The following is a 72,089-nucleotide window of genomic DNA, read 5'->3' as shown; positions in this document are numbered from 1 at the left end:
TCAAAACCTCAATTTTGCACATACGACAATATTTTATTGAGGCGACGACATACTGGCTGAGGTCCCAATTTTATCAAATGCAAAAGGGATTGAATATCAGAGTTCTAAAATGTATCCTTTATAAGTTTTCGATACGTAGTTTTGATTTTATGAGATTTTAAATTTTTCAAAATTTGCCCCCAAAAAGACGCATATTAATTGAGGTCCCAATTTTATCCAATGCAAAGGGGATTGCATAACAACGTTCTTAAATGTATCCTTTATAAATTTTGCATGCGTAGTTTTAATTTTATGGGATTTTGAATTTTGTTAAGTTTGACCCCAAAAAGACAAATATTAATAATTGAGGTCCTAATTGTATCAAATGCAAAGGGAATTGAATAGCAGAGTTCTAAAATGTATTCATTAAAAGGATGCGTAGTTTTCTTTAATTGTTTTTTTTTTTTTATTTTATTTTTGCAAAGTTTGACCCACAAAAGACACATATTAACTGAGGTCCCAATGGTATCTATCCAATGCAAAGGAATGGAAAAAAATATTTCAAAAATGTATCCTTTATTAGTTTTGGATGCATATAGTTTTCATTTTATGGGGTTTGGAGTTTTGCAAAGTTTTGACCCCAGAAAAAAAAAACACGCATATTAACTAAGTAAATTGCATAATCATAAATTTAATAGGTAATAAAATTACCTAAAAACATAACAACTTGTAAATTCCAAAAGCCAATTTAAATTTTCAGCCTTTTTCATCCCCACCCCCTATTGCGGTCTTCTATCAGGTAAGTTATAACTTTAAGATGGCAATTATATACCTTTTCAACTTTCATCACAAAACTTCTTCTGTTATACTGAATAAGTATTGCCAGTATTCTAGATATTCCACGTATTTCGGTTAGCATATTATACTGAAACTAATTTTCCCATTTGTAGGAAAATTCAACAATTTCCTCGAAAAACGTATCCTGTCCGTAACCTTCACAAACTATTATACTCAATAGAGCATACAAAATTTCAACTTCAATTTCCATGTGAGATTCTAGTCTTTTTTTTTTTTTTGTTAATCAAAAGCAACAACTTCTTTCATACGAAGACGTTCTTCCAGATATCTAACATAAACAACAACAACAACAATAGGAACCTTAGCTGCTCTAAAACCCAACAACTTTATACCATCCAACAAGAGCACACAGAGCATAATATTGCATCTCATTTTTCATGGCATGGCATTGTATTGAAGTGCACTCGAGCAGTTAAATTATTTGGTTCATCCTTTTCATTTGGGGTTCTCCTTCTCGAGGGAAGGAAGAAGAATTTTTCTTATTTTTTTTTTTTTTTTCTTGAGTTGGTAGGTATACCCATAAGAGTATTATGCCATGGTCTTTTATTATTAGCTAAGCCAATATTCTGAAAATTTTCTTGAATATGGGAAGTTTTGAAACTACATTAGGCAACACACAATAGAGTGTATAAGGATCGTCTCTCTTGAGATTCTCCCTCCATCAGAAATTATGTGTGCGGTGGTAGTATCATGGTTTTTGTGTGCTTAATCAAGTTTATGGTGGTTGCACTTTTTGGAATTGCCGCATACTGTTTTATAGATGATGAAGACTTTTTTGCTTTTGTTGTTTATTTATGGTAAAAGATTGCAATGAATGTATTATGTTTTTAAGGTCTTTAGAATGAAGTATATTCGCTTTTTTATATTGGTTGTAATAAAGTTTACAATAGATGAAGGCTTTTGGTTAGAAGTCGTCGAAGCTCTGTAAAACCTTCACGTTTAATTTTTAGAAATTTATCATATTTATAACTTGGTAGGGTAGTTATACCATAATCAGTTTTGAAATTTCAGTTCACTATTTAAATGTTAAAGCCAGAGGCGTGCCGGGGCCCCGAGGCAAGCTTAATCAAGTGAGACACTAAAAGAAAGGTATTTTTAAACTCTATTCGTAACTGAAAACTAAAAGTTTTTTGGAGGTCTGGTTTCTGAGATAATTCCTACTAAACATGTTTTTTGTTACATTCCGAAGCCTATTTATTTTGACCAAAGTTTCGACATTGGTTTTGAATTTAGGATATGAATTTTTAACCAATATGATAGGTTACAAAAATTATAAATTTTTTTTTTTTTCAGATTTTCGAAAAATATTCAAGGCTTAACCCCTTGCTGAAAAAAATTAAATTTTAAAAGTTTCCTCCAAATTCATCGAGTGAGATATCAAAAGAAAGGTCTTTTTAAGCTTAATTCACAACTGGTACTAAAAGTTCCTAGGAGGTCTGGTTCTTGAGATATTTCTAACCAAACATGTTTTTTTTTTCTCACATTCCGAGACCGATATCTTTTGACCAAAATCACGAAACAGGTTTTGAATTAAAGACATGAGTTCGAAACCACTAGGGCTTTACATTCAGGTAAAAAATACAAATCAATTTTTTTTTTCGAACAAAATTCAAGCCACAAAATAAAAAAAAAATCTTAATTTTTTTAAAATTTCTTCCAAATCTATTGAATAAGGCATTTGAGGTTTTAATCAAAACCAACATTAAGATGATGGAGAATTAGAATTCCAAAAAAGTGGGTCTCGAAATTCCGTCTGTGCATCCCTCAGTGGAACGACCCATATAGCAATAAATACAAAAATTGAATAGTATTTTAAAAAAAAATATTAGAAAAATTTTCTTTGGCTTTAAGTAAGATTTTCTTTTTTAAACCATAAATGCTCTCTGTGGTTTTTATGGTTTTATACTCAGTAAAGTGTCCTCTAAATGTATCAAGAAAAAAATTTTGCGGCAATTTTGCGCTAAGTTCTTAAAATTGCGTTTTTTTAGGTTCAACACCCTGTATCAAAAATGGTCAAATTTTAGAAAGTCGGCTGGATAGTGATATGTTCTATAGTATACTAATGTAAATTTTTTTTTACACCATCAGAAAATAGACATTTCTATTCGTGTTCTTACATTTTAAAGAGAGCATGGCATATTTTTTGTAAACAAAGTTTAATTTAAAGATGAAACCAAAATTTGTTTGCTTTCTTAAATTTCTAAAAAAAAAACTTTTGAATTTTTCATCTAACACACAAAAAATGAAAAAAAAAAAAACACTACCAAAATATATTCCTAAAAAAAGCCCAATGCTCATTTATTTTGATGGATCACTTTCCCAAATATATCGCACACGCATTTAACCCTCAAGTCTTAAACTTAGACGACAACATTTTTTTTCTCCTTCAATTTTTGTCTGTTTTTTATGGAGTGTCCTTTATTTTTTTTTGTAAATCCATCATGACTATGGCACAACGACACAACATAAAATCTCACTCGCAGTTGATTAAGTTCGTCTCCATTACTCTATTCAGCAATCTGTCATAGCCATTTGCACTAAATTTTTTAGCCACCTGCTATGTGTTGTAGTCTGTCAAAATCTATATGAACACAAAACTCCAGTGTCCCATGCCGGACAATGATGGTTGTTAAAAAAAAAAAGAAAGAAAAAAAAAATTCCGTCATAAAAGTGACTTATACAAAGTGCCCCATAGTACTTTTTATACAAAGAACAAACCTAACCCCTTAAATTGGAAGCTTTCAATATAACTAACCGAACCTTCATGTCCTGCCCATCAAAATGTTTCCTCTCTGTACTTTTCCATTGATTGCCTTTTTGGGAAAAGTTACACAAAAAATTTGCCACCATATATCCTTGTTATAGGCACAGAGATACTCGTAATACAAAAGGTCATTCATCTCAAAACCGTTGTTCATTTTGATAAAGTCAAAAGAAAGAAGAAAAAAAAAAACTATATCAAGGCTGAACTCTTCTCATCTCACAAAGAGAATTTAAATACATAATTTGATTATTATAAGAAATTACAGACATTCAGACAAAACACTCGCCACGAGTCCTTCAGTCCTTCTAAGGATTCCCACTTAATTTAGGCTTTCGTCTGGTTGGCAGGGTCGTTTTTTTTTGCTTCGAGATAAGTGATGCTTTCCATATGCAATATTCTGGCGCCAGTAACATTATTTAGATGAGACTTGTATGAATGAGACTTCATCAATCACAAATTCAGGAGCGAAAATGGGAAGGGTTTGGTGAGACAAAAAATAAAAAAACGGTTCGAACAAACAAATTAAAGCCTTTGGAAAAACGAGCAGCAAGAGTGGATTTGATATAAATTGTCACTCAGGCAGATGAAGAAAAGAATTTAAAAATACGAATGCGATAATGGTTGATTTGGACATAAATAAATAATAAGAACATTCGTGAAGTGCAGTTCGAGAATGGATACTTTAAAAAAAAATTAAGAAATTTGTTTTTGCTCCATAATTTTCAATACAAAAATCTTTGAAAAAGTATCACGGTGTAAAACTCTAAATATACGCGGGTGTAGACCTAGTCGCAGTGATTACGAAACGGTATTTAAAAAGTCCCTAACACCCCCAAAATCAGAAGTTAGGTGCAAAAAACGTTTTTTTTGACCTTGACCCATTGAAAAAAATCTAGCTTCGTCAAATTTTTACCCATTTTCGATTTTTTTACAGTTTCTGATAGGAGATAAATATACCTTTTCAACAATGTATAAAACATGTAACTCGGTTAAGCCACCTAGAGTTTATTAGCTGTCAAAGTTCAAAAATTTAATCAGTAATCAGTTTGAATAGGTCTACAAAACGTGATAGGTCTCCGCCCGCGAATATTTTGAAAATTCATTTTTGTAACACCGTGTTATTGTTGTTTTGAATCCTCGAAAAATAAGTAAGTAAATTGTTGTTATTCAGTTTGTATATTTTACAGGAGGAATTAATTTTTACAAAATTCGTCCCTGAAGTTTTTATTGATTTATTTATTTTTTTTTTCCTTTCATGTAAAACATCCGGAACATGGTTGTATTTTATTTCAATCAAGTTAAAAAATAAGTTTGTGAGTGAATATTGTGTACGGAAGAAGGATGTTCACTTTGATGGTGGAATCAAATGAATTTTATTTTGTTTCCAAAAATTGAGGGTAATTAACTCGGATGATTTATTTTTATATAATTTTTTTTCGGAATTCTTTTTTATTCGAAAGGAATTTTTTTCTGCAAATAATATTTTGTTACTTATATTGGCTTTTGGTTTTGGTCTTTGATCATCATCGGAAGAAAATATTTTATAGATTGGCAAAAATTATGTTTGTGTAATTATGAAATGAAAAGAAATCCATCATAACTTTAATTTCCGGGCTATTAAATTCTGTGTGGGTATTGAAAATTTCTTTGGTTGTGGCCAAAAAAAGTAAATAAAATACAAAATATTAATATTTTGACCACAAAATAAATTGTGCCATTAGATTTCTTATACAGTAAAGAATTTTCGATATTTTTTTTTTAAATTGTGTCACGCGTTTTTTTTTTAAACAATTTTTTCGAATATAAAAATTTTCTAAAAAACAAATAATGGAAGGCTTTTCTAAATATCAACCCAAATACAAAAACAAAATCAAGAAAATGCATAACTACACCAGTTTTGAAAATATTGGTTTTTAAAAAAAAAATTTTTTTTTTGAAAAATGTTTATTTTTTTGAAAATTTTCCAAAACATAAAAGTTCGGGTTATTAATAAGCTCGTTTTCGTAAAAAGTCTTTCATTGCAATCGGTTTAACCTTTCACGAGAAAATCAAAAATTGGATATTGATCCAATACATTTTTCAGATTATTTTTTTATTCAAAAATAATTAATTTAATTAGTTTTTAAAATTGCACGCAAATGATTAAGATTTTATAGGTTTACAACGCCTTCCAGACAACTTTCAATATTCAAAAATAATCTAAATGAAAGTATAGGAAAAAAATAGTTAACAGAAAATTAAGTCCTTTTTTACAATTTAACGTTTGAAAAAACAAAAATTTGAAAAAAAAACGGAAAAAATATGTAACCCAACCACATGGCAAGAAAAGACATTAATCATTTTTCAAATGACAGGACAGTAGAAATGAATTTGCACATTCACTGTGCCCTAAAAATCTGTTCATTATTCATTTCTGTTTACACCATATTCTTCTCAGCCAGCAATTATTCAATTCAAACTATGACAAACTCAACTAAAATTCACAATAAGATTTTTTTTTTTCATTTTTTTAAGGATTTTTAAATTGTTTGGCAGAGGAGCTTGTATAGCTTTGAGTTCTAAGGAATTTAAATGAAAAAAAAAATCCATCTCACTGAAAAATTGAAAAGAAAAGTCAAACCAATGAAATGAAAAGAAAAACTTAACTGCACGTGTGGTACCCATTTTTCTCTGCTCTTTTTTATTTTATTATTTCTAAAATACTATGCGTACAAAGAAATGCTTAATATTACCAAAGTTTAAGCTTCCAAATTGTCATTTTTCCAAAGGTATGTCTCAAGTAAAAAAATTTACAAAAAATTAATTTATTGACAACAAATTCTAAAACTTCCACAGGTTATGACAGATTAATAAAATAAAAGAAAATTCATACAAGAATTCCCATAGTATAACAAAAGAAACTTTACTCTTTTCTGAAATATCTACATCAAATTTAAACCATCACCAACACCACACACATTCAAACAACAAATATGTCAAACTTTTACCCACTCTTCCAAAAAAAATGTCCTTTCTTACATCTCAACCATCAGCTTATGGAAATATTTATTAAATAAGTTAAACACAAAAAAAAAGGGTGACAAGAGACATACCCGCCCCAAGGGTGATACGAAAATTTTATTAAATTTTCTTTATTCTTTTGAAAATTCCCCTCTACTATGGTACCCCTATCTCCCTCCAGAGGTTATATCATTTTAAGAGATTTAATTTTTAATTATCATTTCATGTTTCTCTCTGTCTACACGACAAACTCAGAGTTCCACAAAAAAAAATTATATAATTTTTTGCCGTCTGGCATGTCCCCTAAAGGCACCTTTCAAAGGCACTTTTTTATGTGGAGGTTGGGAATAAGGGGTTTAAAGGATGTCTATGACATTGCTCATCCATCAGTTTCCTCATTAAAGTTAAGGAAGGATTTTTTTCCTTTTCTGTGTTACTCTCATTAAAATCACGCACTGACACAAGAGAATTAAATTTATATTCAATTCACGCAACCGCAAACTTAAATAAGGATACAATATTTTTTTTTCTAGAACAGGATATGAGAACAGAGATTCATTGGCAAAGAAGTTAATTATTTCCAGCAAGAGTATTATGGGAATTAAATTATTGTCATACAGGACAATGTGTGATAAAAATGTATTTAAATAACCTGTAGCTCGATATTAATTTGTGTTGCAAATTAAATGTGCAAATATAAAAGAGAATTTAATGACAGTGAAAAGAAAGGATTTTTCATAAAAAAATAAAATTAGTCCCAAAACGGGGAGCTATTAAATTTGTTGGTAAATAATGGAAAGGAAATTAAAATGATTTTTAATCCTAAAAATAAAGAAATCGTTTGTATTAATTTTGCCCCTTTCTGCTTCGAAGAATCATTTGGGGTAAATTTCAATTTGGCAGCTTTTCAGCCAATAATGAAGGACAAAGTTAGCAAGTTAAAGATGGAGAATATTTGTATTCTTAATTTATTTCCAACCAATTTTTTTTTTATATATAAGGACCACCCTAACGTACATATTTTTCCTATACAAATTGTAAAAACACTCCCCAAGGATTAATTATTTGCAGTTTTTCACCAGCGATAGCAAAAATTTATGAATTTTTCAAATTTTAGTTTATATGGGTCACTGTGGTGTATGTGTAACCTTTTTTTTACATTTTTTTTTTTTTTTTTGAGTTTTCAATTACGATTTTAAAGGATATAATGAATAATCTAAGTAATTTTTTAAAATTTGAGTTTGGAAAGGTCACTGTGGCGTATGTGTAACATTTTTTTTAAACACTCAATGAAGACTTTTAAAGTATTCTCCATTGATAAAAACAAGAGGTTTAATTTTTATTTTCAAACCGGCTTCAAACTTCAATTCAATTTTTATTGTATCTTTCATAAATTTGAAAAGATAATTTTCAATATTTGTTCATCATTCCTGAACAGAAACTGTAAACAAGAAAATCTCTTTCCAAGAAAAGAAAACACAACAAAAAAGGATCAAAACATGTCACGTAGCTCATTTAATCTTAAAGGATTACGTTGATTGAAGTGAGTGTCTGTCGTCCTCTCAAATGTTTTTTCACTTCAAAAAAGGTTGAAGATTTCTTAGAAAAAAAAACTGTGTATGTGTGTAAAGGAATCCATTTTTCAATGTTGACATTATATTTTGTAAATAACAAAATTATTCTCTTCATGTATCGTGTAAATTGAGAGTGTCCTTAAGAATTATTGGGGAATGTTCTTCAATTCATTTAATCAGATTGAGTTGTGAACTAGATTTTGATTTGATTTTGAAAATGTTATTTTATTTTTTTTCTTGTTATTTCTTTGGACAACTGGATAGAAAATAATATTAGGAGAATTCACAGTGAGAGATTTTTTTTTCACACTTCATTAAATTGTAAATTCAATGAGCTTTGAATAATTTGAAACATTTGCTCTTGCTCGGTATTTGGCATTTGACCGGAAATAAACTTGAAGAACTTTGAACAAAAAAAAAACTCGGTGAACACCTAATGGGGTGTTAATAAATAATTGAGCAATATAAAGGATTTAAATATTTAGGTTTTATTTCTCTAAATTTTGTTTAAAGTAGATTTTTTTGTCGTTAGTTTGTATTCAAATGTATTTTTTATCATAAATGCCCTCTTAGATCTTTATTGTGAAGTAAATAAATTGAATAAATTCTTAGACAAATTCTTCAACTACAAATTGAAGAAGACAAGACATTTTAGGTAAGAGAAAAGATGGAAAATGTTGCACTGCAGGCGTTTGTAAAAAAGGAATTTATGTTAACTGAAATAACTAGAAAGACATTTTCTGTTTGAAAAAAAAAAAAAATCAGTTTCAATTTTTCGTAGCTTCTCGTGAAAATAATAAAATATATTCCTTAAAAAAAAAAAATTTATTTAAAACGCTCTTTTTCCAATTAAAAAAATTTGAGCATACAATAATGTAATACTAAAAAACAACACTACAAAAGGCAAACCAAAACTAACGACAAAATTATGATACACTAATAAAATTTGTTACAAGAATTTAAAATGAAACAAAAAAAGAAGTTCGCAAGATCCTAAATAAGGGTTGTATTAGTAAAAACATTTTTTTAGTATCGGACTTTATTTTTTTTTTTTTTTTTTTTTTAATTTTAAAACTTGGCGAAAATATTTGAATCGAAGAACCTAAAGAATTTATAAATTATATTGGATTTAGGGGTGTTTTTTTTTTTGTTTAAAGGTGAAATTAAGAATTAATAAAGTAAAAGTTAAAGAAAATATGAAAAAATTGTACCCAATCAATATTAATGAAAATGATTCATTTGAAGTAAAAACCAAGAACCTTAGAAATATTTGGTATGAAAGTGTGTTTTTTTATGGAAAGAACCATTAATCTATGGAGCCCATTAACTTACTAGGGTTTAAAGAGCTATACTTATTCCTCTTATTCTTCAGGTAATTTTACTACCAAATATTTTAAGGATACATTTTTTTAAAAATAATTTTGGTAAATTAATTGTAAATAATTGTAATATTAATTACCAGTAGAAAGCTAAATTAGTTATAGCTCTATTTGAGTCTTTTCCTTGCGATACATCGCATTATTTAAAAGATATAAAATTGGATCTAGAACACTAACTTGTGGTACCCCAGCCACACTGAACCAAATCCTTACGTAAATACAACGAAAAAATTCGTTGAGAAAACGAAAATTTAATTAATTTTCAGCCGATGAAAAATTTAATTGGCTCAACGAAATGGCTTTCATACGTTAATGAAGAACTTCATCAATCAACGAAAACTGTAGTATTTTAATGAAATTTTTTATACAAATTTTTGATCGAGAGTTAATGAATTTTTACATCACTTTACGAAATTTTTCATCGATTAACGTAAAATTTAACTAACCACGGTGATATTTTTCGTTAGTCAATGTATTTTTTGATTAATTTATGAAAGAACTTTCGTTAGCTAACGAATTTTTTCGTAAATTTAATGAACATTTTTATTAAATTACGAAAAAATATTTGTTAGCTAACGAAACTTTTCGTTGTATTAATTGTATTTTTTTATTGGACTTGTTAAATTATAATTTAATAATAATTATTAATTTAATATAGTCCAAACCAAAAATTGGCGTTTCGACCCGGTGGAGCTCACTTAAGTCAACTGATGTCCGACTTATCGTGAGACACCTTGTCAATACGCAAATATTTTTTATATTCAGCTCAGCTTACATAGATTTTTAAACAAAAACCTAATGTGAACTATATAAAGCAAGATTCAATTTTTAATCATTAAAACAGAAATGCACCCAAGTCTACGTTTTTTTTTTTTTGTAAGGCAACGATTTTTTTCGTTAACTGATGTATTTTTTCATAAGCCAATGTAATATTTCATTAGTATATGAAGAATTTTCATAAGCTTATGAAGATTTTTGTTAGTTAATGTTGAATTTCATAAGTTAATGAATTTTTTCGTTACTTAATTAAAACTTTAATAAAGTAAGGAAAAAATTCTTATTTTTATTCTTTAAAATGAGTATGAAATTTTTCGTTAATTGATGAATCTTTTCATTGAATTGGATTTTTTGGCACTAAAAAGGGAGAAAAAGTATATGAAACGTTTTCATTAATTGAAGAAGGTTTTCATATTACGAAAAATTACATATTTTCGTTGAGCCAACGAAAGTTTCGTTGGGCCAACGAAAATGTAGTGTATGAAACGATTTTCGTAATTTTACGAAATTTATTATTTTCAGTGCACTATTTCATTAAACTCTGAACTGAATACTGACACCCGTGATTTTAGTGAAAAGTTCTGTTTTCTATATATTATTCAATAGTACCTATAAGATCCCATCATAAGTCGAACTTTCCTTTGTTTGTTTTTTTGTTTAGACACTAGAGAAATTTTTAAAAATGTGACTTAAAATGAAAATAATAATAAAAAAAAAAATAATGGGACCTTAACTGCCTTAAATAACATGTGATTTCAATTTATAAAGAAATTTTATTTATTGATGTTTGGGCTTAAATGATCAGTTTGTAGATGCAAATAATTAAATAAAAAATTAATTCATATTTAATTTTTTTTTTTTGTCCAATAAGTGTTAATTTATTAAATGTCAATTTATTTAGAATAATGTAAATTTCAAAATTCAAAAAAGTAAGTGCAATAGACCAAATAATTTTAAGTTTTTTAAAAAAAAATAGATTTTTATTTTTTGAAAAATAAATAAAATGATATAAAATTTCACTGGTCTGCAAGGAAATCCTCCTTTAAATAAAACTATTCTTTTCTAAAGGATTTTTGTATGCTGATTTCGAATCCGAAGTCAGAATTGTCCTAGCACGTCACGTTTTTAAGATATTTTCGTTAGAAAATCTCAAAAACCCATTTTTTTGCTGTTTCGAAGAAATATTTTGGCATAATGTAATCTTTTTCAATTAAAATTGTTACGGTTTATGAAAAAACTTATTTTTTCCTTTTAAATTCAGTTTCAATCATGTCAATATCTCTTGTCTTCTCCGAGATATCTTAATTTAAGTAAGTTTAGTTGGTTTGGCATATCTTACCATAAAGAAACTGATCTCTAAAAATTAATATACATATCTTCCTCCCTAAAACAAAAGTATACTTTTCTAATGGACTTTAGAGTGCTAATTTTGAATCCGAACTTAAAAAATTTGGGTCAGCTCTGGTTTTTGAGATATAGTAGTTTTATTGAGATTTTCTAAAAAAAAAAACAACTTGATTTTCTGATACTTTAATGCGAATATCTCAAAATCCAGACGTGATAGAATTTTTTTAACTTCGGATTCTAACTCAGCATATCAAAAACTATAAGAAAAGTATACTTTTGTTTCTAGGAGAAACAAATCTGAAGCTTTTAAAAGGTAGTTTATCGAATTGTTTATTACAAATAAGATATTTCCAAATAGAAAAATAGTATATAAAATTACAAAACACGTAAAAATTTTCTTTAATATATTTCATTCTGGTTTTCTTTACATATTTGACTTTTTAAATATAATGGGCATTGATATTTTACATTTTCCTTAATTAAGGTGCTTTTGTTCATGTAGGATTTACTAAAAAGTGAAGGATTTCGAAATGTCTGCTTTTTTTGTCAATCAGTATTTTAAAAAATGAGTTAAAATTAATGTAAAAAGACATATTTGGTTTCAATCGATAGGTCATATTATGAAAAATAAGTCCTTTAAATTTGAGCTCAATGCGACAAATAGTTTTAATTTTATACAAGTTCAAATGATTTTTTTAGAAAGCACCCACATTTTTCAAAAATCATTTTTACAAAAATGGTACCTGATAGAATTTTTCTGAAACCAGATTTAGATTCAGGAAAGTCTAATAAGTCTAAAGTTAAATTTTGCAGAACAGTGATATTTTTTTCAAAATTACAACGATTGTTTTTGAATTAGGAAAATTTGTATATACAAAAAACTATTTTTTTTTTTTTAAACTGCTCCTACGGTAAAAAAAAAAACATCCTAAGATTCTTTGTTGTACAAGCAATCTAATGGCATACGTTATTTGAAGGCTAAAATCATTTAAAAATTTGTTTTCTTAATTTTAAAAATAACTTTTAATACTTTTTAAAACCTTATTTTGAACAATTGACTTTTGTCATTTGCATTTTAGAGCTTCTTAATATTTCATTTTAAATTGAAATCACGTATTCAAAAACAGTCATAAACACGAGATACCAACAGATATGAAGAAGAAGATACTCTAACAATTTTTCTCATTTTATCAATTCATTTTAGTTGTCTTGGACTACGCAAATTTTCTAAATCTTTATTTTCTTGGAATTCGAATTTGAATATTATTTCCTCAAACTCTTTTTCTCTGCAATCAATACAAATTAAAATAAATCGATTTAAAAAAAATATGGTGGGCGAGTAATAGGATTGAAATTTTCAATAACTTTCAAAATACAACACATTTGAGGTTTTCCCATGTCATTTAAATAAATTGTTAACATACAATAAAATACAATTGATTACTCAATCCTCCATATTTATTTTATCATACCACAAAAAAAAAACTCTTTCAATTGCAATCAACAATTCGTTTGAAAATATTGAACAACAACAAAATAAAAACATCCTTTTTCCTTCCTTTAGGCAAATCATATTTTATTGCTTCCGATTTTGGTCCATTGGAGGATAAAAAAAAAAACACCAAACATCCCCGCAATCAATATGAATATTTTGTAGCCACCAAAAATGGATATTTCCTTTTCATAAGAAATATATTGGACCAGCAAACATTTGCGGTTGCCAAAACAACCATACTCGTAACCCACAAAATAATGTGTTTTTATTTTCAAATGAATATGATAGGACAGGTAAAAAAAAAACCATAAAAGTTCAAAATAAAAACGGTTCCCCCAAAAACAACATTTGAAAAGGTTAAAAAGTGGAAAACCACCCAGCATCACTTTCAAAAACCCTTATTCAATCCTATCATTTGTCTATACAATTTTAATAACATGAGTTTTTGAAAATACAAAATGATTTGGATGAAAAGCGGTTGGCTTAATATAGAAATACGGTTTTGTAAATGAAATCCCACTCGAGGTGAAATTACCCAGCTGTCATTGGTTTTTGTGAGGTTTTACGCCTATACCTGTTATCTCTGATATTACTCCTATAATACAATCCTTTTACCTCTCGTTGTCAATAGTAACAAAACCTTCATTATTATGGTTTTTGGTGATGATTCCCAAAAATCAATAGAAGAGTGTGCTTGTGCTGTTTTGCCATAACGACCGAAGTTGGTTATTTGACCATATAGAACATTGAGAGAGCCACCATCACCGGTAATTCCAATGTATAATCAAAATTTATGAAAACGTGGAAGATTGATTGGTCGAAAATACTTGTTGAAATTTTGTCACATAAATGGTTTTCCATAAATTGGTTTTGTGGGTGTTTTGGTATTGGTAAGCCTGTTTTATAGTAGGTATATAGCGCACACAATGGATATAGGTAGGCTACTTGCATTTGAGAACCTAATTAATTATTTGTGTGGATCACCATAGCATGAATGGAATTTCGATAACACAGAAGCTATATCGACATAAATTTGAAAGCTGCAAATGCAATATGAAAAGGACAATAGCCACAAATATTTGTAAGAGCTGGTCTAGTTAACCAAGTAACAACGTGACATGTGTCATTGGGTTGGTATTAATGTAATGAGCGTTATGACAAGCTAATTTAAAATATTAAATTTATGTATATTACAGGTCTTAATATACAGTCGACTTAATCTAAGTCGAACTTTCACGGGACTCGAAAATCGATTCGAGTTAGAGGGAAATTCGAGTTAGAGGGATTTATTTAATATTTTTTCTTCAAAATTGTTCATTAAAAATGGTGAAAAAGTTCGACTTAGAGGGAGTCGACTGTATTCATTTTAATTCTTATCGATAACATTTGCCCCTACCTCTTATTCATAGATTCAATCCAGTCGAAGCATTTTATTCAGTTCGCTTATTATACTTTAGTGTTTTATTGTGTTTTAAGTTAAGAAACAAGTTTATAGCTAAAGTTTAGAGGTTTTAATGTTGTGTTACGGGTGTGACATCAAATATTTGAATTCGTATGAAATGTACTTCCATTTTTATGACGATTCCGAACGGCTAAGATGAGATGCCATTTTTTATTAGAGTGGTACTTTTGTAGGTTTTATCGATACCATGCAAGAGAAGAGAGTACCTATGCAGTCGAGGATGAATTTGAGTTCGTTTTAAAAATTCCTTTAAAAAAAAAAAAACAAACTACAAAGTAATAGCGAAAGGTATTAAATTTATAAACTAGGTGACGCTTCTGGGATGTTTTTTTAAATGTAAACGCAGCTCTTCCGGTTTGGAAATGAGTAATGACATTTCGCATTATATTAGTAATATAAATTTAGGCTCAAAGTTACTCTAATTCAACAGAAGAACCAAAATAACTGCTGAAAAAGTTTAATAGCAGTCAGATTTTTTGTAAAGCTTCACACCACTGGTTACCTTCTAAAAGCTTATCTCATGTTCAAACCAAAAAGGAATTCTTGGCAACAGGAAGAAATTGATTATTTTGTTCTTTTTTTATCTTCCTTTAGCATGAGAAAGAAAACAAGGAAAAGCTTTTTACCACACATGGTGATTTTTTTTTCAGTTATCCAGTGATACCATAATAGTCACAAATATATTATTTTCTGTTTGTTTTTTGTGAGTAATTTTGTTTTTTTTTTTTAAGGAACTTTTTATCGGTTTATAAGATTCAACCATCACTCTCGTTTGGTCCTTAGAAATAAAGAATACTTTGCCTTTCATCGCTTTCACCCTAAGATTAAAAGATGAACATTAAACCCAGAAGCTGACGTCATAGGAGCAGTAAACATGTAGTGAACTAACTTGAAGGCTAACGGAATTACATTTCTTAGTTTAAGTACCTACCTCTTTGGTAATGTCGTCGAAATTTTAGCATTCTTTGCAAGAAAAAAGAAGAATTTGAGATTCAGATAAGTTGCATGCCACATCTTCTTTTAAAAAAAATAGCATCCAATTTTACAATAAATTCGACTAATTCTATTGTGGCATTGGCTCTTAGAAGCGGGTATATTAAAAATTTTTAAAAAGGGTTCAAAAATGGTTAAATTATCTTTTTTGAACACTATCCTATAAAATGTTTCCAAATTAAAAAACAGATTTTCATCAATTCTCTTTTAAAACCGACGAGTTCTATGATGTTTCAAAAAATTATTTTCAGGATTAATATTTAATTTTTCAGCAAACGAAGATGAACTTTTTATTAATGCTATTATTTGAGTTTCATCATCGTTTATTAGTAGAAATGATTCTATTGTACTTTTAATCAACAATGAAGCATCAAAAATGTACAAATTTTCCACTTTCAGATTTTCTATTAGATTTTTTTACTTTGAACACATGACATTTTTGCAAAAATATAAGGAACTGATAGAATCAAAATACAAGATACTTTTCAGGGTTCGTATGGTAAATTGTTTTCAGAATTCTTTACTTTATTTAACGTATTTTTTGTAGGTTGTATTCTACAAAAATGCTAAAGGAAAAGGATGAAATTCCAATGTGAAGAATTTCGAACCGCATGATTACAAGACACGACACGAGCTAACCCCACACCCCCCTCTCGATACGCACCTGGTTAAACCAACCAACAAATTTCAATGTGTCCTTCCTTTATCAGTTGGTTAGTTGGTTTCTTGGTCTTCTTTTTGTACACAGTGGATAGATTTGAGATTGAATGGTCAAAGTTAAATTTCCAAATCTTTGTTCTTTTTCTTTCATTTCTTCAACTGTGGTTTTATTTGGAAAAAATTAACCTTTCTTTGTGATTGAAACTACAAAAATATGGCGATGTAATGAAAATTACACTGGTTAACAAAATTAAACTTTTTTTTTGTTGCCGAAACAAAAATATACTTTTCTGAAGGTTTTCGGTGTGCTGAACTCGAATCTGAAGTCAAAAAAAATTAAACAGCTCCCGTTTTTGAAATATTACCGTTAGAAAATGCAGTACTTCGGACCTTATTCTTTTATATAAGGAAATTTTTTTGAGCATATTTAGTAACGGTTTTCATAAGTACTATTTACCACCTTTTTAAATCTGTTTAAATCTTTCCGATATCTTTTTTACTGTCCGAGATATCCTAAGTTGTTTGGTATTTTTATAAATTTTATAACGTCATTATCTTCTTTATGATATATGAAGCCAAACCCACTTACTTCAGTTTGAGATATCTCGGGCAATATAAAAGATATTGAAAAGATTTAAACAGGTGTCGAAAGATGGAAAACAGCTCTTATAGAAACCGTTACTAAATATGCTCAAACAATTTTCTTTATACATAAGAATAAGGTCCGAAGAATTCAAAAAAACGTATTTTTGCATTTTCTAACGGTAATATCTCAAAAACGGGAGCTGATTAGTTGTTTCTGACTTCGGATTCGAGTTTATCACCTTCAGAAAAGTATATTTTTGTTTCGGCAACAAAACCCTTGTAAACCAGTGTTATCATAGCCCCTCAATTTTTAGCAATTCGTTTAATTCATTGGCTGCGGTTAATCTTAAAACGATTGGTAATGTTAACAGAAATCACATTCATTGCCGTAAAGCCATTTTGTCATCAAAACATCTTGAGGAAATGCACAGATTTTTCATAGTTTAACTTTTTGCTTCCAATTCAGGTTTGTATCCTATTTTGCATTGATCTCATGTAATGAGATTAGTGCACAGACAAACTAGTTTTGGATTTCGCCCGAATAGTGAGAAAAAAAATCTTTGACGGGCAATCCCTAAAATTAAAAAACAACAAACAACAAAGGTACATTCATATTTTGGTGCTGTTTCAACCATATTTCCCTATGGCTGCCCTTCTTAGAAATCAGAGCCACTAAGGAAAACTCGTTCCATACTCAATGTATGAGAAAATTAAAATTCTCCATTATATTTTTGTTTAGTGTAGTTTCACGATATTATATGAAAGATATTTCGCTTTTCTGGAACACAGAAACAGAGGTTTGAAAAGTTAAAATTAAACAAAAAAAAATTAGTTCTGTCCCTAAAATTTCAAAATTATATTGAATTTAAAAGTTTTTTTTTTGGGAGCGTATCGGAATCCCGCTTTTTAAAATCCCGTTTTTCGAAAATCCCGAAAAAAAGTTTCAAAATCCCGTTTACTAAAATACCGCTTTTTTAAATCCCGTTTTCTGAAATCCCGCATTTTAAAATCCCGTCAAATCCCGATTTTTTTTACAAAATACATGCTAAATTCACAAATAAAAAAATCATGAAAAATAGACAAAAAATTAGCAAAACTGATTTTTTGCGTTGTAAAGCCGACACAATATGAACCTTCAACACATTTATGAAAACGGCATTTCTTTTATAAAAACATAAAATGATTAAAGCCTTTAATTGAGTTCACAAGTAAAAGAAATTTCATCTATTTAAATATCAAAATTGTTGAAATGCATCCAAATATAAGTTGAAATATATTTAAATGACATTTGATTTGATTATGTAGTGTGTACTTAATTTAAGGTGTTGTGATCATTTTATGTTATTATTAATCTATGGGATTTTCACGATTTGATTGTTCTTCTGAAACTTTAAAGTAAATATTAGTTTGTTAATTGATTTGTTTTTAGTATCACATTCTTTACTTTTTCTTATTTTTTTTATATATTATATTTTTTGTTAAAGGTTTTAATTAAATGCGTTTAGAACAATCTCTCATTTTTACTTGCGATATAGGTACTATATATCAAGTTATGCATTCGTACAAAAAAAAAAAAGTTGAGATAACATTTTTCCGTGACATTACGATGGTAGACAATGCCAAAAAAGTGGGTCCCGGAAGTCCGTCTGTCTGTCTGTCTGTCAGTCTGTCTGTCAGTCTGTCAGTCTGTCTGTCAGTCTGTCTGTCTGTCTGTCTGTATAAGGAGCTACAGCCTAAACGGATGGACCTATTAATGTCAAACTTGGTATGTAGCGTTATTTGGCGACTCTCCAGAGGGGTTTTTGGAATTAATTTTTTTGGACCAAAAATAACTGTACTTGTCATTTGTCGATTTTAGTAAAATTGAAATATCTCGAAAACGGCTCTAACGATTTTGTTTAAAAAATTCAAATGTTAGTTTTAAGCTAAGGTCTATCTTTCAATGAAAATTTTTTTTTTTTTTGAGAATCATTATTAACGGTACCTGCCATAGAACCGTTTTTTTCAAATCCGATTATCTCCGAAACTGCTTATTCGATTTCAACGAAACTTTTTGTGAAGAAGCATTTATATAATTTAAATATAAGCCAAAAATAAGATTTTGAAAAAAATAATTTTTGGATTTTTAAAAAAAATTTGAAATTTTTTTTTTGAAAAATCAAATTTTCGAAAACAGGACATTGAATTTTTTTGAAATTTTATTTTTAGATGTTGATTAGTGATTTCTAAAGAATGGCATACCAATTTTATTTTACAACTTTTTTTTCCAAAAAATTATTTATAAAAAATTAGTTTTTTTAAAAAACGGCTCTAACGATTTTGAAAATTTATTTTCTAAAAATGCATCTTAATATATCAATCAAAACTGCATACTTGTTTTGGAGGGCAATTTAATTTCAGATTTTATTTTATTTTTTTTTTAAAAACGAATTTTATTTTTTTTCCAAATTTCTATATAAAAAGTCTTAAAAATTTAAGCAACTTTAACTCTAAGAGCAAGTTCGTGCGACCAAGTCGTGCATTTTATTTAATTTGTTTTAGTATCACGATTTTGCAAGCAAAACTAGTTGTTTTATTTTAAAAAATCGTGATAATAAAAAACGGGATTATAAAAATCGGGATTTTAAAAAGCGGGATTATAAAAAGCGGGATATCGAACCCAACCCTTTTTTTTTTTGACAAATTATCTTATTTCAAATATGAACAAAAGTCATTCGAAATAAAAAAGCAAATCGAAATAAATATTTGTTTCATGGCTTTCTTTCATCTGGTTCAGTAAGTAGATTAAATCGTTTTATTTTTTTTTTTTTTTTCAATTCATATCAACACTCATGTAAACGCTCACGTCAGTTACAATTTGTATAGAAATTCGAAAGTGAAAGAATTCCGAGTGCTTTCCTAGTGTCAAAAACCAAAAAAGCATAAAAAAGCTCAAAACTCAAAATTTTTATTGGAAATCAGTATTTTTGATAAATATGCCTCTGCTCCATGGAATTCCCAATTAATCTTTTTGAAAGAAAACTCACTTAAAATAAAACAAAATAATTTCTCATTTGAAATTAATATGATATTGATTTAATTCTTCAAAGTTATACCTTTTTTTTTTCTTAGCTATAAGATTTATTAGATTTTGATATTATTTTTTTTTTCAGTTTTTTGTTTTATTTTTTTACTTAGCAATCCATTTTTACTAAAAATATAATTATATAAATTTAGAGATACACACAATAGTTAGTTCTGTGCGTGTTTCTTCTTTTTTTTTTTGTATAAATTGTTGCACTTTTCCCGTCCTTGATGCATTTTTTTTTTTTCTAGCAATCATAAAAAATAAAATAGATTAAATAAAATTTATAAAGTTAACAAACATTGTTTTTTTTAATTTAATTTGGCGTGGCAAAGAATTTTTTGTTTTTATTATAAATTTAATTTAATATTATTTTTAATAGATATTTATTTTTGTTTTGTTTTTTTCTTATTTCTAAAGTTTCACATCAATAAGTTTAGTTTTAATATTTTTTTTTTTTTTTTTTTCATATAAGTATAATATAGTTACCTAAAAATATGTCTTTTTAAAAAAAGTGGTGTCATCATTTTCATGTTTTTCTTTGAATAAAATTTTATATAATTTTTATTTTTTTTATAATATAGTAGTTTGATATATTTTGGTTTTTTATTTTTATTTTTGATAAACATTCATTTCGTTCATATATTTTTTTGTTTTATATTATTACACAAATACCCTAAATTTTTGTTTTTTTTTTTTCCTATGATATTAGTTAATTTAATTATTTTTAATGGTTTTTTTTTTTTTATTTATTTACATTTAAATTGAAAATTAAAATAGCTTTTATAATTCTACTGTAGGTATTGTTTTATGCTTGGTTATGGATAAAAAGTTTTGATTTTATGAATACAAAGTTTCAATTTTGTTGCCATTTTTAATTAATTACTTTAATTAAAATTTACTTTAAAGAAATCTATTTTAAATATTAAATAAGAAAAATTAAATAAAAATATTGCCGAGTCCTTAGACCCTTTGAAATGCACGTGTGCATAAGTTTCAACCTTATGGAGGCCATTTTAGGTACCGAAACTTATGCAAACAATTGTTAATAATAAATTAATAGGTATTTTAATATTTTTGTTTGGCAACGAATTATATTTAATTCAAGCAGTTTTGTTCTCTACTTAAACACCGATATAAAACTAGGTTTTAGGAATAAATTTAATAAGACCTGGATTTTATTATTATTTTTTTTTTTTTTTTAATTTATTTTTTATTTATTTATTTTACATATTATTTGGTTTTTCTAAAGTAAAATAAAATTAACACAAAAAATAGTTTCATTTAAAATTTGCATTTGAATATTTTTTGTTTGTTTTCTCATATAGAAACCTTGAAATTGAAATGGATTTATGTATGTATTTTTTTAAGGAAATTGCTATTTTTAATATTTCTTTTTTTAAGTTTATTTTTGTATTTTGCTGATGAAAACCTTTGAAGTGTTCATTTTTTGTTTATTTTTTTAATTAGATTACCCGTAAGCCTGATTTTTTTTAAATACATTTTAGAAATAAAGTAAAAAGATTTTTAAATTTTATTTTTGTTTTTATTTTTTTAATTTTAATTAAGAAATACTGCATGAATTTCTTTTGCCACCCAAACTGCGTTCTTGAATTCTTTGTAGGTGTTGAAGTTGTGCTGCCGATGGAACATGTGCCCCAGGTAAAATGGGCGCACTACTTGGTGTACTTGGATGACCATTGTTGCCCATTTGATTTGGTGGCAAAGATTGCCTCCGGCGACGTCTTAATGCAGGACTCAGATTATAGGTGATTTTAGCTTGTGATAGAAGTTCTTTAAAAATCTATGAAAAATTAAAAAAATTGTTAAATTATTTTAAAAAAAATGTAAAAATAAAATAAAATTTACTTGTGTAATATTTTCATTTTTACAAGCAGATGCTTCAACAAAACCATTTTCCCAGTCAACCATTACCACAGATTCAGTTGTTTCATTGTCAATCTGAAACAAACAAAAATTAAATTAAAAAAATAATTTTAAGTTAAAAATATTAATTAAATATAAATAATTTTAAATACAATAAGAAGGAGAAAAGGTGCCGTGCATTTTATTTCTTATTCTAAAAGACTTAGCCAACTTCAAAATTTTTCCCCCTCTTCCACTTAATAACTTTGAAATTTATGTACTTATCCGTCTGTTTCCAATCGACAAAAAGGGTAGACATTGCTTTAATCCTAAGTAAACTCTCTATCAACATTTGGTTCATTGATTTAAATTTATTATACTCTAAATAAAATCTAACCCACTTTTGAAAAGAAATCAAAATAAGGAAGAAAAATTTAAACTAGGACGAACATTTCTGGATTTTCCACGTGGACACACACCAGTGATCAATAAACTTTTCTGTATTTTCCTATTTTTGGATTTTTTTGTGTGAAAAAGTCTTAAAATCAGAACATAAAAAATGTACATTATGTAAACCTATGTGCAATCTACAAATACATTTGTATTTGTTAACCCTTTGGGCTCAAAGTCCTATGTAAATTTTGACATTTCAATCAATGAAAATGGGATTTGTTTAGTAAGGAAAATATATGTATATTCGAATAAACTTGGCACGTTTTCTTTTTTTACTGGAAACAATGTTTGTATAATTTGGCAATACGTATGTACCTACAACTGAAGATGAAAAAACTATAAGTTATTAAGAGCTTTAAGTTATATATGTACATGTTCCCAAAAGGAAGTGAACAAAAAAAAAATTGACAGATGAGGCAGAACTGTACCTCAAACAGGATCAACCTTTTGCTAAGATGAACAAAAAATCAAAGCATACATATAGGGGCATAATAGTTCCTGGTTTTCAGCTTTTTTTTTCAATTTTATTCGTTCGCTTAACTTAGCCATTTAATACTCGTATGTTGGGACCTAGATGATTCACAAGCTAGAAAAAAAAACATGAAAAGTAAATTTAAATAACCCGTAATGGGATATGATAGTGGATGCATTGCAGTTCTTAGACTTTTTTCATTTCCTAGATATAACATCTTTTATTTGACTTCAACATTGAAGTTGAAAATATTGTATGTGATGTTTAATAGTCTTTTCTAAGAAAATGGAGAACAAACCAAAAGTTTTAATTTAACATGCAACTGACATTTTGAAGTAAAATATATTAAGATTGGTTGACTTTAACAAATTTACTCATTGAAACTGATTTGGAACAATATTATTTTAGCTAATCAACAACAAAAATTATATTTTTCAGTGACATACGATGGATCAAAAATAACTTTAAAAGAACTAAACATTTTTTCGTTCCTTTAAGTTTAAAATTCATTTTTTTTTTAAATTTTGAATTTTACATACAGGGTTGTAAAAATTTCAATAAAAAAATTACCTATTGCAATTTAAAAAAATTGCATTAAAAAAAATATTTATTGCAAATAAGAACATGTTGCATTAAAAAAAATGTTATTGCGAATAAAAAATTCTCTGCATTGAAAAAAATGAAATGGTAACGGAGTTACGAATAACAGAGTTACGCGCGACAGAGTTACGGCCGTCAAAGTTACGCGAAACCGAAGTTACGAAAAACTAGAGTTACGAATTCTAAAGTTATGTTAAGCTATGACATGTGACTTTTGGGTTGGCAACAATTGCAACAGCAGTTCACCACACCAAAATAACGTCAAAAAGAAATAAGAAGTTAAATTCAATTATGTCCCCCAAACTTACATAAATATACTTATGTTTTTTTTTCTATTTCAACGTTTTTGCGATCTTCTCACAAAAACAAAACCATATATGTATATCTATACCTATCCAATCAAAATTTTACATGATTAAATAACACCCATTTTCGCTTTACTCATTTAGTTCTGACCAATGAGAAAAATGTTAATCTCTTGTTTGTATTTCCATAATTCCATATCGTTCCTCGCAATTGTTGCCAACCCAAAAATCACATGTCATAGCTTAACATAACTTTAGAATATTCGTAACTCAAGTTTTTCGTAACTTCGGTTTCGCGTAACTTTGACGCTCGTAACTCTGTCGCCCGTAACTCTGGTATTCGTAACTTCGTCGGTTTCCCAAAAAAATTAAATGCAAAATGTGTGCTTATAATATTTTTTTAATAATCCTCAAGCTAACGTATGGTTAAATCACTGTACACATAAAAAGGTCATATATTCCGAACTGACATTGGTCGCCAAATTGTCAAAACATGACAAATTGGCGACCAATGTCAGCTACCAAATTCTTAATTGTTTAAATTACCGACGAAAAACGCACAAAAACCGATAAATCACGCACACCACTAATTTTTAAACAAATATTGACCATTTTCCGCGTTGAAACACGAAGAAAATTTGTTATTTTTCAATTTGTAATTTTTTCAAATGACATTTTATAAATTTAAACAAAAACAAATTTCCTGTTTACTGCGATTAAAAAAATAAAAATTAAAAGGCGACCTGACAGATTGGTGCCCATTATTGACAAACAAATTTTGACAACGTTCGGAAGATATTACCTTATTATGTGTACTGTGGGTTAAATAGCCAAATTCAAGGAATATTAAAAAAAATATTTGATGCAATAATTTTTATTTAATGCATAAAATTTTTAATTTGCAATACATTTTTTTTAAATGCAAAATATTTTTATTTGCAACTATTATTTTTTTAATGCAAATATTTTTACAGTTGCAATGAAAATTTTGTTTTTAATGCAAATGTTTTTGTTTTTTTTTTAATAAATATTTTTTAAATTTTGTAATGCAAAACAAATGCATTTAAAAAAAAAAACTATATACAATTCTGGTTACATAACCTAGATAACTTTATTATTATGTTTTTAAACTAATTTAACTTAACACACCGAATTTTAAGTTTCGAAAAAATCAAACATTTTTTTACTGAAAATAACTTCCTTTGCCAATGCCGATAAGTTGTAAACGCATAATGGGGAATATGATTTTTTATTTTATTTTAGTGGAATATTGAATAACAAGAAAACTAATCAAGGATTTTGGCATTTTATCTGTATAAATTCCGATAAATTTTAAAAAATCCCGCAACAAAACAAGTAAAAGACGTCAGCAAATTTTGTTTAACGGAATTAAAAGCATATGGGTAATTCCTTAAGAGCATATATAAAATATGTAGGCATATTTTTTATTTTTTTTTTTTAACACATTAACACTTATTATTTTATTTGTTTCATTGTTCTTAATATTAAAAATATTCTAACTAGCTATTGTGCTGTCTGAAAATATCTTCAAAAAAGATGAAACGGGTGTGACGTAAGAAAGTCATATAAAAAATATATTTTATTGAAACGTTTTTCAAAAATTTTACTATAGGTGTAGAAAAATTTTTTTTACATTTTCAAAAATAAAATTCTTTGTAAAAGAAAAGAAATTAAATGCCGTACTCAGTTTGGAGAATTAAACCATCAAAAAAGATGTTATCGTTAGTTTAAACATTTTTAATGACGTTTTACATTTATTATAAATTAAATTTTTACTATACAAAATTTTTACATAAACATAAACTTTTATCATAAGGACATGTACCTACCTACATTTTTTTAATTTCAACCAAATAGAAAAGAACAAACATTGTCTCTTAATAAATTTTTCAAGCTGAAGAACCGACCTTTTCAATATTCTACGACCAAAATTTAAATTTCTTTTAAACAAACTTCAAGAAAATAGATTAATTCAATCGCTTAAGTTTTTAATTTTCCCTAAGACTAAAAAAAAATCAACAACGAACTTTTTTAATTAACATTATTTATTATTATTTAAGACAAGATTTCCCACTAGAAGAGTAACCCTCGCAGTCAAAACCACAGGTTAAAATTAACAAGAAACAAAACAACAAAAACTTTCTTCTTGGTTTCATGGTTTCCAAAAAATTGACTCCGCCAAACTAAGAGTAAGGGTGTAAACTAATTTTGTCTTCAATTTTTCTTCTATTTTTTTTTTTTTTGTAAATATTTCACTCAAGTATGAATAATAACTTAAAACTTTGCTAATTTTCTTTCTTTTTTCCAAGAAAACCACTTAAACTTCTACCAAAAAATAAAAAAAAATATATATACATAAAGCTAAATAATCCCATCAAGTTATAATCTCTTACCTCTCTCAGCTCACTATTTTCCTCTACCAAATCGATTTTATTGCCAACTACAACAATCGGTACAGCACTCGTTCCTTTCGTCTCATGAATTTGATCTCTTATCGTTCGAACCTCATCGAACGTACTTGAATCGGTGACATCGTAAACTAATATAAAAGCATCCGCTGATGAAATGGATAATGCTCGCATTGCTGGAAACTGCAATGAAAATTAAACAAAAATAAATTAATTTCAGAGTTATTTATTAGCAAAAAAATTATAAATTTAAGAAAAATATTATTGTTCAACAGTTTTATTTAGCTTCAAGTAATTTCTCATTTAAATAACGCATTTTAAATGGCAGCTGTAGATAATATTTTTTTTTCTCTTCCACCAATTTAATATCCCGAGTAAAAATAGAAATTGAATTTTTAAAGAAAAAATAAAAAAAAATCTTGACCTCCGCACCACAGCTGAGCCACCGCCGTTTGTCGGAAAATTTCGGCACACCACCGCCGCACTACGACTGCACCACGTCCGCACCATTTCATTTTGAATGAAAAATTCGCTGTACCATGATAACTTTGAAGACGACTTAAATATTTGAATAAGTACGAAAATTTGATCATGGTGAGGTGGCAATAGAAATTTCTGATAATGGTGCGGACGTGGTGCAGCTGTGGTGGGGCGGAATTACATTTTTACTCGTAATTCCTACGAAAATGGGGTACCTATAATTGCTCTTGCAGCTTAATTTAAAAATATAAACTTGTCACTAATGGAGGTAAGATTTTTGAGCGATAGAGGGGGGAAAGTTGCACCTGATGGATGCAGTGCAGAAAAGACGACAAGAGTAAAGAGGGAGAAATAATTGATAGCACTTATGAGAAACAAGCACTTTTCCAAAACCAACAACATTTTGTTTTGTCATTATCCTGTCATTTAAAAATGTTTATCCTGCTGCCGCCGCGCCATCATCTTATCTCTCTCTCAGGAACTTTTAACTTTCAAAACTGAACTTCAATAAATGACGACGACAACATCGAATGGATAATCCCCTTCATGATGGTGCACAATGGAAACTTTTCTTACCCTTTGCTGCATTCATAGATGTTAAGCCATGAAAATCCCCTATACAATATTGGATAATTTTTCCTCTGAGAGAAACAAAAAAAAAAAAAACAATGAAAATGATAAAAAAAAAAAAACTGACATTAATCGCGCTTGCAATTCTTATAGTTTCCTTTCACGCCTGCTTACCACCCTCAAAACACTCTCTCATTCTCCCCCTTTCTTTCTCTCGATGGATGTATAAAATAGGATTCGGATGTGAATGGTGTGTCAAGATTATGCTTGTAGTTTATTGCTTTATTCGTTTTTGTGTGATTGCAGTTTTTTACTTTTTTTTTTGCTCCCTGTTCAGTTCGAAGACCTCGAACTCACCTTTCTACGACCTTACAGAGGAGGTAAGCTTATTTTTTTTTTTTTGTTCTTGATTGAAGTATCTCATAGATATGGCAAAGAGATGTGAAATTTAATACGTAGAACGATGATGATGCTTTTTGTTTGTTTTTTTTTTTGTTTCTTCTTCTGCTTTTCAAAAATGTCGGAATGAGAAATTATTTTTTTGTTATTTTGACAATGAAAAAGTGTTTGTGATCATTTTCACTTTTATTTTTTTTTTTTTTGAAAAGTTGTCCTTGATTTAGGATATCATTTCTCTTTTGTGAGAAATATTATGTTGAGGAAGGAAATATAAAGCAAGAAAAAAAAAATATGGTTCACTATGGCGTATGAGTAATATTTTTTTTTTTTTAAGTTTTATTTATTTTGATAAATTATGGTATTTTGAAATAAAACTTTCTCTCTATGGGGTTATAGTTTAGTAGATGAAAATGCATGTGTTTTTGAGATGCAAGGTATTGTTGAACAGGTGGTGATAAAAGTTTTCGTACAAAATTTTTCATTCAGTGGAATTTTTGAAGAGGATATTTTGCATGAAAATGCTTTTATTGTTCATTTTGGAAGTACAACTTCTCACTAAGTAATCCATTTCAGATCTACATCCGTTATAATGCCATATAAATTGTTTTTTATTTCACTTTAAGTACTAGAATACACCTCGACAAAAAAAAAACAAATGCGACAAATTCGTGAATTTTCATTTTTAATGATATTCGAATCCATAAAAACACTTAAACTTTTCTTTTCCTGTCTAACAAAAATATATCCTTCCGCATCGCGAAAACAAGACCAAGTACTGAAAAAGTATTTCCTCTGGTTGTTTTCGAGTGTTCACTTTGCCAAAAAGCCACTTCGAAGTGTTTTTCAACTCCAAACTCATCCAATATATATTTTTTTGAGTTGAGTAACCATATTCCAATAAGAATGAAAAAAAAAAAAAAAGGAAGTTAAAAAAAAAAAAAAAAGAAAAAAACAATTTCACATCGGAAGAGGTGATGGAATTTCAATTTTTTTTTTTCTCATCCTCGCCGTCTGTATATTGTGCCCATTTTTTCATTCTTTTATAAAGTATAGGTGTGTATAGGGGAATTTAAACTTTTTCCGCAAGTTGAAAAACAACCCTCCTCATGGATGTAGATATTTTTTTTTATCCCTTAATGCTCCTACTTCGTATATAGTTAAGTTGGCTTTGTGTCTGTTCATTTGTCAAGGCTATTCATTTTGTTTTTTTTTTAACTTTCGAAATGACTTTTGAAAAACATTTTAGGCGAATTGAAAAATAATGGCAAGTCTAAGTGTTTTTGCTTAATTTTGGGTATTTTTTTTTTTTTTTTTTTTCTTTTTGTGTACAAGTGTCCCCTACAATGGTATCTTTTGTTTTTGATAATAAAGAGAATACCCAAACAATTAAAATTAGGGACATCTCTCGCGTCTTGACCTGTGTGTGTATTTATTTTAAAATATGGAAAACCTCGAGAATAATTAATTTCAGTGGGAGTTTTAATGAAAATACTTTGGTCGTCAGTGTTATTTATTTATGCACATTTGAGGATGTGGATTTTTTTTATTTAAAGCTTAGTAAAAAGTTTGGATAAATTATAGGGACTCTCTATATGGCTTTAGTCAAGTGAAAAAAATGCTAATTAAATCTTTTGTTTTTTCAAGAACTTTTGTGGTTGACAAAAAATAATAAAATTAAAAAATAATTATAATGAAAATTGAAATATATACCAACTTTGAGGTAAAATTAATATAAAAATTATTCAATTCAATTTTAAACCACTTTTGAATTTTAACACCAACTTTCAAATATATTTTCTCCATTTCTGATATATGTACATATTTGACACTTTAATTAGACTGATGAAACAAAATTGAAAAAGTGCAAGATTTACTAAAAAAAAAATATCAACGAAAATATGCAAAATCCGTTCAAAAAATCATGAAAATATATTATTCAAGAAATTAAACATGCACAACGCACTCAATATTAATTCCTACAAATCCATGTAAGAGCTTTTAATCCTTAAAATTTAGTATACCAAACATCTATAAAGTGTGAAAACAGGTAATAGATCTCGTTCACAAAATTCACTTTTTAAAATCCATAACACAAAATTAAGAATAGATCAAAAGTTCAAAATGTTAACTATAAACTGTCAATAATTAAAGACAAAACTCAAAATATATCGGAATATCGCCAAAAAACCAGAACCTTGAAGGCTCTTTATGAAGAAACCTTAGAACCAGAAAGCCCAAAATGAAAAAAATCCTATTCGTAAAATAAAAATCTCAAAAAAACAAATAAATTGAAAATTTATAATGTGAATGCCCAAAATTTTAAAATTCAAAATATTAAAATATAAATATATTAATAACAAAATAAAAAATAATTAATAACAAAAACCTTTTTTTTTAAATGGACAAATTTCTGAACAATAGGGCCTTTATTTTGACAATGGACTTCTTACAATATCAAAAAACAAATTCAAAATTTTTAATCATCTGCATCTCAGAAAACTCATTTACCTATCTACAGGGTGTCCCAAAAGTAATGGATCAAACGAAATATGCTGATAGGCCAACTTGAGGACTCTCAGAATTTGGTAACTTGTTCATCCCAAATCCTTACGGTTTTCGATTTAATGCAGTTTTTGTGAAATTTCGAAAAATCCCGACTTGGCAACAGTATTTTGCTTCCTCCGCTCATAATTGATTTTTGTTTTATACAATTCTTTCACTAAAACATTGCCTAATAATAAGAAATAATTAATTAATCAAAATATGTTTTATTTCATACGCCATTTTGCTGCAAATTAATTAACAGTTCCATGTTTTATAAAAACTCAATTTCTTTCTTTTATTTCAGGCAACACCCTGAAAAAAATTTGTATGGTGTGGCACTGGTTTATTATTTTGAAAACTTGCTGTGTTATTGCAGTTTTCAAAAATGTATAAAAATTTCCAAAGTTGAAATTAGAACGAAAGATATTTTAATTTGAATGCAAAAAAACAGACGTTTTCAGAGCAAAATAACAAACAAAAATCGAGGCTTTTTTTTCAAAAAGAAATAAACAAACAACAGTCGAGAAAATGTGTTTATTTTTCTTTGTTATTTTTCTCTGAAAAGCCCTGTTTTGTTGCTTTTAAATTGTAATATCTTCAGTTCTATCTTCAACTTTGGAAACTTTTATACATTTTTGAAAACTGCAATAACACGACAAGTTTTCAAAATAATAAACCAGTGCCACACCATACAAATTTTTTTCAGGGTGTTGCTCTGAAATAAAAGAAAGAAATTGAGTTTTTATAAAACATTCAACTGTTAATTAATTTGCAGCAAAATGGCATATGAAATAAAAAATATTTTGATTAATTAATTATTTCTTATTATTACTCAATGTTTTAGTGAAAGAATTGTAAAAAACAAAAATCAATTATGAGCGGAGGAATCAAAATACTGTTGCCAAGTCGGGATTTTTCGAAATTTCACAAAAACTGCATTAAATCGAAAACCGTAAGGATTTGGGATGAACAAGTTACCAAATTCTGAGAGCCCTAAAGTTGGCCTATCAGCATATTTCGTTTGATCCATTACTTATGGGACACCCTGTATAATATATTGATTAATTGAAAAATACCACAAAAATCTTGAAAATTGTACAAATCTCATATCTAATTTTTAAAAATATATTAACAGAAAATTACATGAATGTAATAGAACTGGGCCCCAAAAACTCCAATCACTCAACTCAAATTTAATCAAAATTGTCTAAAAATCTAGAAAAACCAAAATCCTGAATATCTATCCAAAATCCCATAAACCCAAACTGCCATGAGTAAAGTTTCAAAATTTTGAGTGAAGGGGTATTAATTTGATTTCGAAAGATATACCGAAATCTAAAACAAAAAATTCTGACATCTCAACACCCCTTAATCCAGAAACCTTATCGTTTTGAAAAACTTTTGATTAAAAACCTGTAGATTCAAAACCACTAAAAAAAAATTGAGCTACAAAACTTTTAAAACATTAAATCAAAAATGTCCAAAATTCCTTAACTAAATTTTAAAAAAATATAAGTGACACAAATTTTCTTTAAATCATATCTTAATCCTAGGAACTTCAAAATTGCAAAAATATTGTGTGTTTTAGTCTTATCGTTTGAACCGAAATCCGTATCCAAAAAAGTCAAAAATCGGAACGCTTTAAATTCTGAACTAGAAAACCGGAAATCAGAAAACCTTAAGACAAAAAAAAAAATAAAACAAAAATCATTAAATACTTAAATCTTAGGTTTTAAGATTTACAACTTATTTTTTCTAGTATTTTTTGAATTTAGGGTATTTCTAGTATTTTTTAAAAATTTTTTATTCTGAAATATTTTATTCTTCATCAAGCTTTTTTTAAGTAAACATAATTTTTATAACTCTAGTGGCTTGCTCACTTGCCCATTACGAAGCAAAACATCATCAAACATCAAGGGATCTTATAAAGGTACCTTAATTACAGACAAGAAAAATTATGGTTACTTTTTAAATAAATTAAGAAAATATATAAATAATAACCTCATAGTTTTTAATCGTTACCATCATTTATATTGTCACTTCTTTTTCACTTCTTTAAAAAAGAATAAACACTAAAGTGCTTTAAAAACAAATAAAACACCGATAAAAAAGTCTTACCTCAAAAACAGAAAACAAAAATAACAAACTACATCTGTAGTTAAAGGTTTTAAAATAGAATGTGACTTTGAATAAAAAAATCTCCTTCTACAAGAAACTACAACATTTCCTAGAAATATCCTTCAACCAAAAAAAAAAAAAAAAACATCACGATATACCACCAAACAAAAATTTGTTTTCCAGCAGAAGATACTTTCGTATATATGAATTGTCCAATGACCATGAAAGCACTCTTCCAACGAAGTGCACTTTTCCTACTAATTGAGTGTGAAACCTAAGGGGAAACTATACAAAACTTGCTTCATAACTCAATCTACTGACCGATGAGGTGTCAAAAGTTTTCCTACTACAAACCACCATCAACCAACAAAAAAAAAAAGAAATAGTTAAAAGTTTTCCTATGCGGACTTTATCCTTATACTATCTAGCCTAGCTTCAATATGGTTAATGGAATTTTGTTTGTTAATAGAGTTTTGATATACCTACTACCTTCTCTATGTTTCTTAGAAAATCATCTCTTAGTGTAAGAGATGGAAGAGTTTCTGTTATAATTACTTTATGGTTATTTTTGGGAAGATCTATACACAAGTTTTACTATGTAACATTCATTAATATTTAAGTTTTAGTTTTAGTTTTTTGAAGTTTAGTACACAAGTTTTTGTTATTTATGCAGTATTTAGTTTTGGAATTAATTATATCAGTGTTAAATTAAAGGGTTTTTCTTCATATTTTTATTAACAAGAAAGTTTTGCTTTGTAAAATTTCATAACATAACTCTTGTTTAAAGTTAAGATTTCAGGATAAATTAGTCTTTGAGCAGGGAGACGGACACAATGAAGAAATTTTGAGTTTAGAAAACCGAGAATCCCGAAGATACAGAATCCAGAAAACCCAAAATCCCGAAAAACCAAAATAATTTTTCCAGATTTCGGGATCCCATTCGGAATTTTAGGTTTTCGGGATTCTGGGTTTTCGGGATTTTGGGGGTTTTCGGGATTTTGGATTTTCGATATTTTGGGTTTTCGGTGTTTCGGTTTTCAGGATTCTGACCCCAACCCCTTTGTGCATCCAAATTAATTGCTAATTACTCTTGTCAACAAAGTTTTTGCCACAAGAACCAAAATATACTTTTCTAGTAATTTTTCGAAAACAGCCAACAGCATTTTATAACGGTAATATTTAAAAAACGAAGGCCAATCAAATTTTTCTGACTTCAGATTCGGATTCAGCACCTCAGAAACTAATAGAAAAGTATATATTTTGGTTCTTGTGGGAAAAAAAAAGTTAAATTTTGTTGACCAGTGTTACATTGAATTAGTCGTCCTTCCGATTGCAAATCAATTTCATTGTTTTGCAAAATAATTTACCTTTATAGCAATTTCGTAGATGTTTTTTGGTTTATATATCAATTTTAACTGCTGCTATAATGGATTTTTCTTCAAACATAAATTTTTCTCTTCCCCATCACGTTCTTAGAATCAAAATTTATTTTGTCACACCCACACGCGTACGTGCCAATGACAACCAACCATAGAATTGAATTCAACAGATCTACTAACTTCCGTTTAAATTTCTTAACCCACACTCTCCCAAAAAAAAAATACAACTAAATTCGACACGTCCCATTAGAGGGACTTCTCGGTTATAAACTTTCCTAATTAATAATAATTGTTTATTTCTTTCATTCTTGGATCCATAATTTATACTGAATTTCATTCTTCACTTAGTTTCACAAAAATACAAACATATAGAAAATTTCTAAACGAAAACGATTCAAATTACCCAAAACGATATAATTTACAAAACATTTGTTACGAAATATTTCATTTTATGAGAGCCAACAGCCAACAGCTAAGAAATACTATTAAACGAAGTTAATAAAGGAAGCCCTTCAAACCGATTGATGATGGTTGTGGGTGACATTGTTATTTGTTATAACACGTTACCATCCAGCAAAAAAAGGACATTCAATAGGAATTTTGGTATTTTGTGTTATATTTCCTTGGAAAATCTGCCATAATTGAAAGTAATTTGAGAAAAGGCAAGGTTTGGGAGAAAGTTAAATCTTTAAGTCACGCGATTTAAAATAAAAAAGAAAAAAAAATTACTCCCTTTTTAAGACATAATTTCTACAAAATCACAAAAAGCATATGAGGGATATTGTTTTTAAAGCTAAACGAAAAGGAGTTAAATCATGTGAAAAAGTGAAACGAAAAAATTGGGTTGTTTTATTTCTGAATCAAGGGAAGGATTAAGCTATTTGGAAGGGATAAGCTTTATGTATTCAATTTTACAACTTTCAGGCTTTTTTATGCTAAGAGTTTTTTTTATGAATTATAAAAACAACTCAGTTATAAAACCAAACAAAAATAAAAAAAAAAAAAAACGAAAAAAAATTATTCCAATGTTTTATTGGCACTTTTAAGTTTAAAGCATTAGAATAAACGCCAATTTACGTGCTTTGGATAAAATGACTCAAAGAACTCAAATTCAAGTTTTATAAAATCCTGTCTGAAGGATTCTTAGTCATTAAAAAAAAAAATGATGAAAGAGAACAAAAATTTTCTACGGAAACAAATATTCAAAATTTAAGAAAACAATATAGTCGGGGTACCACAAGGGAATGGTCTAGGTCCAATTTGCTCACAAGTATCAAACAAACCTTTTGCCTTTGTTAACTTGTATCTCTTTGGGTAGTCACCAAAAGAAGTTGCACCAAAGACATGAAGTATTAAAAATTATGAAATGAACATTTTTGACGTGATAACGTCTTATAAATCAATGAACCATGGCAGCCAACACAAAAAAATGGCGCCATTTTCTCCCGTTCTACTCCAGCACTTTCGCAGTGCTGCATAATTTCAATTCAAAATTAAAAATAAACTATTAGAGATACAAAAATCTTCTATAACTTATTTGAAAGATAATAACCTAAAACTTAATCCAAATGAAGGATTTTAAAAAATTCCGTCATTTAATAGGGTAAACAGGGGTAAAACGGAAAGATGAAATTTGGGTTATAAACTAAACGCATAGTTGTAGAGCTTTGATTGCTATAGATAGATGAGACTAATTTAAGAATAACTGCATTTAAGAAAAAATTCTAAAAAAAATTGAAACTAAGCTATAACGTTTTGTTTGAACGTTGTACACGTGTTGGGGCTATGACAAAATGATGATTTTAGGTAGGGAAATTTTTTTTTTACAATTCTAAAGGTGCCAGGTGAAAGATGAGAGAAAAAAAATTAGGGGTCTAATACGGATTTATTTCCAACACTCTGCGTTTCGAAATATGAAGTTTTTAAAAACACCTTGTTTTTTAGGGGTATTTTTGGGTAGTTTTTGATTTTTAGCTTTTTTTTGGAGCGTTCAAGCGGTTTTGACCTTATGCATACATGTGCAAAAAATGGCATTGTTTAGTGAGTAAAGTATATGGAGTTATAATAGACCATGACCACGAGTAAATGTGTGCGAAGTTTCAATCATTTTCGTAAACACAATTTTAAGATAACGGTAAAATAAAATTTTAGAATTCAACAGGTTATAACTTTTGACCAAGAGCAGATAGAAATTTTATTAAACTTTAATGAGCATCCTGATACAATTACCTTTCAATTGGTGTATCACACATAACGATAGACTAACTACAAGCTACACAATGTTAATTCAAGAAACATGCGAAAACCCTCAAAACACCAGTGGAGTTCTGTTGCCCCCCGAACAGCCACCAGTGTGGGAAGTACCGTAATCTCAGTCTGGAAATTCGACATTGTTGACTTTAAAAAATTCTAACTTCTCTTGTATGCATCTTTGAAATGAGATTGATACGTCATACATATATAAAAGGTGAAATAATATGCTTTCACATGGTTTAATTTTTTCAAAGTTGTTTGTTTTTTTTTTAACTGTTTTTAATGAAATTTGATAGAGTTCAAAAATTCTAGCTTTTTTTGTAGATGTCTCATAGACCTGATCGATATATATATTTTGAGATAAGACAATAAGCTTTCAGATGGTATAAAGTTTTTTATAGTTTTTTAGGGAAAAAAATGGAATTAATGACGTGAGAAGAAGAAAAATTCATGTTTTTTTTTGCTTTTTTTTTATGAAAATGATTGTTTTCAATAAATTATTTTTATACTTTTTGTGCATTGTAAACATTTAAAAATGGTTTTATTCTTAAGAAGAAATACTTGGCTTTTAAATTGCATAATCTTTTTTGGAAGCTTTTAAAATAAAAAAATTAATATAATGAGAAAATAAAAAAGGTATTTTTTTTTAGCTTTTTCTTGTTTGAAATAAGTAAACGCTTCAATTGACTCATTTTAAACAAAACCACACAACCTGTTTTCTGACGACGTTATCACGTAAAATCATCGTCCGTAAACCGGCTTTACAGACAACCTCTTTCTGGTGAGTATTTTTTGCTATCATACTTTCCTACTAGAGGGAAGAATCTAAATAAATCGATATGAAAAATTGAGAGGATAAAATAGGGAACAAGCTCCAAATTGTATTTTAATACCTTAGACTTCAAGAGACAATAAAATACGATTAGTATCAATTGTTTAATGATGAGATTTCCTACAAAAAACATTAAAGTTAATGAATAAACCCTTTATTTTAATTAAAAGATGTTTTTTTATTGGTTTTTAAGACGGTTAAACACTAAAAGGGCGGTCTTGCCCCACTTCCCGTATAAAAAAAAACAATGCAATAACAATTTTCTAAATTTTTTGTTAAACAAGAAAACTTTGTTTGGAAATCAAAACCATTTAAAGCGTTATTTCTAATTTTTAACAATTTTGTATCTGAATTTAAAAAAAAAAAAACTGACATTCCAAGCAAATTTAAACGTAAGAACAAATACGTTCAAAAACACGTCAATAAAGGTATTGGCTCCACAATATTTTAAAATCTGTTTGCAATCCAAAATGCAGTCTAATCACTAAGGATTTTCTTCAAAAATGACAATTTTAAAAAAAAGTAAAACTTCTTTAAAACCAAATTTAAATGTTCAATTCAAGAAGCATATGTTGGTTTAATCTCTTTAACCGATTTTAAAATTACCTCCACAGAGTTCAAAGGAATTAAAACTCAATACCTATTCTTTTATTAATAAAAATAGATTTTTGTTAAAACTCTTAAAAATAATCTTCAAGTCTGTTTAACTTCTTTCAAAAAGGAGTATCAAAATATAAGTCAAATATGTAGGTATTCATTTATTCTTTTAAAAAACCCTCTTGCTCGTTTAAAAAATCCATTTGAACTTTTCAGAGTGAAAATAAAACTCTTAAAAGAGTATTCCAACGTTCATTAAAAATTCTCTTTTATTTCAATTCAGTAATTTTAATCTCAGAGATTCAACCCATTTTCGTGAAATATTTTATAATAATATATTCATAAAAGAAATAATAATAAATGTGTGTAGCGGGAAGAAACATTTCTTTTTTCTTATTTTTGTTGAAATACCAAAACAATTAAAATTATACCATAACCAAGGTCGTTGTCGTTTTCACGCCTTCATATCTTTTTTTCTTCATATTTTGTAATGAAAAGTCCTTAAAATCATTTGGATGAGGAGTTTTTCTTTTAAATGAAAGTTAAATGAGAGAGTGTTGAAAAAAAAAAAGAACTAAACTACACAATCAAATGTTCAAATGTGCGCGCATACCTTCAAGCTAAATCTCTGAATCTTTCAAAACACGTGTGTTTTTTTTGCGTACTCTATACAACAATCTGCCTTTTCTTATACTCTCCGTGTCACATGATTTAAGACCAAAGAAATAAATTTATGAAAATTTTCGAAAATCACTGTTTTCATAATGTGACCATTTTAACCCAAGAAGAAAAAAAATGGCTTAATTACACCCAAATTTTTCAAAGTTGCTACAATTTGAGCTCAAAACTAATTCCTTTTAAGTTTTTTCAATTTTAAATAGTCGTCAATTTTAACCAATCGACTCGGAGTGTATCCTACGAGCAAAGAACATCATCCAAAGTTACTCAAACAGAAAAGCCTCTCTGGCATGAAGTTGTTTTTTAAGTGAGTACGTGTTGTTGTTGTTTCATATACACAATACCCGTATCCCGGCCCGTCATAAATAACTCTTGGAAGGTAGAAATAGCAAAAAAAAAAACTTCCCTCGAGAAATAAAAATAAAAAGCCCTGTCCTCGAGGTGTAAAAAATGTAATATTTTTTTTTCTACTTCTTCTTCTTGTTTGTCTTATCGCACTGAACTGTGTGCCTTGAATATGAAAAACTAGTTGGCACTCAAGTATTGTTTTAGATTAAAAAAACGAAAAAAAACTTACCTCATAGGATCCAGCTGTATCAAGAATATCCAAAGTTAGACTTACTCCAGCTATCGAAAAATTCCCTTGGTGCATCTCTTCGATTGTTCTTTTGTATTTCGTAGAAAATGTGTTGTAGAGAAACTGGTTGATGATGGAGGTTTTACCAACTTTGGCCGATCCCATGACGACAATTTTATGTCGGGCATTTGACGGGCTAACACTGTCATCTACTGCATTATGTCGTCCGACTCTGTGGTAAGAAAGAAAAAAAATAATAATTAATTTGTTTTTTGTGATTGTGCGTGATGTTCATGCAAATATTTGTTGGTCATTTATTTTAAAGAAGTTGTCGACATGTGAGATAAGAGAGTAAGTTCAACGTTAAGGTTGAATATTTTTTATGGATTTAGTAAATACTTGAGCCTGATAAAAATAACCTTCTTTTTGTAAAATTTTCAAATAACAATGAATAAAAATAAATTCTCAAAAAAAAAAAACTAAACATTTTTGTTGATAAATTTATAGTCCTAAAATATTAGTTCAAAAAATTGATGAAAGTGAATTTCAATAACACCGCTCAACACACAAAAATTTTCCAGACAGTTGTTTATCATTTCTTACTAAATTTAGGGTGCTGATTTCAAAAATAACATTAGTTTTTTTCTAGCATCTCTAGTTTTTAAATTATTCATACATAAAAAGGCATAGAAATTTATACAATTTTTTTTTGTAACATTTTTTTTTATTTAAAAAAAATTTTTTTGTATTTTTATTTTACAATTGAAACAAATTTTTCCAACAAAACTTTAAAAACGATTGTGAAAATAAAATCTAAAAAAAATAGTATGAAATCACCCCCAAAATGTGAAAAATGAAAATATCTAAAAAAAACTAGAGCTCCCAGAAAGCAACCAATGTGATTTTTAGGCTAAGTGAACCCAAATGCATTAGGTTCGACAAAGAATTTTCTGAAAAATGTTAACAAACAGTTAAAATAAGCATTACTTTAAAATTAGTATACGGAATCACCACCAAAATCTGGAAAACTTAAATATTGCAAAAAATAGAGCTCCTAGAAATATATGTATGAATGTGATTTTTAGGTTTACTGACCCTAAATACATTAAGTTTAATATAAATTTTTATGGAAAACTCTAATAAACGCTCAAAATAAGGAAAACTGAAAAATAAGTATGAAAATTCCCCACATATGAATAATTAAATATTTTAAAAACTAGAGCTGCTAGAAAAAAACCAATATGATTTTTGAGCTTACTGAACCCAAATTTATAAAATTTGATATAGATCTTTCTTGAAAATTTTAAAAAGTTGAAAATTGTTGGCCAGTGTAATTTATTGGAACTCATGTTCTTTAAATTTTTTTTCAACTCCGAACTCATTGAAAAAATAAAATGTTTGAATTAATACTAAACTACATTGGTCACATTTTGCAATTGACTTGTGAAAACATAGCCGTAGCTAGGATTTCATTTCGGGGGGGGGGGGGGGGGTTAGCTCAGACCAAACAAAATTTTTTTTTTAGAAATCACAATACTTTGTATCAACTATATGTAACTGCAGTCAATTCTAAATCCCGCTAAATTAAATAGTCATTTGAACTGTGTAGAAGCGAAAAATTTGACAATATCCTTTTTAAGTATTTTTTAGAAGAGTAATTCGTAGTTAAAAGTTTAAAAAAGCCCTGCTTACGGTAAACGAATTTAAAAATGGCCGAATATTCAGCAGCATCTCTAGTTTTGTAGGCACAAAGAGTGATAAGTTGGTTGATATAAATTGCGAGCGTTAGCGAGCAAGAAAATTTTTTTTAAGAAACAAATTTTAACCATTCTAAGGCTTTATAAAAAAAATTATTTCGTACAATTTAATAAATAAAACATTGAAAAATGGACTTTTTCTTGCACTGAAATTATGTAGCAGAAAATTGACAGGTACATTCTATCTATTGAGTTCTAAATTAAATTAGCAATACTTAAAAACCAAAATTTTAAATAATCCAAGTTGTTTGACATGAGCTAATTACACTGTTCAACAAGGTTTTTGTTACAGAAACCAGGGTATACTTTTCTATAGGCTGAGCTCGAATCCGAAGTCAGAAAAATTCTATCACATCACGTTTTGGAAATATTCCCGTTAGAAAATCGAAAATGCCGATTTTTACCAGTTTTCAAAGTTATTTTTTAGCGTTTACTTATTTTTTTTAAATTAAATTTGTAACAGTTTCTAAAAGAATTGTGTCAAAATTTGAAAGCGATTGGTACAGAACTTTTCGATATTTGCTATTAAAAGCAAATAAATATGAGATGCCCCAAACACTTTGATTTCAAGTTATGATTTCTCGAGGAAGAAAATAGATATTTAAAAGATTTAAACGGATTTAGAGAGACAAAACTTAATTCTTTTAGAAAGTAAAAAGCGGCATTTTCGATTTTCTAACGGGAATATCTCAAAAACGTGATGTGATCGAATTTTTCTGACTTCGGTTTCGAGCTCAGCACACAAAAAACCTATAGAAAAGTATACCCTGGTTTCTGTAAAAAAAAAGAAGTTTAATTTTGTTGACCAGTGTTATACTTCACTTTGAAATTTAACAATAAACTGAAATTGTTTAATTTTATAATTTGAAACAAAAGAATAACGAAATGTTGTAAATACAGTGCTTTGCAAAAGTATAATCGCACCATATAAAAATGCTATTTATATAAAACCGAGTATTGCAGCGACACTTTACTATTTTTTTATTAAAGCGGATCAAAAAACAAGAATATTCAGAAGAACAAAATGTCCCGTTACTTTCTCTTATAATTTTTAGAAATTTTTCTTCCATTGCAAAAGTATAATCGCATTTTTTTTATTTTGAGTATGGCCAACAAGGTTTTTGTTACAGAAACCAAGATATACTTTTCTAAAGGTTTTTTATGTGCTGAGCTCGAATCCGAACTCAGAAAAATTCTATCACATGGCGTCTTTGAGATATTCCCGTTAGAAAATCGAAAATCCCGCTTTTTACCAGTTTTCGAGGTTATTTCGTAGCGTTGGTAGGTACTACAGTCTCTGAATAAATCGATACATTTATTTTCGCTTACATACTGGATTTAAGGTTAACATAGAACAAAAGTGGGTAATAAGCAACTGAAGATATCTCGGACGACAGTAGAAAAGATGTCTGAAAGATTTAAATAGATTTAAGGGTACCTAATATTTCAAAAACGAGATGTGATCGAATAAGTCCGTCTTTGGATTCGAGTTCGGCCACCGAAACCCTTTGAAAAAGCATAGTTTAGTCTCGGTACCAAAAACCCTGCATAAGTACTTGTGGTATTTAAAGGGTTATTAAAAGAGCATTTTAAGGTGTTATCATAGTGCTTAAGGAAATGGTCAAAGAGATAAAAACTCTTTGTAATGGACCAAACAATTTTTGTTTTCCTTTATACAAACTTCATCGACAGCTTCTGCAACAATGCAAAATTGGTAGTGATTTTAAGGGAGATTTTCATGTAGGTAATCAAATCACTAAAATACAAAAACAAATCATTTAGTGCTGCACATATTAGACTTGTATATGTGTATAATATAGGTATCTTTTGATTTTCTGAAAAAAAATTTCGGGGGGGGTTATGTGTGAAAATGATTACACAAATTAGTTTTCTTAAACCCAATCGAATAAGAGCAGGTTAATTTTGCTTGATTTGTTTCTTGCTCTTAACTACTAAATTTTCGATTTTGACTTTTTTGCATATTTGGAGTTCGGGCATTGTTTCTGATTTATTCTCATTCATTTTTTTAGCCTAGGTCTTCAAATAAGTCAAAAAATTTAGAATGTATTTTTGATTTTTTTCATTTTTATATGCAAATTGCGATATTAGATTTAGTGTTTCCCTCCATAACTCAGAAGTAAGAAAAAATGTAATTAGGGCCTTTACGAGATTATGGCAGTACAGGGGGTCTCAGTCGCAGTTACCCAGATGAATACACAGATGAATAACAATAACATGGAGGTAATTTATAAGCAAAAATACTTATGCATGCGGTAATTTTATCGTTTTCGCTTTGTTCTCAATTAATAACAACCTATTCTTAAATATTATTTTAGAATAATTCCATCCACGAATAAATTATTATTATTTTCTTAAACTTTCTTGCAATTGATTCCAAACTGATTTGGCATTGGTCTAATGTATTTTTATATTGCTACAGCGAGGTTTGATTTACTGTCGAATATTAAACAAAAAAAGTTCCAATTTTCTTTTGAGCAGTATTTTCAGACTTATATCATATTTACTCTCCCAAATGGAACAAAATAGTACTAAAGTACCACAATTTTTTTTTTTTTTGTTTTTCGTTTTATTACTTGGTTTTGGGCATAATGAAAAAAAAATGGGAAAATAAAATTTTGGTTTTTTTTTAATAAATTTTTCGAAAACGGGACAGTTTTTAAGTCTTGATAATTATACTACAAAATTACATACCAACTTGATTTTGAAAATTATTATTTAAACAAAATTTTTGTCTTCTTTCTTATAAAAATAAGAGAATTAATGCTCAAAAATTCATCGATTCAGCTTCAATCGCATTTTCTGGCAAACTATCATTTATGACTTAACCCCTTTGTATCCGGCGGCAAAGAATTCCTTTTCGGCATTTCTTTAATAAACCCTTTGAATATTCGGATATTATGCGAAAATTCAGTATCTAAACCGATTTTTATAGATATAAGTAGTATTTTATTTACCATGGTGGTGTTACGGGACAAGTTTCAAATCTTCTTAGTTTCATCAAAAATTACATTTAAATGATCTAGAATTTTCATCATTAACGTGCAAGATTGTGTAATTGAGAAAACATTTTCTTCTATAAAAGATTTGTTGAAATAATTTCTGGAGTCGTATTGAGTATTAAATTGGGAGTAGTATTGGGAAAAAAATGAAAAAAAAATATTTTCAAGTTGGGTGCCATATTTCAAGGTGATTGATAATCTTCATACTAACTTCCTAACATCAAAACGACACATTATTTATGTGAAAATGGTGGCAAACATCAAGTTGTTTTTTATTTGTTGGAAAATCTATTTTTAAAGCTAAAATTCAAAAATTTTGTTCAAGTTCAAAAAAATTTCTTAAAATTTTTTTTTTATTAAAGCTATTACAATTTCTTCTTTAAAATGACTTTTATTATAATCATTGAATATTGATGTTTGCAATGAGTCTGTAAAAATAGATAGGTATTGAACAAACCACAAAATTGCCTTTTGGCAATACAGAAAGAAGATATAAAACAACAGAATTCTGAGAAAATTGTTCTATTGAAAAAAATGTTCTTTGACAGGAAATTAAAAAGAGATAGAAGAAAACAAAATAATTAAGGTTTTTTTTTTGTAGGTGCATGTTGGAACATACGTAAGCCTCAGGATTGACCACAACTTCTCACTACTCTACGATATATACATATCTTCCGAAAATTCTAAATTTATTTTAAAACTTTCCACAGAAAATTCAATTATATTTCAAATTTCAAAATGCTATTTCCCAAAACTTCAAAAACATACATTTTGGTTACAAATCTATCAAAAATCCCTTTCCTTAATTCTAAGTTTTATTAAAATAGTTTCATAGTCCTTAAGTAAACCAAAAAAACCCATCAATAAATGAAAATGTCAAATTGTCAGGTCAGGGTTAAAATATCCTATAACTAATAAGAGAAATGGAATTTCATGATCATATACATAATCCTCACAAAAGAACTTCAGGAATCGAATAATGATTTATTACCCTGAGTTAAGAACATTTCTTGACATGAATAGAATTCTTTTGACGAAAACTAATTACTTTGAGCATTTTGAGTCGTTAAGAAAATTGGTATATCTCACTTTCAGCTCTAAGCCATTCATATATTTCTAACTGAAAATGCATATAGAAGAATGTTGAATATTAATGATCAAATCAACAGGTTAATTAGAAAAGCTCTTGACCTGTTCACATTACCAAGATACATCGTTTTTTTTGCTGTCCTGTATAATGTAATTCGAATACCTCTTCAAAAATAATCTTCTTATTTTAATTTATCTCTATGATAATGTGTTCGGTCTCTTATTTTTTGTTGTTTGTTATTTATCTTTTCTATCTTTCTAAGAATGTGTTAATATTCTCTCTCTATCTCATTTCATCATAACTTATTTACTTACTTATCTCGTTTTTGTTTATCTTCATTGTCGTCCTTGTTCATAAACGAGGGCTGCAGACTGAATCGTCTCCTTAAATGTCTTCCTTTCATATTTGTGGTGTCCTGTGTTTATGATTGACTTTTTTGGGTTTACCACAAAAGCAAAGAGAGATAAGGTGGGTTTTTTTTTTTTGGGGAAACAACACACACAAAATTATATATCTATAAGATCCTTAAGATGAATGGACGTCCTTGATAGTATTAGATATGTATCTTGTTTGTTTGTCTTTTTCTAAGTTATTTTTGGGAATTGAAACTTGACGCAGAGTCAAGTTGGTTTATTTGACCAAGAAATTGTAACCCAAAAATATATATAATTTTGTTTGTCTTTTTTGAATTGAAGAGATAACACGATAGTCCTTGATGATTTTGTTTGTAAGGATCTGAAAAAAAAGAAAGAAAAAAAAAATAAATGACTTTTTTTGGTATAATTTGGTATCAAAAAGTTAAGTTTTTTTACAAAATTACCAATAAAATACGAATTTGAATGTTTTAATTTATTTTTTATTTTCACGAAGGACCTTTTTAATAGACAAATCAACATGTCCCTTTTATATTTGAATGGGTTCAAATCGATCAATTAAAAACAGTATACAAGTACCTATCTTTTCTCTTCATTGCTATCAGAGGGTGAAATTTTAATTTTTTTTTTTTTTGTTTTTTTCTTTTTTCCAATTTTAATTTTCATGACCTTCTTTTGCGCTCGCTAAATATATTTCTCCTTTTTCTGATTAAAATCAACAATCCATTTTACTGTGCAAACAATATCATTGTTAGATATACTTTTCAACGATATCTTATTTCTTCTCAATTAAGAAGGAACACAGAAAAAAAATAACACAATTTTGCTTCAAACCAATTGGAGTGTGTAAAGATACCCGAAAAAAATCATTAATTTGAGGAAACAAAGAGTATATCCTTTAGGGTTAAGTTTCAGCATTATTAGAATTTTTTATCTTTTAGGATGAGTACTTAAAAAATTAGAAATTACATTCGTCATCGATTAATTGACTAGCAATTTAGCAGAATTTTTAAGGTGGTAGTAGTGGTAAAGGAATGATTTTCGATTACATGAGAATTCTCTTTCAATATCTTTTAAAAATGTTGAAAAGCTCTACAATTTATTTAGTAGTTTTGCAAATATAATATAGAAATATGTAATAATTATTACTTAGTTAATAATGATCACAAAGTACTTTTAGATGATCAGAAAAAAATGCATTGGAAACAGTGTTGTACAATGTAGATACTCGTATTAATTACAAAACAGGACTCATCAAAAAAAATTGAAAAAAAAAATGCATATTTGAGTAATGAGGACCTTGCAACTATTTATTTTGAAACGGTTAAAATAATGAATAAATAATTTAATCCAAGAAAAACAACTTTACATGTTAAATTATAAATATATTTATTTATTATTTATGAATTATGATTATTTAAAAAAAAAATCAAAAAGATTATATATTTCGAATTGGGAATTTAAAGTTTCATATTTTGATTACCAAACCAATAAAGTCAATTTCCGGTTTCATTGTTCTTTGTTGCAATTAATCGAAATGCATACCTTTTTAATTTTTTTTTTTTTTTATAAAATATATTTAGAGTAAATAATTCAGGAAACCAATAATAATTAATAAATCAAAAGTATTAAAGCAAAATTAAAAATGAACCATATTCATAAATGACACTAACGTTAGTTATTTTTTTCGCGTTTGTGGGAGTTTATACTGTGATTACTTTTGCTCTTTGTGTTTTACTAATATTGTTTGCCTGTGTATCATTAATTTGTATATTGAATAAAAAATGTTTTTATGGTATATGTATAATAGGGTGCTTCTTAAAAATCAATTTTCGAAATTTTAATGGGACACCCTCTCATTTTGTTCTTCCTGCCTTAAATATAAATTGGGTAAAATTTGGCCCAGTTTAAACACGTTCTAGGGGTCGCTACCACAATTCAAAGTTTTGAAAAATACACCAAATTTTTTTTTTTCTCAAAAAATTTTAAAATTTTTAATCAGAATTAAGTACTTTATATTAAATCTTTAACTGTTTTGAAAGAAATTTTGATAAAAATACAGGGGAAGTTTAATTTTGAATATTTTTGAATTTGACATTTTTTTTGTGTTATTCTGTAGAATAGCTATTTGAGTGATTTTTCTTAATTGAAAAATCCAATGATTTTATCTGATTATTTTTGAGCCTAATATCTTTATTTGACAGACAGTTAGCTGACTGTTTATTAGAAGATTGAAAAATCGGGTCTTAAGCGTACGTTAAAATTTTTTGTTGCAATCGATATTTTTGTTTTACTTAAATCTTTATTGAATGATAGCGACCCCTAAATTTTAATATTAAAATCGGAAAAAAATACCATATACTATGCTTATATGGTAGAACATAATACAGGGGTGTCCCATTAAAAAATCGAAAAAAAAATTTTTTCGACCATATAAGAAGCACCCTAATGTATAAAGTTGAAAAATAATTTAATTTTGTTTTTTTAGGAAAAGATTTTTTTTTTAATTTGGAAGGAACATAAAGTTTTGAACTAAAAAAAAACATAATAAAGTAAAAAAAAAACTCGCAGAAGAATAACCAGGACAAGGAAAAAGTAATATTATCCCTCTGTCGGCACACGGGTGCGAATTTGGCTAGAATTGACTCAAAATCACTTATATATAGAAACTTAACGTCAAACAAAATATTCTCGTGTAAAACTAAATAATTTTTATTTGATTATTGACTAGCACCGGTAAAAAATATAAGAATTGAGTGGAAGCGATTCAAACAGTTTTATTGGATTTCAGAGTGAAACCAATCGAAAACGACATAATTTTTTATTAGTATGTTTTTAGATTAAGGACCAATTTTTCAATAGCCAGATAAATTAGTTAGAGCTTATTCGTATGAATATCTATTTTTTTTATATTGACATTATTCGTTTTTTGTTTAAATGATTATTGAAAAATCAAGGCTAAGAATAATTTTATTACAGATTCCTGAAGAAGGTTTTAATCACAACCAAAACGTCGATGAAAAATTAGAATAAAGGACGAACTTGACTTCAAACCCACGTGGGAGTGAAAATCATATAAAAAAGGTCACGAAGATAGAAATAATCTACGAATTTTAATGTTTTTAAAATTCACGTCGACCAAATTTTGTTTTCAAAAGACCAATGCGCCAACATTTACGATAGTTTAACAATGAATTTTTTTGCAAAACGATATTTTTATAAAAATCGAATGGGCACTTTTGAGTTCAAAATGGAGTTAAAATCAAAAAGAAGCTATATTTTCGAAAATTTTGTTAAATCGTTTTGTTGCATCTGTTTAAAACTAAAACTACATAGATAGTTATCGTTATTATTTTGAATTTGAAAAAAAAATTTCGTATATTGAACAAAAAAAACATAATTTATGACATAATTGTCTGTAAAGCCGGTTTACTGACTACGATGATTTTACGTGATAACGTCGTTAGAAAACAGGTTGTGTGCTTTTGTTTAAAATGAGTCATTTAAAGCGTTTACTTATTTCAAACAATCATAATTTACAAGAAAAAGCTTAAAAAAATACCTTTTTTATTTTCTCATTAGGTATATTAATTTTTTTATTTGAAAAGCTTAAAAAAAAAATTATGCAATTTAAAAGCCAAGTATTTCTTCTTAAGAATAAAACCATTTTTTAATGGTTTTTAATGAAAACAATCATTTTCATAAAAAAAAGCAAAAAAAACATGAATTTTTATCTTCTCACGTCATTAATTCCATTTTTTCTCTAACAACCTATACAATCTTTTATACCATCTGAAAGCTTATTGTCTTGGCTCAAAATATATATATCGATCAGGTCTGTGAGACATCTACAAAAAGAGCTAGAATTTTTTGAACTCGATCAAATTTCATTAAAAAAAGCAACAAAACATTTATTTTTCTGTCCTCACACTATGGAATCAATTTTTTTGTTTGACAATATATAAAAACTTTTATACCATGTGAAACCCTATTATTTCACCTTTCATATGACAAGAGAAGTTAGAATTTTTTAAAGTCAACCATGTCGAATACTATTTTCACGATGTGGTTGTTCATTTTCTATAAGTTTTTGCTTTTTTTTTGTAAATCATGCTTTTTGAACTGAAATCATGTTTTTTATCATGTTTTTTAAAATTTCGAAATGGCAGCACTGAAACGCAGAGTGTTGAAAAAAAAATCCGTATCAGGCGCCTAATTTTTTTTCCCTCATCTTTCACCTGGCAACTTTAGAATTGTCAAAAAAAATTCTCCCTACCTACCAAAAATCATCATTTTGTCATAGCCAACACGTGTACAACGTTCAAACAAAACGTTATAGCTTAGTTTAAAATTTTTTTAGAATTTTTTCTTAAATGCAGTTATTCTTAAATTAGTTTTATCTATGTATAGCAAAAAAAATCAACTCTCTACGACTTCGCGTTTAGATTTTAGCCTAAATTTCATCTTTTCGTTTTACCCCTGTTTACCCTATTAAATGAGGGAATTTTTTAAAAATCCTTCATTTGGATTAAACTTAAGGTTATTATCTTTCAAATAAGCTATAGAAGATTTTTGTACCTCTAAGAGTTTATTTTTAATTTCGAATTGAAATTTTTTGCTGCACTGCGAAAGTGCGAGAGTGGAACGGGAGAAAATGGTGTCACTTTTTTGTATTGGCTGCCATAGTTCATCGATTTATAAGAAGTTATCACGTCAAAAAATAACCCGCCCAAAAAGCCATTTTTTTCAGATTTGATTACTAAACAACAAGCAAAACCAGACCTAAACGAAAAAAGCTGGATTTTCAACATTCATTGACATTATTTTCAATTATTTAAAAAAAACTAATTTAAAGATTCATATTCATATCACATATAGTTTATGTGTGTGGATCAAAGTGGATAAAATGGGTTTTGATTCTAGTCCACACATGTGTTTTATTTAAAATGCAAAACAAAATTTATGTTTTCGGTTTCATTGGATTTTTATGCTGCCAATCATACAAACAAAAATTAATTTTTCATTGTATTATGTTATAAAATAAATTTATTGCGTCCACATTTTTTAAAAGACAACCAGGCAACCAATTAATAAATCAAGAAAAAAAAAGTGTCTCTTTATGTTTGGTTAATTTTTTAAATTCCAATATTTTGGTTACAATACATATTTTCTGCATTTATTTTATTATTTAAAAAAAAATTTCCTTATATTTTTACGTGAGATAAAATTTTTTCACAGGCAAATCAATTGTACGAAAGTAATTTTATTATCTATTTTACTATTTTATTTATTTTTTTTTTATTTCTTTTCGAAATTTTTATAAAATTAAATTAGGTATGAATGAAATTTCCGCTTAAATAGCTAATTTAATTCATGCGAACAAATTTAATATTCATTCATGAACGAAATATAATATTGATGAACACATATTTCACTAAAAGTAAAAATGAAATTATTGAATGACGTGACGTGATGACAATATTTAATCAATTTGAAACAATTCCAATTCAATATTCTAGCCAATATAATCAGTAATTGCATATTGGTGGGGTTGTTTCTGGTGTGACTATATGCCAACAACTATAATAAACAAGTGTGCGTGTTATTCATTCATTATTGAAATGTGTGACTTAAACACAACAAGCTTAATTAAACAATAACAAATAATTATAATATAATTCAATATGTAAATGTATCTATGTTGTTGTTGTTGTTGTTGTTGTGTTGTTTCACATGACTCAATCATAAAATCAATCAAAATAATTAACACTTAATTTCTAGACCAAGCAAGCAAAAAATATATTCCACACCAAAAAAACATAAATAAAATTATAATTTCAGCAAGAAAATCCACTTAGGGAGTAGATTTTTATCAAATCTTCAAAAAGATAACTTAAATACACAAATTAATTGTGTGGAACTATAGCAAAAACCAAAAACCATTATAGTCTTCTGTTGTAGTCAATGAGGTCAAACACGAACATCTTCAATTGTGAACATCAGTAGATCTTCATAGAAAAAAAAGAACATTCGTTATGGTGTTTCTTTTTTTGTTTGTTTGTGTTTTTTGTTTTTCCTTGATTACTTCTCATCAATCACCACAAGAGATATAATTTTCTCTGAACATGAAAAAGGAAAATATCTAAGATGAAATTAAGCTAATTGCCAATCAAGAAATCCTAATCGCTGCAATTTGTTTTTTTTTTTTTCTGGAACATCCTTATGCGTGTATTTTGTTAATATTCGTTTATATTAAAAAAAATGTCATCAGGAAGTTAGATTCAATTGAATCGGTCGTAAGAAAAATATTCCTGCTTCCTTAAATTCATACAACAAAAATAAAATCAACATTTTTTATATGACTTTGCTTAGGTACATTCAGGAGATACAAACGACAGTCAAAATATGTCTCCCAAGTTTTTAAAGATTATTTTTATTACTTTAGAAAGAATTTTACGAAATTTTGTTGCGGGAAAAGGAACGTATAAAACTCAAAACATAATTGATGTTATTTAAATTTGAAACTTTTTGTAGTGATGAAACAAAAAAGCGACAGGAAATATCAATTGATTATAACTTTTTTTGTTTTAATAGATAGATGAATGAATGAATTCATACTGTAGATAGGTAATATTTCATATTCAAAATCCTGAGATAACGGTGAAACAATGTTCTTTTTCTAAACACGTTATATCTTTTGATCTAAAACACATACAAATTTGATCTAACTTTGATACACATGCTCATAATATAACCTTTCATTTAATATGTCACACATTACGGTACGTGATCTACAAGTCACAAAATCTTAAATTGAAAAACCTCAAAATAGCTGTGGAGATCTGTTGCCGAATTCTTCCTTTTTTGTAGGCATCGTAGAAATTTGATTAAAGCGTCATATAAAAGGTGAAATAAGCTCTAAGATGATGTTAAATTTACTATAGGTTGTCATTTAAAAAAATGGAATTAATGGTGTTAAAAGAGAAAAAAGATTGATTTATTTTTTCTTTTTTTTTTTATGAAAACTGATTGAGTTAAAAAAATTCTAGCTCTTTTTGTAGATGTTGTATAGGCATGGTCGATAAAAATATTTTGAGCTAAAACAATAAGCTTTCAGATGATATAAAATTTATTATAAGTTGTCATAAAAAAAATAGATTTAATAGTGTTAGAAGAAAAAAAAATTGTTTTGCTTTTTTTTAATAAAGAATGATTGTTTTAAATAAATTTTTTTTATACTTTTTTTGCATTGTAAAAATTTAAGTATGACCTTATTCTTTAAGAAAATTTGTAAACTTAAAGGGATCACTTCTACCACGTGTGAATTGCATACATTGTTTTTTTTTTTTTCTTTTGATAAACTTTAAAAATTTCTCAAAAATCATGCTTTAAAAACTACAATGCAAATTGAAGGTTACTTCAAACCACTTGTAGTGCAAAATTAGAAAAGAAGGCTAAAATTTTACAAAGAGCCAAAACTTCTATTGAATATTTGTATTAAATTTCTATTTTCTTTCCGCACATTTTTATTCAATCAAATTAGTTAAACCTCATACCCGCCAAAAAATATAATCCTCAATCAAGTACTATAACAACTACTAGCTACTTCGGTTAAAGACGAAAAATTCCATCATCCTTGAAAATGTCAATTCAACATTTAACTGCCTCCAATCCATTCGGCTAATCTCTGAATTTATTATTCATTTGCTCCCCCAAAATCCCAAACCAAAAGAGAGAGAAGACAAAAAACGATAGGGAAAATACCAACCAGAGAACCACCTCAGGATTCAATTAAGGACCTCTTTTCTCATAAATCAATTGGATTTATATAATTTATACGCGAACAAAATTCATTTGAATTTCTTATTTTTTTCTTCTTCTTCTTCTATTTCTTCTCCCTCTCTCTCTCTCTTTCTTTCTGTTTTGCCATATTGATGTTAGTTTATTAAAGACCAAGTCTGTACACATTCAACGGCCTTAAGCTAACATCTGTCACATACAGTATCTCTTACAATATCTAAATCCCCTTCCCCCTCTTTTTCTCAAGAGGAGAAAGAGAAAAGAAAGCCATAACTAATCCCCAAAGCGAACACCTTATATTCGGCGGTGTGGTTTCATTCTATAACCCTTAAGCCTCAATTTTTTCCTACAATGCATCCATTTTGAATAGAAAAAGGAGGAGGAATATTGTCGTCTTTCGTCCTTCTCGTAAGACCCTAAGCAAACGCAACACAATATTTTATAATGCCGATCACGGAATCTTTGCCAAGGAGGAATCCTTAGAAATACTGCACGATGCTGTACATCATTTATACACAATGTCAGGGCGAGGCGAAGACAAGGTTTATTGTGAGCACTGAAAGACTGAGAACGAACTCGACTGGTTTAGACTTAACACACAAAAAAACATGTAGAAGGAGCCTTCTTTGGGATAATGTCAAGATGGATCCATCTTAAAACTCACTCATTGCAAAGCTACCACGAATACACAACAGAGCCAGGGTATGAATATAGCCTTTCATCCGCATCTACTCCTCTTCTACGTGGTCGGAAGAAAACTTAAACAAAAAATAAGAAAAAAAAAAAAACCTCGCGAGGATAATTCCCATCAGTTCAGTACTATGCCGCATTGAACAATAGAAAAAAAAAAAAAACTGGTAGGGACTGGGTTTGGGGAATAGGAAGTCATTTTGTATCGTATTCTGCCAAAAGGTACACTTTCTCTGATCCCTAAAGAAAAAAGTTGTTGGCTTTTTACATGTTAGTTCACTCACATGTACATACATTTTGTTGAAAGGAACTTCCTGGGTTACCTCCCATCTACAACATGTAGAATAATTTATCTTTGGGGAGCTCCTTTTCAGCAAATTCGTAAGAGATTCATCATTCAAGTCTTCGAGTTCAATGTGTCAGGTTGTGCCCTGTCAATTGGCTTTCGAGACACGTCCCTGGTGGTGGTTGGTCTTCTGTGTCGTAGGTAGGATGGTGAGAATGAAAAGACGATATAAATTTAGACGATAGCCATCATGATGACGAGATGGCTAAAAAGTGAGAAGACGTTCAAAAGTGACTGAAGCAAATTATTTGAATTCATTCGAATTTATTGGTGTGCTGATTTTTTGTTTTTTTTTTATCGAAACTAATTACGTTTATTTCTGTGAGGTGTTTTTTAAATTTGGAGGTGTGAGCTGATATTTTAACTGCTGATAGTATGTTGATGGAGAAATGCGGAAATAAATTAGATGTTTCGATTAATGAGAAAATAGAATCATTTCATTCTATTGAACTCAAAGAAAAAGAATGATTTTGGACACAACTTAAAGGTCAGCCAGGAATTTTGTAGTAAATTTCTAAGAATTAATAGCTTTTTTTCGAGTAAACTCTATTTTTGAGTTGTTGAAAACTTTTCCACATTAAATCATAAAAACTTAAATGAAAAAGAAGCATAAATTACCTGTGGAACTTCTTCCTTTGAAATTTATACGAGTTCAATTATTGTTTTCCTTTATAGGGTATTGCCTTACGTTCAGATATTTCTGTAAGAATGGAATCAATTTAATTGCCGTGTGGGTTGTGTTATGGTCTAACCATGTTCAAGAATGTTTAGTTACTTTTGATTTAATTTTACAGCTTCGAGGGTTAAACTGGAAAGATTAATGAACCTTATGAAATGGAACAAACTTATACATGAATGGTTAAAGACTTGTATAAAATTGCAAAAATAAAAAGGTTAGAAAAGTTGGTTACAACCAATTGCAATGAAAAAAGCAATTTCAAATAAGATTTATATCTTTACGATTGGTGTGAATTGGTTTTCTAAGGTTTTGGTGCAAACACATTAATTTTTTAGAAAAAAAGTGAAAACGATTTGAGCTCAGAAAACTCGTATTGAATTAAAATTTTGAAAACTTAGTTTATACAGATTAAGAAGCTTAATAGTCTCTTTAATAGACCCTAGCTCCAGAGCAAAAATAGAACAAATTCGTTCAAGAGTTTTTTTTTTTGCTGATTATGATTCCTTGGCATAAAAGAATACTCCAGCTAAAAGTGCTACTAAATTAATTGGTGCATTTCTGAGAAATCGGCAACACTGGCCAGATTTCAGTTTTTGATTTGATTTAACTCGAAAACCAAGCCTAGTTTTGTAATGGTTCAAAGACACTTTTCATAGCAAATTAAATTTTCTGTCAAGATGGATAAAAAATTTAAAAAATTGTTTTTGACTAAAATTCTAACCTAAAATCAAAGAAAAAAAGTTAAAAAATTGACGATTTTAATTTTTTTTTACTAAATCAAGAGGCGTTTTGTGTATGAAGTCGGTACGTCCAAACTTTGTACTAATAAAATAAAGTAGAGGTAAAATCCTTTGATAATTTGCAATTTTTATTTTTTTTTTGTGAAGAAACGACTTAAATGTTTAATTTCAAAAATTAGAACTTTTTCTATATTTTTGACTTTTTTAGATAAAAGCAAGTTTTTAAAACTCGATAAAATCGTATTAATTGGTAACTTTTAGACTTTTATATTAAACAGACTTCGATTTAATATAAACCAAATATGACAAAAAAAATTATTTATTTGCATCCTTATGTCCTTGTGTGCAATTTTGTGTATGGACGGAGAGAAATTAGCTTTGGTCTATTGCATAGAAAAACATTTAATACCAACTTCTTTTACTGTTTTCAAGTTTTAAACAAAATATCCCAGGCAAATTAGTACATCAAATCGCACTTTTCGCGGGACAAATTTTTTCCATGGATATACAGTTTTGGTAATGTATGTTTGTTAAGGAAATAATAATGGTTTTGCATATAAAAAATTGTTAAAATTGAACAAGTTATTTGGGAGACAGTCAGAAATTAAAAAAAAAAATCCGTTCTATGGGAGGTAAGTGTTAACAAAGATTTTGGAAAAAAACTTTTTTCATTCACATCTAACCGTATAAAAAATATTTTTTAATCAAAATCGTAGGAGCCGTTTATGAGAAAATTAAACTTCTTCAAAATTGCTGTAAATGAAAGGTACCTACCGAAAAAAATTTGGTCGAAAAAAATTAATTTCGAAAACATATAGGTACAACATATTTTATGCCATTAGTAAAATATATAACATGCCCCTATTCCACATACCACTTTGCATTTTGCAACTTTGCAAAATAATACTTTTCTACAAAAATTAAAAATTTCCCCACTTTGCACTTTGCAATTTTTTATGGTTTCTTTGCAAAACAAAAAGAGCGGGCGTTGCAACAAATGGAATTTTGAGTAGTTTGAGTAGAAGAAAATAATAGTAGGTATTTTTAATATCATTATTATAACTTTAAATTGCAATCATTCTTTGAATGATGGAAAATTTTGAATTCTAGAGGAGGCTATATGGCCATGAAGCAGAGGGCAGAGGTGTCTTCTTAATTTTACCATAGTTTAGTTTTGTTTATAATATCCAACTATCGTCTTTTGTTTAGTTACAATTTTTAACTATTAGACAGCTGAACATATCGTACCTACATTCTATGTATTTGAAGTGTCAAATAGCCACGATTCGTAACTATTTGCAACTCATTTCCATGATATGAGTTTAGTGTGTTGATCTGTGAAATTTCAGTTTTGGTTTTTCTTATTAATCATCTGAAAAATTAAATTTAAATGAAGTTTTTGAAATTTTATGTTGGGAGAAAATTTATTTTGAATAAAAACATGATTTTCGGTTATAATAATGAAATTGGCATTATTATAAAAAAAATTAGTTGTTTAACAGTTTAACATTATCTAACAACAAGTCATTCCTAAATGATTTGTAAAAAGAACACAACAAATTCTAACAATGTCACTTCAAATTGTTTTTATACTTACCATAGTTAAATATTCCCAATAGTTAATTATTCCTAATTTCAAAATTTATTCTTAATTTTACATCACTCACGTAACTATTACTAGGTATACTCTTCATCTTCAAAAAGTCGTTCAAAGCGAATTATTCTAAATTATCATATTTAAAATGAACCCTACACGAGAAATGGCCATCCGCAAATGAAATTTTGTCTTTGCATATTATTGCAAAACTTTGCAGAATTTGAAATGGAAAGTGCAAAGTTTTTTTGTTTGGTGCAACGAAATCAAAGAATTCTTACCAAATTGGCAAAACTTTGCGCTTATCAGAAAATTACTTTGTGCTTTGCAAATTTGAGGTTGGTGCAACAAAATTTGCAAAGAAGGAATTTTTGTTTTACTTTTCAAAAAACTAATTTCCTCTTTGCAAATTGGAGTTTAGTGCAACAGAAGTTGCAAAATTAAAGTGCAAAGTTTCATACTACAAAGTTGTTGGTGCAATAGGCCTTAAAAATATCACTTTCTACGCATTTTATCAGTATAAAATTTTAATAATAAAAAGTACAAATAGCCCATATTATACCTTTAAAAATACGATAAAGAAAATTACATTGGCTTCACAAAACAGTTTTATCAACGCGATTTTGATGACTACACGAAACACGACAAACGAAAATCAACCAAAATTGTACAAACCGCTATAATTACGGTTAATTTGAAGGTTACCCATAAGAATTTCAAGAAAAGATTCGTCTTCATTATAATTTGCATTTGAAAACAAAACATAAGTAATATCATTGCTTGCAATGTATGAAATGCAATAACCTCGTATTTTCGAGTTTGGGTAACGGGGTATTGTTGTAAACCTCGTAACTTCGAGTTACGAGGTTCTTGCAGTAAACAAGTACAAAGGAAGTAAGATGAAAGGAATTTTCATGGTCATTTCTGGATAACTTAAGGTAGATTTTTGAGGTGGGTAAGTTAAAAAAATGCCAAAATCAAGATATTGAGCAAAAAAAAAAATAGCATTCATTCCAAGGTTAAAGCCTTATTTGACCGGGCCCAAATGAGGGTAGGTTTTTTTTTTTTGAAAATTTGTTTTTGTGTAAATTAATAGAAGAATTCAAAAAGAATTACAATTTTTTTTGTGTGGCATACCTAAATGTTTATAAATAAATTAGCTGCATTTTTTTGAATATTTTTTTTTTCATTTTCTTAAAAAAAAATACTTTTTTTAGCTCCTAATGCAGGATTGTGAATTTGATAGTTATGTAACCGAAGGCTCAACTTAATATTCTAAGAAAATTGTCAAAATTGCATATTTTTCCAAACAGATATTAAATACTTTCCAAACTTTGTAGACATGCATGATATAATCAACTATATGAATTTAAATCATACACAATCCCTTTACAATTGGATATTATCTTTGAAAGTTATTTGTTTTGTTGACTTCCTGTATGTTCCTTCCCATAACTCATTTATGATTTATAATTTAAATTTTATTTTCATACAACAAAGTTATGTTAAATATTCCATTCACGAACTGCACAGAGATATCCAAAACACTTAGGTACTCAATTGGAGTAAGAAATGTATGGTAATAGTTTTGTTTCCTTTGTTGTTTCACACAAAAATGACAAATGAATGTTCCAAAAAATAAACAAAAATCTTGTTAAATATATTATTCCATTGCTTTTATATTATGACTTCCAAGGGAATGTCTTTTGGAAACTATTCAGTAACGACGTAATTTTTCTTCTAAGACCGAAAGGCTTTTAAAATCAAGAAAAAAAAAATTAGTCCTGATTGGTACATTACATCAACATTTATTTTACTTTTCTTCGAATTTGTATTTTCAAATCTTTGACTAAATTCCTTTTTCCTTTTTATGCTATAATTTCTTTATATAAAAAAGTATTCTTAACTGCTCATCCATTTATGGATTTCTTTTTCGTTTTGTTTTAAATCTAATTTTTCTTTTGCAAGCTCAGTCAAATTCGAACTAAAAATTTTCAAACAAAACGAAAATAAATTTAAAAAAAAGGATTCCCCCAAAAAAAAAATAGGATTTAATTATTTGGAAGGTTCATACAGATTTTTGTGCCGTCAAAGGATCCTTTTTCTCTTTATAAATAGATTTTTTTTTGGTTGAATTTAAAGCCAAAAACGATAAAAGGCACTCCATCTTAGTCATTATCCTTTTACTGGAAAATGTAATGTACACTGAATTGACTTTTTTTTTGTTTTCTTTTTAAAAGACACAGATGGATGCCCAAACCATTAATTATAACGAGATGGACAGCTTTTTATTTCGTCTGAGCTCTTTTGTACTTAAAATGTTAGAAGCCGAAAGATAAACAAGACTCACAAACACACACTAAGATACATTTAAGCATATAAATTTCACCATCAAACGTATTAAGAAGACGGGGTAATGTTGTTTTGTATTCCTTAAGTCTGCTGGAGCTACAACAACTGCGGGTGCATTGAATACCGTTTTGGTCATAATAAGGGTTAGTAGGTCGGGGATCCTAGAGATTATGGTCTTTCTTCAATGGCAAAAACACTAGATAATACTCTCTTTCTCTGGAGGACTGTGTGTGAGAGGGTAAAAGCTGCTGATTTTTTCCTTATGTTGTAAGATTTATGATTAAAGCAATTTTAATGAACCAATAAAAGACCCATTTGGCATTGTATATATTTTGGCATACTCAAGCACAAATTGTAAACGAAATGTGCAGTCATTTAGAAGGGATTTTTATTTCTTATACTAACTTTTATGCTGATGGTTGTTCAAACGAAAAATATTAAATTAATGATACACTCTTGAGGAAGACATATAAATACAAATTTCCGATATATTAAATTCAACAATTTTATTAAAATTCTATCGGAAAGGATTGGTTCGGAGAAATTTATTATGAGAATGAATTCCTACAAAATTTGTCTGGTGATTCATAAAAGCTGATAGATACAAATATTTGGGTATATCACCTTCGTTTTTTCTGAAAACTTCCGGCTTTTATTGTGAATTTTTCTATATTATAAAAGTGAATATTTACTCTTTATCAATATTACCTATCAGGACAAAAACAAACAGAAAATCTCTACTATACATTTATCCAATAAATTTCTTATCACACTAAAATTAAACCTGATAAGTATCTATAGTAGATAGAGAAAACATTATATTTTGTCAATGGGTTTTAATCGATTTTTGCTTTGGTGAAATTCTCAAGTACTTTTTTTTTACGAGATAAAATTATGTATCGGATAAAATTAAATGACATATTGAAATGGTGTGATGATAAGAAAAACTTTTTTTCTAAATTGAATGTACAAACAAAAATTCAATATAAGAAAAATTTGTTAAAATGTCAACAATGAGCTGAATTAACTGAAGACAATTATCTTTTACAAATCAAAGTATTCAAAAACTCTAAACAGAACTTCAGAAAAGTAAAATTTTAAAATCAAATAAAATCAAACATTTTCAATGTTTCTTTAAAAACAACATAAGATAGTTTTTTTTTACAACCTTGTTTTATAAAAAAAAATGTCTTCTTGTATTTTTGATTTTTTTAGCTAAAAACATATTAAAAAACAGCTCAAATAAATTGTACATCCTATTAAGGTTCCTATACAAATTTTATTCTATTTGAATACCTACATTTTTTATTTTTGAATTCCATTCATTTTCCTATGTCCAATGACTTTAAGTACAAATTTTAGTAATAAAAACAGAATTTCGAAATTGGACACTGTGGTGTATGCGTAACTTTTTTTCTGTTGAAAACAGTTAATGTTCAATACAAATGAATTTATTGCAAACCAAATGATGATAATTTTGAGAATTATGATTCGCAGTAAGAAAGTGGAGATATTAAAATAATTACCTAATATTTTAAAATGTAACTTTGGAGTAACTTTAAATCATTCGGGTCGTCAAAATAGAATTCATGACTGGGCCTCACGTAATTGCTCGCATGGTAAACGTTTCTTAAAATAATGAAGTTTTTTAGGTATAATATTATGAAATAATATTTGTATAACTAATTTAATAAAACTAAAAAAATAATAAAAAGTTGGATTGAATAGTTTTGTCGTTAAAACTAAAGTAATATATTTATTTTATCGTATAAAAAAGAACTTTTAGAAAAAATAATTTAAAATCGTTGGAGTCATTTTTTTTTAAATTACCTTACAAAAAATACTGGTGTTCCATTAAAAACACAATATTAATCGACTTATAAGGCGTTCAAAAAAAAAATTTGAAAACTTGAAGGCCTAACCTAATAATTTCTTACAAATTCAGCTGCAGAATATTGCAGTTGCGCGAATTTTCAGCACATACAAAATTTTTATATATTTGCATAATTTATCTACGTATGTACATATGTTTATAAAAAAAAATATAACCTTCAATTTTGTCTCCCCTAATCAAATCTATTATCTATTATATATATTAAAGTTTGGTTTTGTGTACGTTCGCTAACCGGCCACACCGGCTGACTTATTTTCTTAATTTTTTTTTTAAATCAAAGAGGCATAAGAGGAGAAGGTAAGGCAAACAAATTTTAAGATTTTATAGGGTAAATAGGGCTAACACGACATTGAAAAAAGAGGCTATTTTCTAAACGGTATGTCGTAAAGAGTAGATTTTTTTTAATGATAGACAAATTTATTATAAAGTTAAAAAAGGTATTGAAACAATTCAAGCAAATTTCAAAACCAAGTTGTGAAGGTTTTTTTGCAGTCATATAGACCTTCGACAAAAGACTAATTACAGGTACGCAAAATTTTGCGCAGAAATTTGAGTTACACCATTAGAAAGATATTAAAAAAAAAATTATGGGTCTAATACGGATTTTTTTCATAGGCCCTGTATTTTGACATACAAATTTTTGAAAAACAACTAATTTTTAGAGACATTTTGAGTAGTCTTTTATTTTTTTTTTTGAATTTTTAAAAGTCTGCAAAAAACCTTAAACCTATAGGAAATATAGGTTTTTTTGAGTTTTTAAAATGATTTTTGACCGAATAACGGGAATGTCCGTTTTTTGCCGTTTTTAACCGTTTTTTATTTTTATCTTTTTTTCTTCAACAGATAAATGAATGAAATTTACAGTAAAGATAGATAATGAGCACGACATTATATTTGTACAAAGTTTCAATTAATTTTGTAATGACAAATTTGAAATAACGGTAAAATAAAACTCTATTTTTTAATTCGTTACATCTTTTTATTAAAAGTTTAAAACGGAATATTTTTAAATTCTTTTTACGAACTTTTCCAATTTTGATCCCCTTTTTTATGGGAAAATCATAACTCATTACAGAGTCGAAAATTAGAAAAAAATACAAGAAATGGCGTGACAAAGTCCGCCGGGTCAGCTAGTAATTTTATATATTGAGCATTTAAAAATATTCTTGTTTTCTAAAAAACAAAAAAAAAATTCACGAAAAATAAATTTTTCCAAAAAAAAAGAAATTATTTCCTAAAAAAAAAATTTGTAACAAAAACAACTGATTTTAGTAATTTGCGAGTTTTAATATAAAAAAATAATTGTTGAAATACCTCTATGTGAGACGTTGTTTGAAAAAAAAAATTTCCAATGTAAAAATAAAAATTTCAAAAAATGTTGGTTTTTATTTGTAAATACAATTTATTAACAAAATTCTAAAACAAAATTTTGATTACATTCACTCAACCGGTAACGATAAATTTTTAAGTGCTGAATAAATTATTATAATATTTCACTTAATGTTTTTTTTTTAACCAAATCTTTCACATTTATATTTTAGATTGGCGGATGATTTAGCCAATGACTAATGGCATCACCAAATCATTGAAAAGATAATTCAAAATTCCGCAGACATTCGATAATTTTAGACTCCCAATTTCGACCTTGGCTATCCTATAATAGAAAAGTATGTTTTTTTTTTCAACAAAATATATGAACACAATAAAGGATCGTAATAACAGGTTTGATAAATAATTTCGTATTATTCATTTTTAAAATCAACGTTTATTCTCTTATTTCTACATGGCATGTTAAAAAATATTTCCATTATTTATCATATTCTATCAATCTCCTATTTCATACTTCTTTATTTTTCTCCAGGCAACAACATGAAGCCATTTTTCATAAACAAACTCATTTAAAATCAACAATACCTGATATTTTATTTTTTTTTTTTCTCAAAAAAAAGATATAATTGTAAAAAGAAACCACCTTTTTAGCCCCGATTTGGCTAATTGTTATGTAGGTTATACCCCGAACTTAAATATACTTTTTGCTATTGAACATCAAAAACCTAAACACATACATAAACAAAACAACAATACAATTTTCAAGCTCATTTGGAAAATCTAAATATGAATAACGGTACTTGGGTGGGGGTTGGGTGTTATAGAGTAGAAATGCTAAATACGTGCGATAAGCGAAGCTTATTTCAGCTATAACCTAACCTCAAATGGTTATTAAGAGATAAAAAAAAAAATGCCATTTGTGTGTCGTGCCTCGTTCTATCTGGTTTCTATAGTAGGTTTATATATTTTGTAATAATATGCTATCTCTGTGTGGTTGGTTGGTGTCTATGATGTATGTATGTTAGTATGATGGGGTTGGGGGGATGTGGACATGATGTGGAGAGCCCACAAGACTTATTATTGTGTGTTTAAACCGATTGAGGCCAACAGCATACTTTGCAATGCAAATTTAATTTCTTTCCATTTTTTTTGTCGATGGATTTTGCGAAAAAAAGGGGTTCAACAGACAAGTGCGATATGGTTGTATGCGATTACCTTCATTTGTATGTAGTTGATTTGTAATTGAATTTATAATCAAAATACCAGATAATTGTCGAAAAATGCATTTTTGACTTTCATTTGGGAAAATGTTTGCATGCATAATATTTTTTTTTAGATAAAATTTTATTATTTTTCTGATAAAATTGAATTCCAATTGAATAATAAATAATAAAAATAATTTGTGTTTATTTGATGATTATTTTATTAGAATAAATAATTATAATAATTTTTTTTATTTTGTTGGTGGATATTAGTAAAATATTATCATTGAATTGTTAATTATGTGGTTTTTGGTTTCATCGAGGGTCGATAGAGAATTTAGGTATTGACATTTTATTTAATGAGTCATGAGTTTATTTAATTTATTGGTATATTATTCTGGTTAAATGGTTTAGTAATTAAAGGTTTTTTTTTTTTTGTTTTATTTTTTTAATTTAAATAAGTAGTTGGATATGGATATTATTATTTACGCCCAATTATCCTTTGTTTTTTGTCTAATGGTTTGAGGTTTTTTTTAATTCGTTGTGGGTAGATTTTTACCATGTTTCAAATTAGAATAATGGTTTAGGAAATATAAAAAGTAAATGAGTAAGCGATTATCATATTGAATGGGCTTTAATTATCATAATTTGTGGGAGTTTTTTTTTTTTTTTTGTTCAAAAGGATTTTTATTTTTTTTTTTTTTTTTTTTGTTGGTTTAATTGTAGAATGTATAATTTATCCAGTCATATTGTTAGAATTAGGTATATTAGCATAAGCTTTATTTCACCTGCGGATATGATACTGAATACATAAAAATATTTTAATTAAAAACAAAACGATTGTAGGATAAACATATGTGAATGACATTTCGGTTTTTCTGCCTACCTAATTGTTTTTAACCACAAATCGTATCATTTGCTTCAGCTATTACTCAATTTTCTATTATTTAACATTTTCTTTTTTTCTTAACATTTTTCGGAAATGTTCTTTACTTTACTTGGCATACTTCGTTTAGAGCTTGCACCTTCAATCTTAAAGTATTAATCAAAATAAAAAAAAAAACCCAAGAAACTTTAACGAATTCTCAGGCTTTAAAGAAATAGTTGGCTGGTGTACCTCAAGGTTGTGTTCTAGTCTTATATTTCTAATGTTTTTTAAAATGCAATATACATACACCTCAAAACAACACTTGCAATAAACTAACAAATGTATTCCAAAATTCTTAAAACAACGGCAACGAATATAGAAAAATTGGTGGCCAAATTTCACCAGTTTTTTAAAACTTTTATTCGTTTTTAATTTATTATTTTATAATTTTTTTTTTTAAGTTTAATTGGTGAGAAAATTTCGCGCTCCACTTAAACGAAAACGTACGAAGGAAAATTGTACTCCATAAAACTTTTTTCCTGTAAAAATCTAGCATAAAATTTCAATATTATTTTTGAAAAAAAAAGAAAACCAAAATTCTAATTTCAATTTTTATTAAACAAAAACCGAAGTTTGAAAAACAATTCCCTTTAGCTACTAGACCAATAGTGAGTATTCTAATTTAAATAAAATGCACGACTGAATCGCACAAACTTGCTTTGTATGTAAAAATTCATAAAAGAAAGTTATTATTTTTATTTGAAAATAATTATTTTAAGAAATAAAGAAAAAACTTGTTTTTATAATAATAAAAAAAGCTTTTTAAACAGTTTTATTCTCCGAATTTATGCAATTTCATTTCATGTTTTCCAAAGAATTTTTAGTATCTTTTTTGTTTTTGAAAATGATTGGAGACACTTTTTGGAAAATACATATATTTTATTAGAAAAAATCATAAAAAAAATAAAACAATGGTATGTCATTTAAAAAAAATTAGTATCCGACACATAAAAAAAATTCAACAAAATGAATTTACAAGTTTCAAAAACCTAATTATTCAAAAAAAAAAATAAAATGCGTATTTGTATATAAACTTTCGTTGAAATCGGTTGAATTAAAAAAAGAAAAACCAGAAATCAAAAAAACGGTTAAAATATTAATGTTAATATTAATATTAAAATTAATCCACCGAAAATCCAAAATTAAAAAAAAAAAGTGATTTAAAGTTAAATATCGAAATTCGAAAATTATTGAAGCTTTTAAAATACTTATCAAGGTGATAACATTTTAATTCCCGATTTCGAAATTCACAAGAAAGTTGACAAGGAGCCATATTTTAAAAATTATGTGTAGTGACATTTATAGTTTTAAAATGTCGAAAGTAACGGTTTTTCACATTTTAATTTTCTTCATCTAAGTTATCTAGTCAAAAATGTGTATCTTAAAAATAACATTTATGTAGGTAGGTACTGTCAAAATATTATTATATACATATTATAGCTTTAATGATCTTTAAAATGTACTTTCTATGTAATGCATTTTAATACAAAAATTCAAATATATTGGATTCATACTAAATGCCAAAATTCTGTTCTTAAAATGCTGTACCTATTTAATTATTCTTGTATCAGAATCAGAAAATCTAAAATTCTGTTAATATTAAAATGAAAAACTTGTTGTTAAAAAAAATTATGGAATTTATTTTATTATCAAACATTTTTTCTTATATTGTTTTAAAAATCTTACGGGGTACTCTCCAACACTTTTGATTTTTTAAGGTAAGGTAGTTCTACACGATCTTGACATCCCAAATTTTATTTTTATATAGAATGTTGAAATATAAAATTCTTAATTTAGCGAATCTAAAAAAATCCATTCAGGAGACTAGATTTTGTCTATGGCAAAGTGGAAAGAGAAAGGGACTACATAAGATTCAATGTAAATTTAATCGATATCCAATATGACTAAATTTCTGCTGAAAATTTCTGCCCTTAACCATACCAGATTATACTTCTATTACTTCAAATTAAAAAAAAAAAAAAAAAAAACAGATTGGAACAAGATTAATTAATAAAGGCAATAGAAAATAACATAGCCGATTCATAGCCCGTTGAGAGAACTAATTTTGTGTAATAATAAATATAACAATATAATACTATTAAAACATTGTAAGATTTCAAATAAAAAAATATTAAGTGTGAAAATAAAAAATATTTTTCAAAAACAAGTTTATAAATAAATTTTAAGAACACATCAATTTTTTTGGAATTTTTTTTTTGACTTTTTCAATAAAATCAATTTTTTGTAGGTACAATTCTAGTGTCTCAAAAACACTTTGAAGTTTTGACAGATTATAAAATTAGATGCAGTTGACAAAACAATTTATGTTGTTTACAAAGCGAGAAAAAGATTGAACAAGAAGAAATAATAAAGCGTTCAGAATAATATTGGTACCTATATTTGGTCAAGTTCACTTCTCTTCAAGTTGGATGTTCAAAGGCTTTATAATTACTGTAACTATTTATTTATTTGTAATATAAAATGAAATAAAAATAAATTTGAGCACATTAAGGTATTGCGTATGAAACATTTTGTTTTCCAAAAATGTCTTTAGTTCTTAAGATAGGGCTTCTCAAAGTCGTGTATAATATGCACACATTTCAAATGAACCTATCCCATTATTATTCTGAAGGACTCATATAGAGTAGACAGCAAATTTCTGGAGTGGCATTTTATGCAGTTTGAATTTCAAAATATTATCCACTCAAAATTTTGATAAGCAACAAAATTATTGGCCATTATCTAATTTTGTTTCAAGGAGTTTAATTTTAACTTACTTTTCATTTTCAAAAACCAAGTTTCCAATAACTTGGAAGACTGTAAGTATGGTTAATTATAAACATACATAAATATATAAAAAATATGTTATCAAGAAATTCTGCTGGATTTAAGAAGATTGAAAGGCCTTTAATTTAGATAGTCTTTCTTCGGTTTACTATAAATTATTAGGGTGATTTTTTTTAAATTGATTCAAAGAATTTTCTCTTAATTTTGTTCCTTTATGGTTTTTTTTTTCAAATAAGAGAAATCTTATATTTTTTTTTTAAATCACAATCCGGCCTTTATCAAATAAAATAAGCTGTTTAAAAGAAAATACATTACGAATATCCATCTGTCTCACCCTTTTCAATGTCAGATTGTATTCTTAAAAAATTCAATACAAACAAATAAATTGTTTTGTCAATAATTTTTTTTTACAATGAAATTCTACAGAAATCATTTCAAATTAAAAACCACCCATATCACCCTGATTTAAAAAAAAATAAATAGAAATGTTATTATACTAACATAGATACATATCCTTATTTTCTTTTGAAACCAATCAATTTTCTAAGACTCCAGATATTGTAAATTTCAATTTTATACAATTCCTTGGAATTCCTTCCCCAACAATAATAAAACGAAAATCAGAAAAAAATATCCTTTTGATCCTTTTTTTTAAATTTAAAGTAATTCCTATCCCAACATATACTTCTTTACACTAAACTTAAAACATCTGTACAATTCCCAAATGCAGCATATTTTCTATTAAAAAAAAAAAACAAGATACATCAGCTATGTTTTTTTTTTACGAGAGACAGGAGAACAAACAATCATCTCTACCCCATCTACCACCAGTTGCTCCATCGCAGGTAGATAAACATACACAAATGCAATTTCAAAGAAAACATAGCATAAAACTCGTTAAAGTTTATTTTCCTATTAAATTCTCTTTTTTATGTTTTTTTTTTGTACGAAAATAAACTTTTTATTCTTGCCTGTTGCTCAAGGATAAATCTGCAGACGACGCATAAAAACAAAAAAAAATTACAGAAAAAATGCGAAAAAGGACGACTCACCTTTCAAGAAATATTGAATATTAATAAATCCTTAAAATTTCTTTTTTCTTTTATTTTTATTCCATTTTTTTTTTATTTTTTATTACAAATTGAAGTCAGCAAAATCACTCAAATTTTACTCACAGTTTTTTATGTATTTTTTGATATTTTTTCTAAAAAAAAAAATCACAATAATTTATTTTTTTTTATTTAAAATTCACCTCCAAAAATTTGTAATTTTTTTTTCTCAAGAACCTTTAAGGATATTCAAAAACAAAATTCTTAAAAATTAAATTTAATTTATTTTTATGCCAGCAAAATAAAAAAAAAAACACACACATAAAAAATCACTGCCACGAAAAGTGTTATAATTACTCAGCTAGGACGACCAATTCGCTTCGAGTTCCCGGGGAAAACTGTTGAGGGAGCCCATAACAAAAAACGGGATTCCACAAAAATTTTTGGTTCCGTTGGGAGAGCAAAAAGCTTCCTATGCATTTGAAAAATCCAGAAAATAACGGGGTATGAAGCTTTTTCTATGGAGAAGTTCAAACAGTGCCTAAAGTATCTGTTATAAGCTGAATTTGCGGCGAATTCAAAATCATTGAGAATTGAAAAGAACAACTTTGTGTGAATGTGTTGGTTTTTTTTTCGATGGAAAAAGCTATTTTACGTTCATTTGGCCGGCAGTTAAATCGCACTTTTCTTTTTGGTAGAAAAAAAAATTAATTAAAGCTAAGGGGTCTCACGTCCACGACAGCTCTTTAGCCTCTAGCCTTAATCAGCTTATTGTACCGTATACCGTTGTGTGTTGTATTTCGGTCGGTCGGTGGTTGTCGATGTCGTCTAGGCTTTTTACCACATGTTGATATGGAAAAACTCACTATACACTAGTTGACTATTTGACGGGTTTGTATCTTTTTGGAAATAGATTACAACTTGTGTGTTAAGAGTCTTGAATCAATTTACATATATTTTGTGGACACACACGAAAAACAAAACAAAAACAAAAAATAAATAAAAAGACAAACCTTGAAAAAAAGACGATAGAGGAAAGGAAGGGTGTTGACCTTTTTAGATGATTTCGATTGAAGCTTCTTCTTCGTTAGCGGCATGTCGAACAAGGATCTGTGTTTGCGAAATACCAAACGGGCAAGGATATATAAAACTAAAATAGGTTTTTTTTTATGTGTGTGTACTTTTTGTGTGTTTTCTAACGGATTGTATGGATCGTGATTATTAGTATTCTCAACCGGATGTGTGGGATTTTTAATGAGTCGTAGTCGTCGAGTGTGTGTATAGAATTTTTTTGCTAATGAATAGCCCATAGGTTAAGGTCTCCGAATTGGTTAAAGCCCATACTCAAACTATATCCACTCTGCTGGTGTATTAAGATCCGGATGCCCTGGCCTCTTTTCACATGAGAGCTTAATTAATATGGGTTTTAATGAAGACATTGAATAATACAAAATGTATATGATGGATAAGAGAATAGAAAGTAGTTTTCTTGATTGAGGTACCTAAAGGGAGGGCTTTTGTACAAAATTGAATAAGGCGTTTTATAGTTGTGCGTATGTGTGTGTGAAAGAGGGTATAGTTTTATTTACAATTCGTTGGTAGATTGGAAAATTAGTTCTTGGGGTCTTTTATAGTAGTTTGTAAGGTTTTACAGGTTTTTTTTCTCAATTTAGATTTTTGGATTTGAAAATGATTGCTTGAGTTGTTCGAAAGGATTATGAAAATCTATTTTCTTGAAGACAAGATTCAAGTGGAAAATTATTACCAAATCATGTTGTGTAAAAAAAATCATAATTACAGGTGTGAAAAAACTTGAGGGTTAAGGTTAGGTTCAGACAAGAAAAACTCTCCTGCTTTAATCCGTGAGGGGAAATTTTCCAAAAACTAACTTAGCTTTGAAAACAAATTTATTAAAAATTAACAGCTAGATACCTACACATACATACATGAAGTGCTTTATACTTTTTTGTGAAGCTCTTACATTTTTCTTCATTAGTATTTAGTCGAAAAGAAAGAAAATTACTTTTTTCTAAGAACGGAAAAGTAACTTGAGAAAACGTACGCCATTTGATTTCTTCTTTAAAAAAGATTTTTAAGGAAAAAACTCTTCTATCGGAAAAATTTTATAATATTTTTCATTATGGTAAATAACTATGGTTCAGTAGTGAAATAGTTGAACCGTTGGCAAACATGCAGTTGGAATTTCAGTTCAGCGGCAAGTTAAGTAAAGTCGTCCTTTGAAAAATTAAAAAAATATTTTTTCGGCCGTTATTAACGGTACTTGCTATAGGACCATTTTCTCAATTTCTGACTATAATATCAGAAGCAAATAAATCGATTTCAAAGAAAATTTTTTTACAAAGACCTTGTTGAAGATAAATTTACAAAAAAAAAAATATTTTTGGATTTTAAAAACAGTTTTAAAAGTTTTTTTTTCTCGAAAAATCAATTTCTATAAAACGGACAAATGAATTTCATTGAAACTTTGTTTTTATGTTTTAATTAATATTTTGTGTATTACGACTTTGAAAAAAAAAATCTAAAAATTCTTTGTAATGCAAGGAGTTAAATGGCATGGAATGTTTTTGTAACTTCAAAATGTTTTTGTAACTTCAAAACCATTTTGTATTATTTTTTAAGTTTTTTTTTTATTTATAAATTTCTTAAAAAAGCCTTTTATAATTTTTTTAAAAATTGGAAAATTCGACTATAACAACTTTTACCTTAAAGGACTTATTTTCATTATTAAAGCATAAACAAACAAGTATTAGATAAAAAAAAAGTTAAATCATCGCAACTGAAACAAAAATTCCTTGAAAGATCTTCCGACGTTACGCATTTGAAAGAGAGACATGCGACCGGCTTCTTAAATTAAAGTTATCTTATTTTCCTACCACCACATGAAAAACATTATGTGTCTTCTGTTTTAGGTTCGGTGGCCATTTAAATTCCTGCCACAAAAGCTTAAAATTTCTGCCAACGATTTAGATTGATTTACGACCATTTCACAAGTAAACATCTTTTTATCTCTTAAGCTTTATTTATCCTCTGTTAAGTAAACCAAACAAAAAAAAAAAAGAAAAAGAAAAAGAAAAAGAAAAATTGTTTTTATTTTATGTTTTTTTTTTTACATTATAATTCACTTCAACTTCAATCAGCATAAAAAAAAATTCAAACGAATCGTTATCAATCCAACTCAAATTTAATCGCGTAATTTAATCAAAAGTATTGAATAAGTACCCACTTTTTATCCGCAGCTATCTAATAACTACCAAAGCATAAATAATACAATTTAAAAAACCAAAAAACGAAATCAAAATTCACTTCAAAAGCCAATAAAAAAATAAAACAAAAGAGTATAAACTCTTCTTCACCCCACAATCTTTGACTTTTCAAGTAAAAAAAATTCTCTTAAAAGAATTTCCTCCTTTGGAATAGAGAATCCTTATAAAAATACAAAAACAACACCAAAAAGAAATCCATCGTTTAATGGTTTCTATTTTTTTTTTTTTTTATATATATATTTTAGCTAAGTAAGCTTCTTCGAATTCCTGTTGATTTTCACTTCAAATCAAAAACTTATCCTCAATTTATTACTTTTTTTACTAAAAAAAAAGCAAAAGAATAGCAAATAGCCTCTGCATGAATTTATAAAGCAATAAAAACGGTTTACACGCACTAATGGCCAACGATTTATTGTTTTTCAAAAATCAGTGTTTTTGTTTTTGGGTTTTTCCTCTTTGCCTTTCTTCAATTCTGGATTTTTGTACAGGTTTTTTGATTCATACGTTAAGAGAATAACTAAGTTCATTAACAGGCAATTTGTCGGTGTGGGCGTTTTTGAATGTCGTTCTTTGAAGTATTAAATATGTCCTTGGGAAAAGCGATGAAGGCGTTTATAAATTTATTCGTCGTGGTTTGGTTTCAAGTGAAAGTTCTTAGAATTTTAAAAGGAATCTAATTGAAAGA

The 72,089-nt window shown here is 27.8% G+C and overlaps 1 protein-coding gene across 1 annotated transcript; it reads right to left on the bottom strand.

The window, feature by feature from the left end:
• Positions 1-21,218: 21,218 nt before the first annotated feature.
• Positions 21,219-68,304, bottom strand: LOC129918881 (ras-related protein Rap-1b). The gene is made up of 6 exons (XM_055999626.1): positions 68,124-68,304; positions 44,671-45,091; positions 38,490-38,721; positions 26,048-26,245; positions 21,807-21,899; positions 21,219-21,741 (listed from the first exon to the last, which is right to left on the bottom strand). Exons 2-6 carry the CDS (start codon positions 44,757-44,759, stop codon positions 21,502-21,504), a joined length of 852 nt encoding a protein of 283 aa, XP_055855601.1. The 5' UTR covers positions 44,760-45,091; positions 68,124-68,304; the 3' UTR covers positions 21,219-21,501.
• Between the last annotated feature and the right edge of the window lie 3,785 nt (positions 68,305-72,089).

Source organism: Episyrphus balteatus, chromosome 4 (genome assembly GCF_945859705.1).
Source record: "Episyrphus balteatus chromosome 4, idEpiBalt1.1, whole genome shotgun sequence".
Lineage (NCBI taxonomy): Eukaryota > Metazoa > Arthropoda > Insecta > Diptera > Syrphidae > Episyrphus > Episyrphus balteatus.
The sequence above is the reverse complement of the archived record's forward strand: the minus strand, read 5'-3'. Positions and strand labels throughout refer to the sequence as shown.

Coding starts and splice junctions, on each gene's coding strand:
- LOC129918881 (XM_055999626.1), bottom strand. CDS start 44,759: ATGAAAGGAAGACATTTAAGGAGACGATTCAGTCTGCAGCCCTCGTTT. Junction 38,722..44,670: donor GATAAACAAAAACGAGATAA/GTAAGTAAATAA, acceptor TTCTTACCACAG/AGTCGGACGACATAATGCAG. Junction 26,246..38,489: donor ATACAGCTGGATCCTATGAG/GTAAGTTTTTTT, acceptor TTTTCATTGCAG/TTTCCAGCAATGCGAGCATT.